Source organism: Diospyros lotus, chromosome 15 (genome assembly GCF_014633365.1).
Source record: "Diospyros lotus cultivar Yz01 chromosome 15, ASM1463336v1, whole genome shotgun sequence".
In the NCBI taxonomy this organism is placed as follows: Eukaryota; Viridiplantae; Streptophyta; class Magnoliopsida; order Ericales; family Ebenaceae; genus Diospyros; species Diospyros lotus.
In genome coordinates, this window is record NC_068352.1 from 2,066,982 (window position 1) to 2,138,417 (window position 71,436).

Consider the following 71,436-nt stretch of genomic DNA (forward strand, 5'->3'; position numbering starts at 1 on the left):
ATCGATTTGGTCCAAAATTGAATCATCTCGATCTAGTTTTCAATCTAAAAAATAACAATTTTAGATTTTTAATCTAGTCCCACTTTGAACCAAAAATCAAGTCTATATATATGTAATATCCCGGTAATTCGGAGATAGTTAATAATTATTAATTATTGTATTTAAAGAAAAATATTAATTTAATTATTTTAGAAGGAATGAGAATTTATGGTATCTTGTGCGCGCAAAGGATAAGTTGGGAATTGGGATAATTGACTATAATAAAATCAAATGATGCGCTAACAAGTTATAAGGGCGGTGGCAACCAAGCGATTGAGTGTGCAAGTGTAGGGAGGAGGTCAAGGGATCGAAGCTTGGTGGGTGCAATGCTGGGAATTCCATTTTTGAGTAAGGCAGAGTGACAACTTAAAATTAATAGTTGCGACCTATGTAACGAGAAGAACTGCGATTCAGCGGGTTGCTCGCACGCATGCGCACGTGGGGAAGTTGGGATTGATTCCAAGGGAAAGGGGAGGCGCGGCTGGTTTTGGAAGAAAGCTGGAATTTCCCAGCAAGGAGGCTCCTAAAACGGCGCCGTTTCACATGAGGCGGTGGCACCAGCTGGGCTGCCACGCGGCAGTTTCTTGTGGCCCCTCTTTTTACCTCTTTAAGCGCAGAATAGTGAGTAAAATTGGCGGTGAAATCGGACAGCCATAGTGAGAAAATGGGTGAAGGATGAGCAGTGCGCAGAAGCGAAAATAGAGGAGAAAATTATGAAGAAATTGGAGGAAAATTCTGTTTAATTAAAGTTTGAATAATCAAGTGAGTGAGGAAAATTATACTGAGAATATTGTATGGTTGGAATTTAATTTAGGATGTAATTTTATTAATTTTGGTTGAATTAAATTATTTTGCAGTATGTAATAATTTAGCGACGTGTGGGTTTAAAAATCCTAAAATCTGCGAATTAAAGGCAAGCTTTTTACTTCTTTCATGAGTCTTATTCGATTTATGAATTCTATATTCTTCCCTAACTCGATTTGGTTCTAGAAATTAATTATGTACGTTATAGACAATTATTGTGCGAATTTTATTAAATTAAATTAAATAGGAGAATTTCGAGGTTTAATTCGGGAAGTGCTTACAGGGTATTGTATCTCCCTTATTTTCTTAGGAATGATGTCTAACCTAGTTGGGGCTAGGTTCTTAGTAAGTCAGTTGTGGTTGTGGGTACCCTCCGAGGTGAATTGTTGTAACCAAGAGACTCGAAATATGTTTATGTGAGTTATAGGGTGTGAGGTATAAAGCTACTGACTATCAACTGTTGGGTCGCGACAGTTGGTGGCTGAATATATGTGCGTCAGTTATCAGCTGTTACAATAGATTATAGACGAGTCGATAAAATTGGTACTGCCGGACACCTATCCTTGGTGTGTGCATACCATGATGTGGTTATGGTTTCTTATAGGTGTGAGTGGTAATGGAAGGCGACATGAGCCATCGTTCGGTGAGGTAACGTGTTGACTGTTTGGTGACACTGGGACGAACCGTCATCAAGTCGAGGACGGCTATCGACTGGTTGTTCCTAGTCACAGGTTATCGATTGGTACTTGGTCATTGTTGACCGGTTCTACCATTATGTGGCATATTGCATGATATTCCAGTACATGCGATTAGGCTTACATTCATTGGGGGTCATGCTTTGTATGTATGGGGAAGTGTGCACATTGACATAACCCAGTTGGCTTGTTGAGTGCCAACTTGGGTACAATAGGTGAGCATGTGCATTTAGAGCATTTTGCATGTGTGGGTTCTTATGTGGGCGTAGCATGGCCTGATGCTTGGCTTATGGGGGGCCTTGCCATCACGTTAATGTTGCAAAAACCATTGCATTTATTATATGTTGCATTGCATGATTACCGTTCGATATGGATTGTGATATGGAGTTAACCCTCGATAGCTATGAGTAGGAGCTGGGCTCCAGATAGCTATGACTCGGGAACTCCAGTATGTGATTATGATGGGAGCCTCGAGCTCGTGTGGATCGTGTTGTGGGAGCCTCGGGCTCATGGACTTTATGCCAGCCAATTCTTGGCTGTGGCAGGTTTGTATGCTGGGATTTGGGTGTCAGGATATGCATTTCTTACATGGGCATTAGGGATCGTTATGTGCATTGTTATATTGATGTTGAGCACTGATTACCCTGTTGCACAGTATGGCATGGCATTTGCATATGCAGCATTGCACTTTGCAGGGTGTATTTTGGGTAAGGGATGTATTCCCAGCATTACCATTGTTATGTAGCGAGGCATATGCCGGGTATGGTTTATTTTTTATTTTATTTTTGTCTTGCCTATATTTGGTGGAATGTATTCTAGTGTGGGAGGTATATCCTCAGTAGTCTTACCTCTACTCTTTTGTTATACTTACTGAGCCTTGTGGCTCATCTTGTTTTATCATCATTCTAGGTCTTTGGTGGCAATGTGTGCAAGGCGATCTCACCTAAAAAGATCCTTAAAGTGCGAGTTATGATCAAGGACTTGGATATTGTGACTTGTTTGATTTGATTGATTATCGTGTTGTTATGTATGATTAAGCTCCTGAGTAGTGTGAATTGGCCCCGTTTGTTGCAGCTTAATTAAAGAAATTATAACTTATAACTTCTTAGATTATAGCTTCTAAAACTTAGGATAAGTTGTGAACTTATTTGTTGCAGCTTCTTAGAAGTTGTAGTTAAGTAGTTGTGGTGTTTGATACCATAAGCTGTAAAATAACTTATTTTTGTATAATTGTCCATAATACCCTTAGTAGTTATAAAATGATAATTTAAAAATTAATTAGTGTATATGTATAAAATTCAAGTGTTATAAAAAAAATTAATTAAAGTATAGAGAGAGAGGAAGATGACGAGAGAAGAAGAGATTTGAAAATAGAGATGGCGGTGGAGAAGAAAAATCCATGATTGCGTAGACAAGAAGGTGATTCTTTGCTAAAAATAAGGGCAAAATTGTCATAAAAATGTAATTATTTAAGCAGAAGTTGTAAAAACTGGGGGTACCCCAGCTTTGAAAAAGCCAGCTTCTACTCCTTCTAAAAGTTAATAAAAGCTATAAGTTAAAATTCTATAAGCTAAAACAAACACTACATTCCAATTTTTTTGAAATTAGAAAATAGAAGTTGTAGCTTTTAAGCTGCAACAAACATGACCATTATAATCATTTGACTTCCGTTGTTATATTATTTGGGGCAGAACCGAGCCTATGCGTCTGAGTTATTAGTTGATTGTAATTAAAAATTGAAGAAATTTTGGATCATCACAATATATTTGAAGTCAAATTGTTGAACCAAAAATTAAATGTCAAATTATTATTGATTTTACATAAATCCATGTACTTATTAATGTGTTTATATCAATATATATTTGAATTTATATTAAACAAAGACAAAATTAATTTCTTGAACCGATTTGGACCGGCCTAACCTAATTCGCTAAGTAACAAGTCCAATCTTTGATTTTACATTAATACTCTTTTTTATTTTGAAGTATGATATTTTTGAAAGAATATTTTATTGACTTTTTAGTATTTGGATAAAAAAAATGGGAAAAGCATCTATTAAGCAATAATATTTTTTTTACTTTTTAGTATTTGTATGCATTTGATGGTCTTTTTTATTTTTACTATTTTTTTAAATTCAAGGAAAATATCATAAAAAAGATAAAAAATATTTTTTGTTTAAATTATTTATATTATCATAAATTATTTTTTCTATTGTTATTTATTTTATAGTAAAAATAAAATAAATATATATTAAGAAAACCTTTGTTAGAATTTTTTTTTTTAAATTTAGAATCTGCATTAATTGCTTGTTGAACCCTTTGGGGGCCCCTAGACATGGAGCCTCATGGTTGGCCCAACAAGAAGATGAATGATTATGCCCTAAACCTCTTTTTAGGAATCCATAATTATTTATTATTACCCTAATCCTACTATCCTCTCGTCCATACCAAAATTAAACAATCATTTTGTTAGTTCATACACTATAGATTTGAGAATTATTAAAATCAATCAATTTGATTTCCATTCTGTTTGAAATGAATTAGACCCAATTTAAATGATTAGATTTAGCAATGTTTAAATTTCAGTCCAAAATGATTTGATCTACGATTCAGGGACAATGGGTTTGTCTCTCGGTGCTAAAACTAATCATAATCGATTTTTAGTCCAATCTAATTTGGTATCAGTTTAGCCAAAAACCAATAATACATATCATATTTTTTAAAATTTTATATTGAAAAAAAAAAAGAGTATAGACCTATTTGATCGTGACTTAGGTGATCCAATTTTCGATTCAAAATCTCTACAAATTTTGGCCTTAGTTTAATCTGATCTACGATCGATTATTTTAGTAGTAATTATAACTTGGTATTGGTAAGACAAAGTTTTGAGTTCAAATAAAGTAATCAATCATAGTGTTAGATTCATTTCTTGGCCTAGATTTCCTCTAAATCATATCTAAATGACTAAATCTATAGTAGAATAATTACTTCTAAATTAAATGTGTTAAAAGTTTTTTATAATTAAAAATATATAAAATATGAAAAGACAAACTATACACGAGTAATGTTGGGACATTCCTCGAGCTCAACACAATCAAACAAAAAAAAACTAACTCACAATGGGCTACACAATCGAGACCTCCATAACAAAGAGGCCAAATCCTTAGTACTTAAAAGAATTCTATCGAATGTATTTTGGAGGGAGAAGCTAAATGTCAACCAGAGCCCATCTCAAAAGAGACCAGGAATATTAGAGAGTGGAGAAACGACTCCGAACTGTATTCTAGATTAGATGCGTTAATTGAGATTTCGCATGCTTTTACCCATTAAAACACCTATCATTACACTCACGTCATAAGAAATAAACTAATTCTTAAAACACTAATCGACGAACTAGTGACCAAAGACCCCAATTTGAATGGTAATTCACTTTAATTTGAATGTTCTTTTAAATTAAGTAAAAAATATTATTTAAACACTCAAGTGATTCGCGTGTTATGTTTTTATCACATTAAATATAAATATATAACTAAAATGTTTAAATAACATTGTTAAATCTCTCAAACTTTGTAGGAAGAATGGTCCATTTCGAGACTGCCACGTGTAATACAGACGTGGTGGCCACGTGGTGTCTTCCTCGGATGCCTTTTCTCGCTGTGCTGCCCCACAAAAAATACTAAAAAATCAAAGTTGGATCTCTGCCACCGTCTCGCAGGTGCAGGTCTCCACAGACAAACAAAACAATCAAACACGCTAGCCTTCTCCACGCGCCCCCATGCGCGTGTTCCGGCTTCCCCCCAAAATACTGTTCAAAGCTCCATGAGATTAATTCTTTTAACTCTAAATAACACCTCCCCCCACGTGCCCCCCACGTGATTCCTGGGTTACGGGTTCAAACCGGACCAAACCAAGATTGAATCCGAAATTAAAAATTACTACTTTTTGAATGGAAGATTGGATCGGTATTTTCGGTTCCAACGTTGATAAAAATTACTACTTATATTTATAAAAATTACTACTTATTAAAAATTATATTTATAAAAAGATTTATATTTTTTTATTTACGCATTATTATTCCTTACTTTTTTTTTAAAAATATTTTTTTTTCTTTTCTATTTCAATTGTATCCGTTTCCCATTTTTTAATTTTCGATGCTATATTAATAATACAATGTCATGACAAATCATCTAAGAGAATAGAATTTCATTAACAAATAAAGTAGATTGTCACATATGTCCGTTTTAATAGAGTTTTATTATGCTAGATTACTTATCTAGGTATTATATAATTGATATAAAATTAATAATTTTAAAATTTAGTGTAAAATAAATAATTCGCTAAAATTTAACATTTTAAGTGAATAACCCTTTTGAAAACAAATATTAATAATGACAATTGACTAATTTTGATTATGCATACTCTCGTGAGCCTCGTCGAACTTTAGGACAACGTGAATTGTGTTAATTTGGAGTTGAGGATAAAACATAAAATGCAAGACGTTTTTATGATAATCACTCGCATGCATAGTTAATGTATCAATAATTTTGTAGGGATACAGACACTATCCTTATTGTATGACGGATTGCAACACAAGTTATGGTATGTGACTAAGGGTATTCAAATTTTATTTTAGATCAGATCGAGTATATACTGATCTAGTTTTTAACTCGAGAATTGGGAAGAATCAATTTTTTATTAGTCCCGGTCCTAGTCTCGGACCAAAGACCCAATACATAATTATAAATTATAATAAATTAATACAATATTACAACAAAACTATGTTGTTGTTTACAATTTTACATAATATAATATACAAAAACTATTATAACCCCACATTTGAAATTAAAAGAAACAAAACCCTAACTCGAACTAAATCGTTTTGATCCAATCTGATCCAATCCAATTCTTTTTTTATTCGGCTTGGTCCAATCTAGAGATGACTTGAACCGATTAAACACCCTTAAACATGAAAATTAAAAATAAAGAATAAACTAATAAAAAGCATAACTAGAAAAGAAAAAGAAATTAGAAAAGGAACAACATATAATTGATAATTTACGTAAAGGGCACGGGCAATGAGAAACACAGGACCTTACACGTTGCAAGACGCTTATGTAATTATGTTGTTATGCAAAGGGGTGTTGTTCAATAAAATGAATGTAGAACGACATCGTTTATGATGTGGAAGCATCTTGGCCCATTTGTATTTAGACGACAACCTTGAGTGGTTAAAAAAATATATTTAGAGATTATTTTTATATTTTTATAATTTAAAAAAAATTTAGAGATTCATATAAATAATTTGAGTGTAATTTATCCCCGATGAAAATCGAGCTTGTTATCCTTTGGTATGCATTGATAAACATGCTAATAAGCATAATACTTGGAAATTACATTTATAAACCCAAAAATTTATGTATAAACTAGCGTGAAAAGACCATTTGTCATTTATAACTTATCTCGAGTAGACAAAATATTTATTCATTTGGTATGAATTTTTTACTTAGTTTCTATTGTTGAAAGTATGTAGAAAAGTCCAAATATTTAGTCGATGAGCTATAAGTTGCTTCTCAAGTGAAAATATTTGGCATTTTCAAAAAAATTATATTTTAATGTCTATTTTTGTAACTTGATGATTTAAATTTTATATTAAGACCTTTTCCGAGGAACACAACTAAAATGAAAAAGAAAAAAAACTAAAATAGTGAATAAAGACTATTCTTTCAAACATGACAAAAAAACCATCCATAACTATATACAATATTAAAGGAAAGTTTCAAAAGATTAACATTTAAGAAACGAATTCCCAATATTCATTCATCAATTTTTTCTAAGTATTTGAAAACTTTTTATGCGAATATTAATATTTATGATACCAATACTCGGTTATTACTCACCTAAAAATATTCGGGTAGGATATGAACAATAATTAATACACATTATTTTCACATAATATGTATTTATTATATCATATTTTTAATATTTAAATAATTTTATTATATTGTGTTTTAAATTTTTTAATTAACTAATAAAATTAGGCTAAACACCAATTTATTAGTCGATTAAACAATTTCAATATTCAAACAACTCTATTAATTAATTAAACAATTTAAAATATCATACATTTATAATCAATTAATAAAACTATTTAAAGGTTAAATATAAGATGTAAAAAATAATATAAATTTAATACTATTTAAGGTTAAGATAAGCCGAGCCAAACAGTCTCTTAGCATCATGGAATAGGATTGCATTACTATTACAACATGGAGATACGTTGACCGTACAAATACACTGATAATATACACAGTCTCTGTGTACTCATCTCTCTCTCTCTCTCTCTCGGAATCTCTGAAACTGTTTGCTCTCTCTCTCTCTCCCCCCCTTTGATTTCCGCACACGGACGGAGCCGAAATAGGGATCAATGGGAACTTTGCGCCGCTAAAATCAAACTCTGTGTGTGTTTCTATCTGTTTGGGAGCCTCAGTGGAGACTTTAGAATGGCCGAAACCAGCCGGCGACGATGAAGATCACTGGGAAGACTGACATCCCGGCGATTCTCTCCTCCAGGCCGGTAAACGCCTCGCCGTATCCAGATCTCATACCGAAACCGAAGGCTCAGAGACCGCCTCGCTGGAAATCAAGGAACGCTGGCTATCCCGGGGCTGGAGTGAGAGTGAAGCGGGACGGAGCTCCGGCAGGGAGGCGGAGCAGGCCAGAGACGCCTCTCCTGCGCTGGAAGTTCGATGAAGGATCGTCTCTCAACGAGGAGGTAACGCCGCCGGAGTTCGGCCGGAAAAGCTCCCGGAAGCTCAGAGGGAAGGGGAAAGAGGCGGTGGCGGTCTCTGCGAGGAAGCTCGCTGCTGTCCTTTGGCGGTTGAACTTACCGGAGGTCGTTCCTATCGCTGACGGCCTGCGGGAGAGGTCTAGTTTTCCGAAGAAGGACAAGTTAGGGTTTCAGGTACAGTTTCTCTCGAGATCTGGAGTTTCAGGTTTTTTTTTTCCTTGCTTTGGTTTGGAATTTGAGATTACGAACGAATCTTGGATCTTTTGGAGCAGTGCCTTGATTGTTATCGATGTGAATCTTATTTGCTAAATCTGCATTCATTCTTATAGCTGCTTTATTGCGCTGGTGTTGCATGCCAAACATGATTAGCTAGAAAAATAGCACCATCATTTTCCACTTTGGAGTTTGGTGTGAAGTCGCAATAATTAATTTCTGAGAAATGCTTTCAGATTTTGATCCTCTGTTTAGGAGTAATTATGCTCCAAGCCACCCACCCGACAATCTTCCACTGCTTTACTCTTTTCTTGGAATATCGCGTCAGTGATCCCTACTGTTTTTCATGATACCTGTGCGGTATATAATTATTGCCCTTGAGAATTGGCTTAGGTATCTGTTGTTTAAACTTGGTTTTTCTGGCTCTCATGTCCGACTTCAGAAAATGGGATTCTCCTAAATGCTTTTTCCTGGGATGCAGTATGAGCCAATTGTAACAATTTTTGGGAACTGGGATTTTTTTCTACTTATTTTCTTTCTTCTTTCGTGCAGCATGGAGGTGATCATATTGGCTTGCAATTGCTTGGCCAACACAGTAGCAGGGTTCATAATTCTGAAGCAAGGGATCTGATGCAGAGCCCTCCTTCTGTCTCAGGTCCAAGAAACGGGTATTTGTACAAGGTACACCTCATCTTTTTAATACCGTTGATATCTTTCCACCTAGTTGAATTGGGAACTGCTGGAATTGAGATTATATGATACCTCAATACTAAATTAGAGCCAACACTAATAGAGCCTTGAACATGCAGTAAGAGTGTACCAGTGTATTTACCATCATCTTGTGGCATAAATTTCTATTTTGAAGTTATTCTCCTAGGTAATTTAATATAGTTTGATAACGCTCTAATCTATGAAATTATTGAAACATTTGATCTATGAGACCAAAGGGGAAAAAATGAAAATGTTAAATAGTTCGCAGGAACATGGATATGAGAGGATCTATTGATATTGAAATTGGTCGCTGCAATCACAGGAGTCAGTGGTTTTCTTCTCCAGTCTCTTGACTGGAGGAATGCATTCTGTGCTGTCTAATGTCTAGTACAAGGGAACTTTTCTTATCTAGTCACATTAGGAGAAGCAATAACATTTCCTACAGGGCCATGTACTTATTGGATGCCATGTCTGACTCAAGCATTCCTGAGACAATTTTAAGTTCAGCATGCATCGAACACCTTTTCAAGTGCCCCTTCGTTCTTTTCATGAAATATTTTGTTGGATAACATGTCAATCTTAGGATGACACTTGTTTATGGTTTAATGAACTATAAATGCATCATAAAGTTGATAACTTGCATATTATTTCCTTCTCTTCTAGACATTTTAGATTTAAGAATATGTAAATAGAGACTTGCATCCATAGGAGTCAGTTGTTTTCTTCTCTATCTTTTTCTTTTTCATTTTTTCAATAGAAAAATTGGATTAGTCTCTTTTTTCTCTTTCTTTTTTCTTTTCTTTTTTTTTTTTTCCTTTGTAAGTCACTCTAGGCTTTTTGTTGGATCGTGCATCCTGAGTTGTCAAAATGTCCATGAAAACATTTAAAAGGTCCCATGAATTCGTTTTACACCTTGTTGATACCAACATTGCTCAGTCACTTCTGAGCATGTGCCACACACTTGGTCAAGTGTGCCCTATTTTATTTTATTTTTTAATTTATTAGATTTGGATACTTAAAGGCAACTTGATAACTTTGACTCTAGCAATATAATAAGAAAATATCGCTTTAGATATTAATTCCTTCTCTTTTAGACATTTAAATTTGAGAATACATTATATTATAGAAATTCCCAATACAAATTGAGCTCTCTAGGATAGATATTAACAGTTGTTTGATACACTTCTTGTAATTCCTCAGGTACAGAAAATAATTTTTGTATTATTTTAATACGATATTAATGATTTTGTAATTTAAACTTTGAACAAATTGTAATTGTTTTCATACATGCACAAAAACATTTAATAATTTTGTGTGCAATGCATTATGTCTTGATTTTTTTTTTTTTTTTGAAAATTACCTTATGGTCTCATTCTTTCATCCGTGCTTCTTAGGTTGCATGTTATGTGGCTTTCTGTGTGTATCTGTAAACTAACCATGCTCGTATTTTCCAGTTGGAACCTTCAGTTCAGTTTTCCAACTCTGCAATGGAGGGGGCGACCAAATGGGATCCCATCAGCTGGAAAAGGTATGATGAGGTACAACATACTTTTGGCCATTTGAAGCATATCGATCGACAAGTAACTACTATCTCAGCTATATCTGCAATGGAAGTCGAACTTGAACAAGCGCAAGCCCGTATTCATGAGCTTGAGACTGAGAAACGGTCTTCAAAGAAGAAACTTGAGCACTTCTTGAAGAAACTCAGTGAGGAAAGGGCTACTTGGCGGAGCAGAGAACATGAGAAAATCCGGGCAATTATTGATGATGTTAAAGCTGATTTGACTCGGGAGAGGAAAAATCGCCAGCGGTTGGAAATTGTTAATTCAAAGTTGGTAAATGAGCTGGCTGATGCCAAATTGTCAGCAAAGCGCTACATGCAGGACTATGAAAAAGAGCGGAAGGCCAGAGAATTAATAGAGGAAGTGTGTGATGAGCTTGCTAAGGAAATTGGAGAAGATAAGGCTGAAGTTGAAGCATTCAAGAGGGAATCTATGAAACTCCGCGAGGAAGTAGAAGAGGAGAGGAAAATGTTGCAGATGGCCGAGGTCTGGCGTGAAGAACGGGTTCAGATGAAGTTAATTGATGCAAAGGTAACGCTTGAGGAGAAGTATGCTCAGATGAACAAGCTAGTAGCAGATCTTGAGGCTTATCTGAGTTCAAGAAGCGCAACCCCAGATGTTGAGGAGATGAGAAAAGCGGGGATCCTTTGCCAGGCTGCTGCCTCTCTGAACATTCAAGACTTCAAGGAGTTCAAATACCAACCATCGAATTCAGATGATATTTTCTCTGTTTTTGAAGATGTTAATTTTGGTGAAGCCAATGAGAGGGAAATTGAACCATGTGAAGGATACAGTCCTGCTAGCCATGCCTCTAAGGTTCATACAGTTAGTCCTGAAGTTAATATGTTCAATAAAGATAGCGTGCAGAGACATGCTAATGCATATGTTGATCAGAGTGGTGATATAGAAGAGGATGGGAGTGGGTGGGAGACCGTGAGCCATGCTGAGGATCAGGGTTCGAGTTATTCGCCAGAGGGGAGCAACCCATCTGTCAACAACAGGATTGGTCGGGATAGCAATGTGTCGGGAAGTGGGACAGAATGGGAAGAAAATGCATACGAGGAGACACCAATTACCGAAATCAGTGAAGTTTGTGCAGCGCCAAAGACGCATTTGAAGAAAGTTTCATCCATATCTCGGCTTTGGAGGTCATGCCCAAGCAACGGTGAAAATTTCAAGATAATATCAGTGGAAGCATTGAAAGGAAGGCAATCAAATGGAAGGCTCTCTAATGCGGCCATCCTTTCTCCAGACCGGGCCTCAGGTAACGACAGGCTTAGCCCACCCGACCTGTCAGGGCAATGGAGCTCGCCTGACTCGGGAAACCCACACATAACTCGGGGGATGAAAGGGTGTATCGAATGGCCACGTGGCATGCAGAAGAGCAGTTTGAAAGCGAAGCTTATGGAGGCGAGGATGGAGAGTCAAAGGATCCAGCTGCGCCAAGTTCTCAAACAGAAGATTTAGGTGCAGCAGCAAGTTTTTTCGCTTGTTTGTTCGGGGTCTCATGAATCCTCCAAGCTGATGAGACGAAACCGTGCGTGCTGTTTCTTCTCTAGGAATGCAATTAGGATTCCAGCTGCTACTGATTGGGATTGCCTGAAGCCTTGACATGCATGGAGAAGGAGGAGGATAAGTAGAAGGAGAACCTGTGAATAGATGGCATGGTTTGCCTTGCCTTGCAGTATTCTACAGTTTCAAAGCTTTCAAGCATATTGCCCTGGTAAGAGTTGGAACTCGTTGCTTCTATTAGGAAAACTGGGCTGTTGTTGTATCATGCCATGGGGGGGCTGAATTGCACTTTTGCTTGTTTAGGGTGTAGGACTCATAAAGCAACTTTATGCTATTTTGTACTTCTCTATATTTGCCAAACTTGACATCATTAAAATGCTCCTCCTATGCTACAGGTCAGTCTTGATATAAATTATATTATATTTGTCTTCTGCAATTTTTTTTGTGTGGATATAGATAGCAAGCAATGAGACAAATATCATTTATATTCTAGGTTGCACAGAAACAAGAAATAGATACGATATGGAAATGGGAAACAACATTTAAAAAAAATAAAAAATGGAAACTCAGAAAAAATGTGTAAATAAAAAAATATAGATTTTTTTTGTAAATATAAATTTTATAAAAAATAATTATTTAATTAAATATAAATATAAATTTAATCATTTATTTAAGCAAACTTAAACATAAGTCATTTACGTTTCTAACGCGGTTACTAGAACAAATGAGACAATTATTTTTATCTCTAACACTGCATCATAACATAAACGTATTTTTAAATCAGAAATGTGTTTTTAACATTACAAAATAGTTTTAAAATTATGAAAATAATTTAGAAACGATATTTTTGGTGTTTCTTGGCTTTTAGGGATAGGGAATGTTTCAACTGTGAAGCACGGAAACGGCTTGGAGGCGTCGTTTCGGAGCCTGGTCCTAACCCACATTTGCACACAAAGACTAGCATTTTCACAATTGGGGAGTAGATGAATCCATCTGAATCAGTGTGATTATTACATTGTTTTAGTTTTAAGATTTTATTTTTTTAACTTGGTTTGATATCTCTTTTATTAGGTTAATTTGCGGACAAAATTTGGGTTTTTTTAACCAATAGCAACTCTCTTTTGGGCATGACCAGGAAGGCACTTTTTTATTTTATTTTATTAGAAAATAAATATATATAAAAGGATCAAAATTGCACAGGATACACTGGGCATATTCATATTCAGGAGGAACAAAAGGGCCACTAATGCCCCAAAATAATAAACTCGTATTGGAATAAAACATGGAAATACAAAGAAAAAATAACTCTGTATACATGTATTTTAATCCGACAAATAACACAATCCACATGAGCCATTGAACTCTTAAAAATCTTCCTATTCCGCATGTTCCAAATCTGATAAATAGAGCAGGCGAGAGCGATCCTCTTCATTTTATTGCGCCAAGATGTCTCTCGGCTTTCTTTCTTAATCCATTTAAGGCACTAACAATAGTGGACATGCCCTAGTGATATCCAGCCAGGCTCTGATGTGGCCCCAAACAATAGCACTGAAAGTGCACTCAAAGAACAAATGTTGTACCGATTCCTCTCTAACCCCACAAAGAGAGCATGTGCTGCCAATGTCCCAAAAAATTGGAGTCTTTCTTATGTCAAGACAGGAAAGCACTCTCTCATTAGAAAAAGTTTATTACCTTAGTTCCACCGCAGTGTGTATATAGGTCTGCCTTTACCTCTACTTTCATTTTGTTGTGATGAATTTGAATCATTCTATAAGTAAGATGAATTAAAAGTTCGAACCATAACCATGATTGTGACGGCACCTTCTCAATAAGGAATGTTGACTTTGAACCATAGCTATTAAGGGTGTTCAAAAAAATTGGTGCACCGCAGAAATTGGCCAAATCGAACCGATCGATTTTTTTTTTGGCGGTCGAAAACTATTTGGATTCTGTCCAAACCGCGCGGTTTGGACAGTTGACGGTTCAGTTTTAAACCGAACCGCCCAAAAAAATAATAAAAAAATTATTATTATAAAAATCTAATAATTGGCAGCCTAATCCTATTTATTTTTTACACTATTTTATTTTTATTTTTTGCTCTTATTTATTTATATTTAATTGTCTTTATTTACCAATATTTGTGTCTTTATTTACCATTTTTAAATATCTTTTTTAGTGATTTTAAGTAGCATTTCAAATCGCGGTAAACCGCATCAAACCAGACCGCAAATGCGGTCTGGTTTGGTGCAGTTTGGCCGAACCCAAACTAGACCGCGGTTTGGTTTAGTTGAAAAACCGCACTAACAGTTTGGCGTGTTAAAAATGATTCAGACCGGTTAAACTGCCCCGCAAACACCCCTAATAGCTACTGTTGAGAAAATGAGTCTATTGCCTTAGTTCCACAGCAGTGTATAGAGTTAGGTTTTATATTTATTTTCATTTTATTTTCATGAATTTGAATTATTTTACAAGTAAGATGAATTAAAAGTTCGAACTCTCCACCCAAAAAGCACAAATTTACTTTGGAATTAGTTTTCTTTTTTTTTTTCAGTCCAATTTTAAGTCTGGCATTAACTGACTTATTTATTTATTTTTAAGTTTTCCACTTTAATGGAGCAAATATGGGTAGTGTGATTAATACAAGATAATTTAGTGCACTTAGATTAAGGATGAAAATTATATATATTCCGTATAAAAATTCATTAATATATACTGAAAATGGATGGAAAATTAGCTTTTTTCAGTTGGAAAGATGATAGTAATATAATATAGAATGAAAAAAATTTAATTTTTTGGTTAATAACAGCAAGTTTAATAATTTAAAAAAAATTTAAATATGTCCTTAATTGAACCACACTTTGTCTTTCCATTAAGAAGATATCATCAGGGTATGCAAAAGTTTAGTTTAACTCAAATAATCGAAATTGTTCGATTGAAAATGTTGGTTCAATCCGGTTTCAGCTAAAAGGGTCAATTCAGTTTGGTTATCAAATTTGACAATTTTGATTATTTTGATTCGATTCAATTTTCGTATTGAAAAAAATTCAATCCGGTTTCAGCTAAGGGTCAATTCAGTTTGGTTATCAAATTTGACAATTTTGATTATTTTGATTCGATTCAATTTTCGTATTAAAAAAAATCGAAATAACTGAACCAACTAAAATTTTGATATTTTTATTTTTTTTAGTTTTTATTTTTTATTTTTTGGTTTCTTGGGCTAGTTCGATTTGTTCGGTTCAATTTTTTAAGATTTTTTCTATCTTTCGGAGGGTTCATTTTTTTGTATTTTTTTTTAATTTTTTTAATTTATTCAATCAATTCAATTTGATTTTTTACACAATGTCACTCTATTTAGTTTTAGCAATAGAATCAACCTAATGCTCACCTTAGATATCATGGTTATTGAATATCCTTTTTTATTTTTAAGGAAAAAATTATTTTTCATTTCATGTCACTCATTCTCATTCTATTTCATTACTAAATCACTCCCAAACAAAGCCTTATAATAACAATTTGACGCCGTACACCTTAAAAACCTTCTTTGCTGGATAACATTCTTAACAGGACTACTGATTCCACCGGCCATGAATCATGTCACATGAAACTTTTCGAGCAATATCATAACTCAATAACCTTATAATGGATGATGTTTTTAGTTTACACCTATGATGCTCAAAAACGTTGGGGGTGTCAATGGTTCAGATTGGTTCGGTTCTATAAGAATTCAGTAAGCAAACCATCTTTAACTGTTCTGAAAAAATAAAAATCGTAACCGAACCATTATATATATAAAACCAAACCATGATCAATCCATCATATCGGACCGATTTCGGTTTGGTTTCGGTTCTATCCAATTAACATTTAGCTTCTAAATATTTTTGCAAAATATGAAATTACAAACAAATTTATTAATTAAAAAAAACCCATAATTTCATTAATACTTCAAGTCTTGAAGTAAAAGTAGAACAAAATAATTTATAGACTAACTTATCAAATGAGATTACATAGATCATTTAGTATAGCAATAGCGCATAAAAGTCTAGAAATAAAAGAGTTTATGAATGTCGCTAGTTTCCTAGAAAGTGATACTATTTATGTGTATGTGTATATATATATACGCAAAAAATTATAATATATATAAGTATATTATCAATTTTAGTTCGGTTCGAACCACGTTTTAAAAAAAAAAAATCAATAACCAAACCAAATATATCGATTCTTATTTTTTTAGAATCAGAACCTAACCATAGAACCAACAAGTTTGGCACAAATAATAATATTATTCTTTCTCTTATGATCAAGATTTTTGTCTGAGTAATAATATTATTCGAACAAAGAAACATTATCCATTATGATCAAGGTTTTTTTTTTTTTAACTTGAAAAAAAAACAAGATCAAAGATTAAAGGACTCCCGTTTGAGCATGACTCTACCTCAAGTTAACCGTTCTCTCCGTCTTCTCATGTCTCATTGAATCCTTTCTATGAGAGGGGAGAAAAAGAATAGCAAGTCTAGTTTATCATGCTTCAATATTAGCTGAATTACATTCATCTTCAGTCCCATTCGTTCTCCCTCCGGACATCTCATTCTAGATGTGATGGCTTATCTGTAACATCTCGCATCGAGCGATAAGAAGGATTGGAACAATTTACCCTGATAGATTTATGCGAACTTCCCAGAGAGTCACTCATCCTTGAGCTTCCCCAACTCAAACACACTTAACTTGGGAGTTCCTTACCTACATTCAGCTTAAAAAGTATCCAGATAGTATTGTTTTCTTCCTTATTTATTCTCGATATATATTATCTCTATCTGGACCCTTGAGGTATTACATTATCAATGAATGTATCTACCCTTCTAGGTTAAGATTTGTGATTGAAGTCATAGGACATATAATCGTGAGACATATATGAAAAATCAAGTCATCCCGTCATTAGCTAATAGTATAATTCGCTTGTTCATCCCTTAAATCCAATAATGACAAAATACCAAACAAATTCTAACAAAAACAACATTAAAAACCAAAAGAACCCAAACACAAAACCCCTCATCAAACATGTACATATATATCCAACCCTTAGACCACTACCTCAATGGTGGATCATAAACTTTTCAAGTAAATGCTATTGGTTTAAAATTGATCTTCCAAATGTAACAATCAAGTCCCAACACAAACGACATCGTCGAAAAAAGAAGAAACAGGCTGAGTCAGCAAGATAGTTTGTCAGCGTCGTATTTTTGTGTGTTTAGTTGTTTCTTTACTTTGTGTTAACTTTTTTGTTACCTTTTGTTTTGTGTGTTCACTCGAAATATGTCTCAATTTATTCTGTGCTAATTCTTCATTTTTTGTGTAATAATTTAATATTTTTTTAATTTTTTTTTTCTAAATGCCCACCCTGAATTTTTAAAAAATTCTGAATTTTGGATATATTGGTCAATGAGGATAAAGGTGTTCAGTGATTGTCTTTGATTGTCGAAAATCACAAGTCACTTTGGTCGGTAGCAATTGCCAATATGTTTACGCATATTGGGTTTGGCTAGAAGTTTAAACTTAGATCTACGAAATTTGGCCATTAGATTTTATTGGTTTTTGGGTATGTTGGTTGATGAGAATAAGGGTGTCGAGTACTTGTCTCTAATAGTCAAAAATCATTGGTCATGATAGCTGGTGGCGTCTGTCAGTGTTTTTTCAATATTAGCCTAAAATTAAAAATAAGATATATGAAAATTTGACCCATTTTTCTTGTGTATGTTAATCTCTTTTGACCATTTCTTTAACTATGTTTTAAAGGGATTAATTTTTTTCATTTTTTGTTATAAATTTATCAATTACATATTTAAAATTATGACAAAAAATATATTTTTTATGATGAATTTTGTCAAGACTCGGCTACATAATTGAATTAGAAATCAATAATTAAATGACAGTCTACCATGAGGCTTATCAAGACTTAGCTGCACAATCAAATTGAAAATTAATGATTGAACGATAATTTAGTTATGTATATTTAAAAATAGATATTTAATAAAATTAATTTGATATTATTATGAGAAGTTATTAAAATATGAAAATATGTCGATTATATAATTTATTGATATATATTTTTTAATATTATAATATTTAATTTTAGATAAAATTTAAAATTTAGAGTTTAATTTTTGTCAATCTTGCCTAAAATTTTTGACACCGTCATTCTCCAAAAATACAAAAATATATATAACAATTAATATGGTGGTTGATAAATTAAGTACAGATTGGCTACATCAAACTGCAATTAATGGGAGTAGGTCAGTCTACAAGAAGAATAAGATATATATACATATATATATTTATATAATAATAACTAACAATGCAGCCCACAGAAGAGAAGCCACAAACCACAACCTCAGCCCATGGTTTCCTTCTTCTACTTTAAATAATTTTATTAATTTATTAAATACTTCAAAACACTACACATTTATTGTGGATCAATAAATCTTGTTTAGATGTTAAGAATAAGATTTAATAACTATACTTTATTTGAAAATAAGGTGTACTTATTGCTGTTTAGGCAACGTTTAACATTACCCATTTTGTAGGGGCTATATCGTGATGTTAATTTTTGTCTTACGAATAATGTTTAAAATACAATAAATACACTTTATTTTTAGACAATTTACATTTGTTGTACTTTGTTTTGAGTATCTAAATAATTTGATTGGTCGATGATAAGTGTATCGTGTTTTGAAATATTTAACTAATCGATCAGATTACTTCGATGATGAAAATAAAATATAATAAATATATTTTACCTAAAAATAAGATATGCTTATTATTAGGGAAGAACAAAAGTTTGATTTATCCGAATTATTCGAACCGAATAGACTAAACTTGTCCGTTCACTTAGGTTTTTTTTTTGCATCAGTTTGGTTTAGTTAAAATTTTTCAAAAATTTGGTTTTCGGTTCGATTTTTTGGTTGAAAGAACTAAATTAACTGAATCAACCAAATTTTAAAACGATGTTGTTTTGATGTTTATAAAACAATATCATTTTTTTCGATTTTGTTTGTTTTCTATCGACTCAGTTCAATTTATATGATTTGGTTTTGATTTTTTTTATTATCGGTTGAGTTGATTTGTTAGGTTAATTGTTTGATTTTACTACTCAATTCTATTTAATCGGTAACAGAACTGACTCTTTACACACCTCTACTTATTATATCCTGACTGTTACCTTAAGATAGTTAACATTACCTTTATCATCCTTCCCGCTCTTGACGGTGGAAGGATGACAAGCCGCTGCATTCCTGGCCCTAGATGGTGCCTGGTGAGCTTGCCTACAAATGAGCTGCAACCTTTTTGAAATAAAATTTACAGGAAAAAAAAAAAAAACACTTTTAGTGATACTTGTGTATTAATATTAGAAAAATGTTATTGGTACACCTTTGTGTATATCTTAAACTACATAAAAGTGTACCAATAACAAAAAAGCCCTCCATGAAGCGTATAGAGGCGCGTGAGACATGTGAGGCACAGGGTATTTTGATCATAATATCCCCTTATATAACTTAAGATGTATAAAATGAGTGTACATTTAACATGATTCTTAATATTATATTAAAATACAAATGTACGACACATTAGTGCACTAAGTGCCATTATAAAAAGTCACAACTCAATGTCTATATGGTATTTTTGATAAATAATCTAGTGGCCATAATGCACAAGTTTCGATAAAATATTTCATTCATAAATGCCACAAATCAATCACACATAATAAAACAAAAAGATCTTAAGCTAACATTTGTTAAATCCTATAGCTTGGAACCATATAAACCATTTTTATATATATGATAGGATCTACTTTGCCCAATTTTGTTATTCATATAGTGACGATAGTTTTTGAGACCGATCATCACGTGTCATCTCTGCGAATGGATTTCGAGAATCGGACCTCGGACTTGGCGATGTCGGACCTCGGTGATAGGACTTGCAAGACAACGGAGTGGCGGGGCTAGGGTCCCCCGGGGTGGACTCCGACGCTCAAATTAATAGAGTAAATGCAAGTCGTAATAAATGTAAGAGCTGTAGAACTTGGTGTACCTGGTGAGAATTCTTGTCCTTCATATGTAGACCCGTTATGGGGTACCTGGGATAAACTCGTGTTGAGCGGGGGCACGACTCCCGATAATCTCGATCAAGGTGGAACGGGTCTTGCGGCCCGGCCCGAATTTCTCGGGCTCTGCTCTGGATTGTTGATTTGCCATGTGTCAGTCTCTCAAGCGATTCACGTGGCGGGTAAGACCGTTGGCGCGTAAGGGTATTTTCGTAATTTTAGGTGGTGCCACATCACTTGCCCCCATTATTGGCGCGTAGGGGTATTTTGGTAATTTTAGGTGATGCCACATCATATACATTTGTTAAAGACCATTTCGGTGGTGCATGATCTTTTCACTTTACAAAGATTAAGCTCATAAGGCGAGTTTATACGTATCCCGTGAAAAGAGGTATGCTTCCCAATCATGCTCTCAACATATATACCCTACTATCATTTATTCTTTTTTACTTTTTTTTTATTCATCTTGAGTGTCCAAGTTTTGCTCGATTAATCTTCAAGAATGAGTGATTTTTCTCTTTGATATACCTCCCAAGCATATTTGGATGTTGACGCAATCTATATATACTTAAAACTGAACATTCGGTACAGTTCATATAAGATTTACCTTCCAACCTTACTATTATCTTCTAGCAAAATATTGCCTTTCAATAATAATTTTATCTTTTAAATTACTGTACTAATTCAAATTCCGATACTCTGTGAATTTCAAATGCTTTATCACTACACAATGTCCCGAAAACTTATCCTTTTCTATTTATACTAAGTTAAACATTGACTGTGAAGAAACTTTCTCAACCAACCATAGAGCAATTTAACCAAGGTGACTGATTAGTCACTAAATCGATCGAATAAATCCTCAAACTTAACAAACCAAAAAAATAAAAAGAAAAAAAGAAAAAATTAAAAAAACTGACATCATTTTTTATATTTTAATCAGTTCAATTATTTTAATTTTTTTAATACGAAGACTAAAACGAACCAAAATAATGAAAACACTTAAACTTAAAAATCAAAGTGAATCAACCTACAACTTAAATCGATAATTTTGCCTGATTTAATTTAATTAAAATATTCATCACCCTAACTATTCACAAACTTGAACTCATAATACATAGATACATGAATGTATATATATATATATATAATATGCTTTAAAATCATAAGAGGAGCTGCCACAGGCCCACAGCCACTTGACCTTTCGAGCCAATGCATGCAATGGGCAGCTACAACCCATCTTAAATGTAACAGTCTCTCTCACTCTTTATAACTGATTTATTTCTTACTGCTCCGCGCATTCCCCTCTGCCTCTTCCAACGCTAGCTGCTGCTTCCAATGACGACGCAATGGCTTTCCAACATGGCCCTCTCCTGCAAAGCCGCCGTCGCCGAGGCCACTGCCCCCGGAAGACGTCTTCTCTTCGCAGTCTTCAACAAAGCACTTCTCGCTCTTCTCACCTTCGCTCTCGCCTTCGGTACGCTCCTTCCATTTCTCTGCATTTCTTTCGCTTTCTTTTCCCCCCCGGAATACCCCCCCCCCCCGACTGTTTGTGGGTTTGACTCGCTGGGCTCTGTAGTTCTTTCCGCTCGCCGCCGTCAGATTTGATGGTGCAGTTGTTTCTCCGCGAGTCTGAATTCAATTTATTCTGTTTATTGTTCTGGCCACTGGCTGACATTTGCGGTTGGGTTTGGGGGTTGAAGGAGGAGCGTTCGTGGGGTTGGTTTGTGGAGCCATCAAAGGGCAGACGACGGAAACTGGGTTTGTGCGCGGGGCGGAGATAGGCGCGGTGGCGGGGGCCATCACAGCTCTTCAGTTGACGGAATTGACGGTGCATGGGGAGCCATTCTCCAAGGTGATGTGCTTATCCTCTTTCATATTCATTCATGGCTTGGGACTCAATTTAATGCACCTCGATAGGAGATACTTCATTTATAAAAGAATATTGATACATCACTGCCGACTTAGTAGACGGAAACAAAAGGCCGATTAGGTAAAATACTCAATATGAGTGTTACCCTAATCGGGAACACTTTGTTACTTACAGGGGGCCCTCTTATTCAGTCTGATGAATGGGAAAGTGTTCAATGAATGGGTGAGCCCGGCAGTGCTAAAAGCCTACCAATGGCAGGTATGTATTATATATACACACATATATATATTTATGTATTAATGCATTGTGCTTTATGTTACATCAATACAAATATATAAGATATCAATATACAAATATGATTGAAAATGTTATTTATTATTAGTATTAATTAATGTTGTTGTTCTTCAGATGAGCTCAGTGGAAGCAGCAAGCTCCACTGCAAACTCATCAGATATCTTCGAGATGAATGGAAGCAGAGGGCTGTCTCCGGATTCTATCAAGAAGCTCTCAAAACACAGATTCTTCTGTCACCCAGCTCATCACATTACTTGCATTGTTTGCTTGGAGGTTGGCAAAAATTACATTTTTCATTCAATTTTTTTTTTCATTTTTCTGGGTAAAATTGCTTAATTCCCATGATTTGAGTCATTTTTACAAATATTTTTGTGATTTATTTTTAGTATTGAGTGTCTATAGAGTTTGTTTTCTTTCAAAAGAACCCCGTTCGTTAGGTCAAATATGTATTTACTATAATGTAAATGTGTTCAAAATATAAAGGGTAAATTATACGAAACTCCTTGTACTTAGAGTCATGTGCAACTTACCCCTTGTATTTTTGATTGCATAAAAAAATCCCTTACACTTTCAAAATATTGCAATCAACCACAATCTATTGTTATTTTATATAATTTGTGCAATCTATTGGTTGATTAATGCAAAATTATATATTTTTTTAATATATTGAAATTATCTATGTAGAATTATGTATTTTATATGTAAATTATTGTATAAAATTATGTAAAATAACAATAGACTGTGGCTGATTGCAATATTTTAAAAATGTAAAGGAGTTTTTTGATGTAATCGAAAATACAGAGGTATAAGTTGCACATGGTTCTAAGTGTTAGGGGGGTTTCAAATAATTTACCCAAATATAAACTTTGTAAACTTGAAATATTAATTAAAAATAACTTTTATTATCTCTTGTTATTCAATAGCATTCTCACCATACCATCTATGGGTTCAACAAGGTAAGGGTTTATAATGTGAATCAAGAAGAGAAGTCTCTAGTAAGAAATTTTACTAAGTAATAGATATTTAGATATAGACAGACATGTTGACACACCTTATGAATAGTCGATATGTAATTGATTTTTTTTTTAGCTAGCCTAAAAAACTAAAAAATCACATCAACACTCAAATGGGCCAAATCATAGAAATTGTAGGTAGAATGTTATGGAATGTGTTATTAAGAATTAATTAATGTGGGTTATTCTGCTATTAGGTCTTGAAGAATGGGGAAATGACAAGGGCATTAGAGAATTGTGGGCACCCTTTCCATGTGGATTGTATAGATGAATGGCTAAGGCAGCATGGGTCTTGCCCCATTTGCAGGACAGATGTCTGAATATTCACCACAACAAGAGCTTGCAATTAGGAAGAAACCAACCAAATCATCATCATATTAATTTGTATAATTGGCATTAATTAATTATGTAAATGCCAAGTCTCAAGTGGTTCCAATTATCATTGTTTCGAATTTATTTAACTGTTTGGTCTCGTTTGATAGCATTTAGTTGAAAAATAAAAATATTTTTCAACTTACATGAAAAATAAAAACCAACCCTCTTAGATGGAATTTTTCATGAAAAATACGTCAAAATATATTTTAATAATTGTACCATGAAATTTAATTTTATGAAAATATAATGCATCAAACAACAAAGATGAAATTTAATTTTTTGAATGTAATATTTTTCATGAAATTTTTATGCTATAAAACGGGGCCTTTATGTTTAATTATTTTCACAAGCAGTTCATATTATAGTTGACTTGAATTAAGTAGTGTTGTGGGTTAGTGGCTAGGGTGGTTGATTTGTATATTTATAATGACTGGTTGATTTAATTTTAATTTTAATTTTGTTATCAATTTTTATGAGATTGATTTTTTTTGGGTATTTCTTTTTTATAAGAAAAAAACTAAATATTGCACTCAATAATGTTGTAGTTTGTGGTTCGATTTATGGATTTGTTTGGAATTTATTTCCAAATAATGTGTGCTTTCCTAATTGAGATTTTTTTTTTTGTTATATTATTTAAGATTTATATATATTTTTTAAAATAAACTAATATTATATGTTCTGTATAAACAAACTTGAAATCAGTTCGAAATATTGTGTGTTTTTCATAATTGAGTTTTTTTGTTATATTATTTAAGATTTATATATATATATATTAAAATAAATTAATGTTATATGTTTTGTCTAAACAAACTTGAAATCAAGTTTCAATTTTAAAATTTATGAGAAATGCTCTTTTAAAACTTAATTAATATATATAAATGGTGTGGGCTCGAACTCCACAAAATTTTAAATAAACAAGTTTGGGCTTCACTTCCAAGTTTAAATCAAGCTCGGGCTAAGGCACTTCTAAACAAACAAGTTTAAACGTTTATGGGCTCATTTTGACTCATTTATAACCCTACTAATTGTATTAAGTTTTAGAAAATAATAAAGAAAACTTAGTATGAATTCTGTTATACATATTTTTTGCACTACTTCTTATGAGCTAGACTCAGTCCAATAGGTCGGCCCGATCGCCTAAAGCTCAGTAAGCTCAGCCGAGCTCGTCAGGGTAAGTTCATACATCGCTGAAATTCAAGCTCAGCTCGCGGAACTAAGCAAGCTCCCAGCAAAGCTTCCAGCGAGCTCTCAGCGATATACCCAACGAGTTTCCAACAATACTTCTAACTTGTTGGCTTGATCTTTCAGCTCGCCGGTCAAACTATTCAGCTTGCATAACAATATTGTTACTGAATAATCAGAGGTAGGGATCCACCTACTTTATTTGATACAAACCGAATCCTTGGTAATACGGAGCCCCACTCCCAATTTTATGGAGATGATAAAAACATCTTGTCTCCCATGATATCATTTCTAGACTTTTGTATTTTATGTAATTATAAACACCTCTCACTATAAATAAAGGTCAAAAACATCATTGTAAAGAGAGAAAACACTGATAATACCATACTGTTACTCTGCCGAAATAACCAAAGAACAATCGTAAAGTAGATATCGTTCTTACCAAATTACGTAAAAATCCTCCGTGTATGTTCTATTATGTTCCTTCTCCTTACATTTTGGGTTAATTTTCTCATTACAGGTCTAAAAATCACGATCAGCTAATTCTAAATGTCGACAAATTCTTAAACATGATATATTATAAAGATGAACATAAGTTTAAAATTAGAATGAACGTAATCAATTTCACCTATTAAGATTAAGATTTATAATTATTATAATTATATTTTAATTAAAAAGTACAAAAAAAACTTCATTAAAGATAGTCATGATAGGCACTACTATGAAAACTAGAATGATCTAACCTTGATAGTTGAGCCTTAAGGTAGAGAAGATCCCAAAAGGAGCTTTCAAGCACAGCATAAGCGAGCCCAAACGTGCCCCAAGACAAGCAAAGGCCCAGGCGGGGGCCCATAATTGTTCCACCAGCCCATCCAAATGATTCCATTTCAATCATTCATTCACGTGGCCTTGTCTCGGCTATTCTATTATATAACGTTTGTTAAACAAGTATGATAAGATTATATTAAAATAAAATTAAAATATTTTTTAAATTAAAATATAAAATAATTAAAATAAGATTGTGAAACATTTAAGATTTTTAATCAAATTATTTGTTAAATTTTTTAAAATGCACGTGTGACATTTTTTCTTATCTATACGGAGCAAGATAAATTTATCTGAAAAAATTCAGATAAGAAGTTACGTGATTTCTTTTCCAAAGAGTCGTCAGATAAATTTAATAAATATAATAAAAAATACTTTTATTTAGAATATTTTTCATATCTTATTTTTTTCGATCTATATCTTGATTAACAAATACTACTTTATCACAAACCACCTATATAAAGGCACAATCTAGCGAATGAAATACGACATCTATTACACACTTATTGCATCACTACTATACCATTTCCTAATATAATGATTGACTTGAGTGTTGAATGATTCATGAGAATGAGACCTAGCCTTCATTTCTTGTAGAAAAAGCTACTTCAAGACACATTTAGGGCTGAATATTGTTAGGATAGTCTTGGAGTTGAGGAATATCCAAAAGAGCGCGAGCATATTGTGGACCAGGTGATGATCGACCCTCCAACTCTTATCAAATAGTTAGAAAACGTTTCAAATATTCTAAATATTTTTTATTATTCTATAAAATTCTCAAAACCTTTCTGAAAAATCTTCCAGGAAGCGTTTCTAGGTTCTTTTGTAATTCTTAAAAATAAAAAATAGATCACCTTGAAAAAAAAAAAAAAAACTAATGAGCTAAAGTAACGATGTTTTTTCCTTATGCTTTGTACAAACATTATTTAGAAATATTAAGATTTGAATATGTTATATTATACTCATATATTGATAAATTATTATTAATTTTAAATAAAATTATTATGAATTTTATGTCTCTTCTCATGTTTAGAACCCTATTTTTATACATTTATATATATACATATATATATATCTGTTTCTAACTGTAAATACAGGAAGAGACGCAGATGCATTGCATGCAATGCAATTGATGTAACAAACAAGAAATAAATGAAAGATGAGAGACACGATAAACGCGTTTTCCCGTCGGCACCCCCCCAAAAAAACATGGAGTTAGGCCAAGGCAGATGGTCTATTCTCATGGAAGATTCTCTGTGAATTCAACTCTTCTACGCATTAATTGAATTATTATCCATTCGTATTCGTGTTCGTCTTCATCCTCTCGTCGCGGTCAGGCCTTTTCTCAAGAAGCGATCAACCGAACCAACCCTTTTCTTATTATTAATAATCTCGCTGTCAGGAAACGTTTCCGGAAAGGAACAATCAGACTTTTTTATCCGTATGCTGATCTCCCCAACGGTTTTTCTTTTTCTGTTTGTTGTATGCCCTTTTGATCCCAACGTCAGAATCCCGAATTGGGTCCCCCGAATTGGCAGATTAATTATTGAATAGTCTTCCCTCTGAATCTCATGGTGGGTTCCGTTGTTTAATGATCAATCAATCCCTTTTTCCTGAGAAGCACAACTTTCTCCAGCTCCTCATTGATTTTTCTGATTCAAATTTCTGCTGTGGATTGTGATTAACCTGTTCTGAATTTCTATCAGGAGGGTTTTCTTGTTTATTCTTTCTTTCCTTATTTAATTTTGCCTCTTCCCCGGCCAGTCAACTCTTTTGCCGTCCTTGTATTCTGTGGCCGTTCCAATCTTGATTTGGGTATTTTTCTCTCCATAGGCTGTAGATTGGACAAAAGGAAAAGATGGGTGTTTGTGTAAGCAAAGGCAAAATTTTGGAGCCAAAGGCCAATGAGTATAGATCCGAAGGTGGTGGTGGTGGTGGAGGAGGTGGTGGAGGTGCCAGAACAGGCCACCGGAAAATTCAAGAACCTGTGATTCATTACCCCAACAAATCCCCTGTCCGGCCTGCACGGCCGGCAGCCCCTGTGCCTCATTACAGGCCTGCTCCAAGCCCCAGAATAAGAATTCATCACAGGTCTGAGACAATTCTAGGCAAGCCATATGAGGATGTTAAATCTCACTATAGCATGGGAAGAGAATTGGGTAGGGGCCAGTTTGGTGTAACATATCTTTGTACGGAACTTTCAACAGGGCAGCAATATGCTTGCAAGTCTATATCAAAAAGGAAGCTTAGTACTAGGAGTGATAAGGAGGATATGAAGAGGGAGATTCAGATTATGCAGCATTTGAGTGGGCAATCAAATATTGTAGAATTTAAGGGTGTTTATGAGGATAGGCATTCGGTAAATCTTGTGATGGAATTATGTGCTGGAGGGGAGCTCTTTGACCGGATAATTGCCAAGGGGTACTACACCGAAAGAGCTGCAGCTTCGATGTGCCGGGCTATTGTCAATGTGGTGCATGCCTGCCATTTCATGGGGGTGATGCACCGAGACCTGAAGCCGGAGAATTTCTTGTTGTCTGATAGGAGCGAAAAGGCTAGGCTCAAGGCAACTGATTTTGGGTTATCAGTGTTCATTGAAAAAGGTAATTTTCTTGTGTTGGCATTGCTTTTGATTAGATTGGTACAATCTTGAATTCATTACTATATGTCTTTGTTTGGATTTAGAGGACATTGCGATTTCTGATACATGTCCTGTTGAATCACTGAAGTTCTTAGGAGATCAATGCTTGATTTCTTTCGGTCCCGTTCGATATATTTTGTATAGCATTTTAGCCTTTTGAAGTTTAATCTCTAAAATTTTCTGAAAATTGAAAGCACACCATGATTCTAACGTCATTAAGGAAGCCACAAAAGAAATTTTCTCTCTCTCTCTCTCTCTGCATAAAGATGTCGTACTTCAAGTTCTCCCTACCCTTAGGCTTAATGTGGCAATGGTGCTAGTGTGCAAATTCCAAAAGGAGAGACATTGAGTCATTAATTTTCTCTGGAGTACGCTCTTGCATATATTGGTCATTTACTTAATGATTTCTGTTACCCAAAAAGATGAACTTATATATATATGCTTATATTAAACTAGTTCAGATATATCTGTTAAGATTTCATTCTACCTGGTCATTGAAATTTCTTATAGGTAAGGTGTATCGAGATATAGTTGGCAGTGCATATTATGTTGCTCCTGAAGTTCTACGGCGTAGGTATGGCAAGGAAGCAGATATTTGGAGTGCTGGCGTAATGTTGTACATTTTACTCAGTGGTGTACCTCCATTTTGGGCTGGTAAAGTCATGATCCCTGATGTCCTGCTAAAAATTATATATGATCTATGACATTTGGTTCAATGGTGTTGAAACTGTGGCTGTAAATGTGCTTACAGAAACAGAGAGGGGAATATTTGATGCCATATTGAAGGGAAATATTGATTTTGCAAGTAATCCTTGGCCATCTATATCAAGCAGTGCCAAGGACCTGGTTAGGAAGATGCTGACACGGGACCCAAGTCGTCGGATCACTTCTGCTCAAGTTCTTGGTACATCTTATCCTAATGCTTTGACTGTTTACAAATCGCTTGATAAATACAACCTTACTATAAATATATGAAATGAAGCAAGGAATAGATGTGAAGGGTAAAAAATACTGGATAAAGCCGGTAAGTTAAGGCAGAAGCCAGCATCCATTAGAGTTATGGAGCTATGGAAGAGATGCTCATAGGGGAAATGTCATGTACAGATTGATACATTGAACATCTGCAGATTTCAGATTTGCATTGAAAATCACTTACATGTTCCTGGGAAAGTTTAAGAATTTTAGGAGTATATTACTGTGGGAGAAGTCCATTTCCGGGTCCAGTTTGGGCTCATAGGGGAAAACCCAGATTCTGTGATAAATTTTTAGTCAATATTTCCATTCATATTCACACCAAATTACATGTGACTACAAGATTGACATCTTCTCTCTTAATCTAGAGCATCCGTGGATAAGAGAAGGAGGAGAAGCATCAGATAAACCAATTGATAGTGCAGTCCTATCCAGGATGAAGCAATTCAGAGCAATGAACAAACTCAAGAAGCTTGCCCTGAAGGTAAAGGTCCCTACATTTGGAAGGCTTTTTGTTTTGGGGATAAGTATCCATGCGATGGTATATGGGCATGAGAACTATTGTGGCATATACTCATGGAACAGTATTGTGTCTGCATCTCCAAGCGCCACCTCCAAATCAGATTTGACAGTCCAACAGCTCATGTTTGATCTACTTTCCTTGAATGCTCATGTTTGATCCATTTGATTCTACTTAAATCTCCTTCTCAAACTTTTCCCATTTTGGATTTCCTCATTTGGAACTGAACCTTCTTCTAATAAAATTGGTGAATTGTGAAAATGATCTAGGTCATTGCAGAAAATCTCTCACAAGAAGAAATAAAAGGGCTGAAAGCAATGTTTGCAAACATGGACACTGACAACAGCGGCACGATTACCTATGAAGAACTTAAGGCAGGATTGGCTCGACTGGGATCAAAGCTTACAGAGGCTGAAGTGAAGCAGCTCATGGAAGCTGTAAGATACTTTTAAAATGGTGCACACTTTGTTATGCTGTAACTCAGATTCATCCACCATTTTACCAAAAAAAATGTTTGATTCCTTTCATGTAGGCCGATGTTGATGGAAATGGCACAATTGACTACATCGAATTCATCACTGCCACGATGCATAGGCACAAACTAGAAAGAGACGAACATCTTTACAGAGCCTTCAAGTATTTTGACAAAGATAATAGTGGGTGAGTGCATTTATGCATATACATAATGTTCTTAAACCACCAATTTGATACTGATGTGGCAGTAGTACAAACTACTTTAACCGGTGAAACCATGAAAGTAGTTAATGTGTCTGCACTCGAGCCAGCCTTCTATTGAACGTTCTTCCAATGTTGTTTAGAGGCCAAATATATATTTTAGCTCTTGTACTAGCACGTTTTTTTCATTTAAACAGTCAAATTTTTTGTTCTTTCAATTATGCATTTAAGCTGTGTAATTTCAAATTAATTACACACTTTGCCACAGTTGATCTTCACTAAAATACCAAAATTACCCCTCATGCACGTGCAAACCAACCACCATCTCCCCCACAACTTCTGGCTGGTGACGAGGCAGATGCAGGCCGAGTGCAAACACATTAACTACTTTCAAAGTAGTATGGAGGCTTGTTTAGATGGTCAAAGCAGTATGGAGGCATATGCCCTCTGTATTTCTTGCATTTCAAGCATCAGATGACAAAATATGCGAGACATAGATGGAAATTCTGCAAGCTCCTGTCAATAAACCTGCTTTTTCTTTTGGATATGACTGCAGGTTTATCACACGAGACGAGCTTGAAACAGCCATGAAAGACTATGGAATGGGGGATGATGCCAACATCAAGGAAATAATATCAGAAGTGGACACAGATAACGTGAGTTGTGCTTTCTGTATACAAATTTGAACCTTTTATCTGGCATATGTAGCCATGCATCTCTAATCATTCTACTGAATAAAGCAGGATGGGAGAATCAACTATGAAGAGTTCTGTGCGATGATGAGAAGTGGAACCCAACAGCCTGTGAAGATCTTGGAGAACTACAGCTAATCTTGTTTTGGCCTGGCTGATGCAAAACAGGAACTATAATTCTTGATCAAGAAGGTCAAGAACTCGAAGCCCTGATTAAGCGCCATTGCCTCTTCCAAACAGCTGAGTTTCTCGACCCTAGAGATGCGGTCACATTGCGCATCTGCTGTATGTTCACTGGTTTTCACTAGGCTTACCTAACGCCGCGAGGTTCTTTGTTATCCCTTAACTCTTCTTCTTCTTCTTCTTCTCCTTCTTCCCATGAGTTGAGAAAGATAACCATACCACATTAAATGTCAAGAATTTGTTTAAATGAGAAAGAAAGTAAAGTTGCATTGATCTCATATGCAGTTTTTGGAGAATCTTTCCATCTTCTTTAAGGATCCCTCTTTTAGGCTCTTTAGAAGGATCATCATCTATGGTTGAGTCCTTTGATTATGTGTTTTTGGACCCAAAATGTGAAGGATCATCTATGGTCGAGTCCTTTGATTTAGTGTTTTTGGCCCCAGAATGTGAAGCAAATAACCTCAAATTCACATCATAGCTTTTAAGGGTGGTACCAGTAACCAATTGCCACCAATTGGTAGTAGCAAGAGTCAACAAAAATAAGAGTGGTAGGCCAGAGTTCGTAAGTTCCCTAAAGGGCTGCTTAGGGCTTTTAAGGTTGTTGGATTATTCAAATTACACTAAAGAAGTAAAAACATATGATGCGGATAAAATTTTGATTTTTTTTAAGAAAATAAAAAAAAAAATTGAGTGATGTTCGTAATGTATTTGTTTCTTAATTCGGTGAATGTCAAAACATCGATCATATAAAATATTTAAAAAATTTGTTATAAAGAGCTATACAAAAAAATATCATGGCGACACACTTAAATAATTAAAAGACATAAAATCCAAATTTTAAATTTTAAATCTCAATTTAATGAATAAGTCCCACGCCACTACCCCATAAGTAACTAAAAAAATGAATATTTTAGCGGGATATCTTGTAGTTGGGTGCTTAATCAATAATAGAGGTGGGATAGTAATTCAATATTGTGGGCATCATTGGAGTGCGATTTTGTTCACCCCCTTTAACGGGGGTAACTTTACCCCCGTTAGTTTGGGGGGTAAAAAGGTTATTTCGGGGGGGGGGGGGGGTCTTCACCCACCCGTTTCCCTCTCTCATCTCTCTCTCTCTCTCTCTCTCTCCCTCTCTTCTCTTCCCTTGCTCTTGCCGTCGTCGACCCTCTCGTCGCTTTCCGCTGCATCGCCCTGTCTCGTCGCGTTTTTGCAACGTCTCGCCGCGCCTCTACATCGCCTCGCCGTGCCTCTACACTACCTTGCTGCTACATTGCGCCACCCCCTCGCAGTTGGCGAGTCGAGGCGGTCGACGCGCAAGAAGAGGCGACAACAACGACTAGAGAAGAAGAGGAAATGGGGGAGACAGGAGAGAAGAGAGGGAGAAACAAAGAGAAGAAGAGGGAAATAGAGAACAAAGAGAAAAAGAAAGGAGAAGAGGGAAGCAGAGAGAAGAGGAAATGGAAGATTAGTTTTTCACGAGGGTTATTTTAACCCCCATTAAATGGGGGTGAACAAAATCGCACTCTCACAATTGGGCATGGACATGCGGTAAAGTACAAATTCTATGGATTCCTTTTCCTTTTTTTTTTTTTGGGGGGGGGGGGGTGATTGGGTATGATACATCTCCTTGGCTAAGCTTCAACATTTAGGGCACATTGTACATGAAGAATTGTTTTATTTGATTAGTTTAAATATGATTGACTTAAAATATCATATCTTTATGATATTTTATTTTCAGTAGATATATATAGGATGTAACATTCTATCTCACCTAATCAAGTCAAATAGAGAGCCAACAAGGTTTAAGTTGTTGGGTCAATTTATCCCATTAAAATTCTTTATTCCTTTAGGGTTTATATGTAAAATTTTAGCTTAATTATAGGTTGCCCTCCTTGAAAAATGAAAATTTTTAATTCATCCTACTTTATTAGAGAATTGCAAAAAAAAAAAAAAAAAAAAAAGAAATTGGCATTTGGCTCTCCTAATAACTACAAAAAATAATTATTAAGTAGTGTGTTTGCAAGTTTACAAAATTTAGGGTCATAATATTACTTTTTTGTTAATTTTAAAGACAAGTCCATTCATATTTAAGACATTCCTTTATCTTTTACATTTTTTTTTATTTTCTCTTACAAAACACACAAGCCCCATTTGTTTTTGTTTTTTGTTTTTTTTTTCATATATTTCAAACTAAATCAAATTCTTTCTTTAAATCATTCTGTGTTTAAATTCATAACACACATTTTAAACTCGTTTACTTTAATTTTTATTTTTAACCTAAATTAAAATATTATTAATTAATTATTTTTAAACTTATTTCCATCTCATCTAACATTCTTAGGGTAGTACAAACGTATTTGAGAATTTGAGATACCACGAGGTTGCGGATTTGAATTTATCTCCGTACGGAATTATGCAATTGCATGAATCGTCTGTATCTATTCGAGAGATCAGGCTTTCAAGATTCGACTTGCAACGAATTTGTCTATTTATTTGGGGTTATGGAATAGATGAAGTCGTGAGTTTTAAAAAAAAATGAGATAAATCTAACTCAAAAATTGTGTGATTGAGAGACCGCTCAATTTCCCACTTTAAAAAAAAAAAAAAAACATTCGTCTTGAACCTTTATTCATTTCCTATTAAATACCTAAATCCAGTTTCCAAACACATTACTTAACCAACATAACCCACATACTACCCCTTTACACTTTTTAATTCATTTCAATAGAACAAATAGAAAAATAAAAAAAAAATAAAAAAAAAATGAAAGCCCTATTAGAGGCCATAACACTCTTAGCCTTTAGATTCGATTAATACTTTCATACGGGATTATACAATCATCTATATTTATCTTAGGGGTCAAATTTCGAACTTTGAATCTCGATAAACTTATCTGTACATTTAGACCAAGTTAAGATAAACTGTGATTTGTGATTTTTGAAGAGTATGAAATAATCTGGCGAGATAAAAGATTACTGGTGATCGAAAACCTCTAGAATTTTTTATTTTATAAAAAAAAATTATCCTTTATTTGAGAGAAGAGTTGGGTAAACAATAAAATGATACATAGGAAAAGAATGTAACCACATAAAAAGTAACATAAAATTTCTCTATCTTTTATTATTTAAGAAAGAGATTGAACGTCCACGCCATTTACAATATATAAAGACTCGGTTCTTTTATTCTATTCTTCAATATATAAACAAACAAAGACAATTAAAACTCTAAAATTGAACGCCCGGAGCTTAATCACTCCAAGCTGCAACTGATACTTAATTCACCCCAATTGATGATACAGTCCATACAAAAGGGTACATATATACCGATTCTTTCTGCGCTAGTTTCCGTTGAAGCAGGGTGGCTGGCGGCTGCTATTTGGCAGATGTGTGAATACTCAGCTCAAGAACTTACTGCTTAATCAGATTGCGAATGACGTATGGGAGGATGCCTCCATGATCAAAGTATGCCAACTCAACCTGCAGATTCAACCGCGCAAAATAAAGTGACCATGAATAATCGAAACCACATAAAATAATGTGACTCGAAAAGCACAAGACAGCAACGCTGTAGCCTGTAGCTTCTTATCCCGCTGAGATTGTTACTATAGCCAAATGCAATTAGAGAACTTGGGAATGACATAAAAAATCTGTTGATTTGATCACCGGATTCATGTGCCCCCCCCCCCCCCCCAACTAATCATCATCATTATTCAACCTCTCCACCTAAGGGGAATGATCAGAAAATGTAGCAAAAACTCTACCATGAATCCACAACGGTCTTAGCCAGCCACAGCTTTTGACCCTCTTGGCAAGTCCCTCAGAAAGGCATAGTAAAATATCAAGAGTTTTGTGTTGCACCTACCTCTGTGTCGAAGCGAAGCGTACAGGTGAAAGACTTGCCGGTGTCAGTGGTCACGGTGACATCTTGTCCAGGCCTTATTTCACTGATTTTACTCGGCAGGTCTATGGTGTAACGCTCGTGACCCGTCAAGCCCAGTGTGTCAGCATCCTGAGCAGGCTTGAAGCAAAGGGGGATGATGCCCATGCCAACAAGGTTGCTCCGATGGATCTTCTCAAGGCTCTTTGCAATCACTGCTTTCACTCCCTGAAAAAGAGTGTGTAAAAAACAGAAGATACCAGGACAGAAGATTCAGAGTTGAGTCAAGATAACTACCAACAGCATTGGGCCCTTAGCAGCCCAGTCACGAGAACTGCCAGTTCCATATTCTGCTCCTGCTAAGACAATGGTGTCCTGCCCAGCAGCCTTGTATCTCTGCACCAACAAATTTAGTATCGTGGCAACATTTCTAACAAATTGTTAGATGCCTCACAAGGCCTACTAAGGATTTCAGTGAGGATCCTAGAGCAATCAATGAACTAGAGACAACTTTCTTTGCCTACTTTGGATATTTTCTCCCTTCGCGGGAGGGAGGGTGGGGGTGCTGGGGCTAGGGATGTAACTGGGTTCCAATCAACCCCATTTAAAATGAAAATATAAGTATAAAAAAGAGGTATAAGTACAAGGCTTATTTGAAAATTTATTAAAACAAGACTATTTATGAGAAGATGCGAGCAGAAATCCAAGTTGTATCACATAAACTCTAGTACCTAAAACCTAGGATTTGGAAACAAAATTATGCATAGAAAAACATATGCATGTCACTAGCCATGTATTTGTCCAATTGTAGTAGCCCTTCTATTTTTTTCTTCTCCCGACCCTTAGAAAGCAGAGTGCGCCATGCATTGGGTATGCCCTCTTTATTGTTTTTTGGAGTGGGTTACGTTAGATCAATATTAAACTCACCGTTGCGGCATCAAACACGTAAAGCTTCTTCCCAGTTGGAATGTGAATGGTCTTTGGGCCAACTTCTCCATTCAGCAGCTTGTTGACAAGGCGGATATTTGCAAAGGTTCCCCTTGCCATAACCTCATCATTGCCACGACGGCTACCATAAGAGTTGAAATCCTTGCGATCAACACCACGCTCAAGCAGGTATTTTGCAGCAGGGCTGTCCTTGTGGATACTTCCTGCTGGTGAAATGTGATCAGTTGTAATACTGTCACCAAGGTTGACCAAGCAGTAGGCATCCTTTACTCCATGAGGACCTGGTGGGTCCATGGCCATATCTTTGAAATACGGTGGCTCATGAATGTAGGTTGAATTTGGATCCCAAGTATAAAGAGTTGAAGAAGGGACTGATAGTGAATTCCACATTGGGTTACCCTTTGTGATAGCCTCATAAGTGCTCTTGAACATATCTGGCAACACGCTAGATTGAACCACCTATTGAAAGCAGTTTCAATTAACTTAAAAGTCTACTAAAATAATCTGACACTGAACTGATACCACCACCTCGTATATCTTCCAAACTATACCTCTGCAATTTCCTCATTACTAGGCCAGACATCCTTCAAGTATATGCTTTTGCCATCCTTTCCAGTTCCAATTGGCTCCTTGTCAAAGTCAATGTCAACCTGCAAGGATAGTTCCCAAGGTTGGTCAGCATGAGTTGCTTGCATCACTAGTCTTAGGTTATTTATTTTTGCATCCACCCATTATTATCATTATTATTGCTTGTGTTTGCAAAGGGGAGTTAGCTTGAGTTGAGTAAACAAAGCTATTAGCACTATAGACAATTTAACAAAGGTGTGGTCTCATGTCATGTAATGTCATACGTGTGGGTTGGATACCAACACTTCTAAGATACTTCCAAATGCATATGAATCACCCCAAAATTTTAGGTTTACATTTATTAATTCTCCTTCTCTTAAACTTTGTGTTAATTTAAAAAATTTGTGAAGCCATTTTTTTTTTTACTTATAAAGACTTCTAGTCATACTTACCTCCAGTTATGTTGAGCATGAACTATTTTTACATCTACATATAAAAATATCATTTATTATTACACGCCCATAAAGTAATAGTGTCCAAATTTCTAAAACTATTGTGTTAGCATGTTACGACCGTGTAAGAGATGGTGTCCAGATCCAAAAGTTAAATAAATTGCAAACTGAATACAAGAAACATAAGTTTAATAAAAATAGAAACATGAATGATGTTATAGTGTGAGAATTGAAAATCAAATCATTCCAAGAAAAGATTAATTTAAATGTCTTGAATCAATTATCTAAAAAGATGAAAACATTAATGTGGAAGTTTCTCATATTAAGATGGTTAAAATAAAAAGTCCATTTGACGTTTTATGCAATAGTAAAATCCCATTGAAATTAAAAGTAAAATTATATCAAAGGGCTATAAGATCAATCATATTCTATGACAAAATTTTAGATAATAAAACACTAACATGTACAAAATATAAACTTAATGAAGATAACAATGTCACAATAGATGCGCACCTATGCAAAAAATAGAATCATAAATGAAGTTATCTATCATAAGGTCAGATTGACCATATATCAAGGATATTATGCGTAGAACACAATTAGCATGGCTTGGTCATGTTAGAAAAAAATCGATAATACACTCCTATGAAGAAAGTGGATGAAGTGAATAAATTTTTAACAAAGATAAGTAAAAGAAAACCAATAATAACTTATGCACTTTATGCATTAAAATAGTTTTACAGAATATATGACCATAGATAAAAATAATTCGCGAACTAAAATCTATCAACCAGCAAGGTTGATGTTAATTAGCGGTGGTGGATAAAGATTGGCAAAGATAGACTACAATTGATGGATATATAAAAAGCACCCAAAATTTTTTTGAAACTAAATAGCAGAAGTGTGCCAAAAACATCAACTATTTCAAATTTTGTAGATGAAGTCGGCAGACTGCAAAATACCAATCAGTTCTAAAAGCAAGTAGAGTCCACAAGTACATAGTGATGATCCATGTTAAAATAGGAACCTTTAGAAATGTGCGTGCATACCGTGCCAGCAAGTGCATAAGCCACGACTAATGGAGGCGAAGCAAGATAATTTGCTCTTGCGAGTGGATGGACACGACCTTCAAAGTTCCGGTTTCCAGAAAGCACAGCGGCTGCAACAATGTCTGCAGAAGAAACAAAGATAGATAGCTAGGAAATAGAGAACAAAAGCAACAAGAAATTAACAACAAAGATAGATAGCCACCGGCAAAGATGCAAAGTTAAAACTCCCATGTAATTTACAATCAGAACCAGGAAAACCACATCTACCTTCGCTTCTGTCAGACTTAATTAGTTCCTTCTGTGACTAAAAATAGCCAAAAGGGCTAAAGAAGAAGATCATTATATCGAACAATTTTGACAAAAGTGATGCTGTTCTGAGTGTCTTGAGGTTGGTTTTTGAACTGGGAAACGACTCAAATGAATTAATCTGTATATATGTGTATGCCATCAAACCTCTTAATTAGCTATTGTTGTTTTTCAGAGAAAAGAACTGAAAAATAACAGGAAAATATTTTGAGAACAAGAGAGTGCCATCTCTCAATTCATTTCAGCATAATATATATAGAAAATTTCAAGTACAACACTGTTTTGGTCAATACCAAACTTAGACAGCTTTTACACAACTTTTCCAAAACAAGGATTCTTAAATCTAGGATCTCCATACCTTTGACAGATCTTGACAGAAGACAAAAGATTTCACAACAAAAATACAAAAAATAATACTTGCTTTTAGAGTATCTAGAAAAATCTCACAGTTCAACACTCCTCCTTGAGATTTTTCTTGGAGACTCCCAGCTTAATTCTCAAAAACTCAAATTTAGTTTTGGGCAATGCTTTAGTCATTATATCAGCAATCTGATTTTCTGAAGAGCAATGAGCCAACTTAATTTCGCCAAGTTTTTCAGCTTCTCTAATAGCATGAAACTTGACATTTATGTGCTTTGTTCTCCCATGCTGAACTGGATTCTTTGTCATGGCAATGGCTGACTTGTTGTCCACCCACATCACAGTTGCTTCATTTAAATTTTGTCCCAAATCTGACAGAATTTTTCTTAACCATATTGCTTGATTTGCTGCACTGGCAGCAGAGATATACTCAGCTTCAGCTGAGGATTGGGCCACCACTTCTTGCTTTTGCGAATTCCAGGAGAAGACACCACTACCAAATGAAAAAACATAGCCTGATGTACTCTTTGAATCTTCTAAACTTCCAGCCCAATCACTATCTGCATAACCCATTAACTGCTTACTTTCATTCTTCAAATACCATACACCATAATCAGTTGTACCCCTGATGTATCTCAACACTCTTTTGGCTGCACCGAGATGAAAATGGCTAGGAGAATGCATGAACCTAGAGAGCAAACTTGCTGGATACATAACATCAGTTCTTGTAGCTGACAAATACAATAAACTTCCGATTAGGCTTCTGTAGATTGAAGCATCTGCTTTGCTTCCATTATCATTTTTGGTTAACTTCTCATTTACTACCAAAGGAGTACTCACAGGCTTTGATCTCTCCATATGGAACTTCTTTAGAATTTCTGAAGCATATTTTCTTTGACAAAGGAATATACCAACTTCATTTTGATCTATCTCCATTCCCAAAAAATACTTCATTTCACCTAGGTTAGACATCTCAAATTCCTTTTCCACACTCAACTTGAATTGATTCAAAGAGTTTAAATCACCACCTGTGATCAAGAGATCATCAACATATAAAGAAACAATGAGTTCCACTTCACTTCCAACCTTTTTCACATAGAGAGTTGCTTCACTTTCACTTCTGTTGAACCCTTGTTGCAGCAAATAGGAGTCAATTCTGCTGTACCAGGCTCTAGGAGCCTGTTTAAGCCCATATAAGGCTTTGTGCAGCTTATAAACTTTGTCTTCACTTCCAGCAACTTGAAAGCCTTCAGGTTGTTCAACATAAACATTTTCTTCAAGAAGTCCATTTAGAAATGCAGATTTGACATCTAAATGGTAAATTTTCCAACCCAATTTTGCTGCTAGTGCCACCAAAAGCCTTATGGTATCATGTCTTGCAACTGGAGCCAAAGTGTCAGTGAAATCTGTACCAAACTGCTGAAAATAACCCTTCACTACAAGTCTGGCCTTTAGTTTGTTCAGAGAACCATCTGGGTTGAGTTTGGTTCTATAAACCCACTTAACACCTATTACCTTTTGATCTTCAGGTCTGTCTACTAAGCTCCATGTCTCATTCTTTTCAATCATACCCATCTCCTCCTGCATTGCAAGTCTCCAATCAGCATTACTTGCAGGTTCAACATAGCTAGCAGGTTCAAGTGAAGCCATATGACATCTTTCATAAATTTCTTTGAGAGTTCTAGTTCCTCTAACTGGAGCATCATCAACCATATCAGAATCCTCTTCTTCTGTTGTGATATCTTGTTCTTGGGATATATTTCCCAAATTCAAAATCTTCTTTGAGGCTTCAACTTTCTTTTTATTCCAATTCCACTTTGAGAGCTCATCAAATTTGACATTTCTACCGATAAAGATTTTTTCAATTTTCAAACTGAAAATTCTATAACCTTTGGTGGTGGTACTATATCCCAAGAAGATGCCCATTTCAGATTTTTTTATCTAACTTATCCCTTTTTTGTTCTGGAACATGAGCATAACACACACAACCAAATACTCTAAGGTAATTCACTGAGGGCTTGAATCCATACCATTCTTCAAAGGGAGTTTTTCCACTCAAGACTCTAGTTGGCAGCATATTCAATAGATAGACTGACGTGTTTATAGCCTCAGCCCAAAATTGCTTGGGAAGGTCCTTCTCATATAGTAGACATCTAGCCATTTCCATCACTGATCTGTTTTTCCTTTCACTCACTCCATTTTGTTGAGGAATGTAAGGAACAGTCAATTGATGTTGTATCCCTTCCTTATCACAGAAATTCTTGAACTCTCTTGAGACATACTCTAACCCATTATCATATCTGAGAATTTTCAGTTGGCAACCAGCTTGCTTCTCAACCATAGCTTTAAATTTTTGAAATTCCATTAGAACCTCAGATTTTTGTTTCAAGAAATAAACCCAACACATTCTGGAGAAATCATCAATAAATAACAAGAAATATCTGCTACCATTCAGAGATGAAATACTCATGGGACCACAAACATCAGAGTGTATGAGTTGAAGTTTTTCTGAAGCTCTCCAATTACTGTCCATAAATGGTAACTTGCTTTGCTTCCCATATTGACACACATCACAAACCATGTCATTTGCATTAATAGCAGGCAGGTCTTCAACTAATTCTTTAGAATGCATGAGTTTTAATGTGGAGTAACTGAAATGGCCGAGTCTCTTATGCCATAGGCTTGAATCATCCTGAACAATATAAGCATGCATGGCTATTTGATTCCATTCAACCAAAAAACTCCTTTCTTTCATTTTCACAGTCATTAATTCATTCCCAGGAGGATCATATATAATGCAGGACTTGTCTTTAAAGTGCAAAGCATAATGGTTCTCAAGCATTTGTCCTACACTTAACATATTCTGCCTAATCTCAGGAATAAGTAAAACATCAGAGATGAACTTTGTACCTGAGGGTGTTTCAACAGCAATATCACATTTTCCCTTCACTTCAACATAGTCTCCATTTGCAACCTTTACTTTATTAATGTTAGACTTGCCCAAGCTTGTAAAGAGATCAGCATCAAAAGTCATGTGACTTGTACAGCCACTATCAATCAACCAAGTGCCTTTGTCACTGCTGGTAGCATAAGAAGTAGCTACAAACAGCGTGTGCTTGTTGTCCCAGTTGATTAATCTTGTTTTTGCACACCTTCTCTACGTGACCAAGTTGATTACAGGCTCTACACTTGACACTTGGCCTGAACCAACAATAATTTTCTGTGTGACTTCTTTTTTTGCAGTGAGGACAAGGTGGAAACTTTCCTTTCTTGCCTTTTCCCTTGCTGCCATTTTGATCTCTCTTTTCATCATTCATTTTTTCACCTCCAGATTTTCTTCCTCCTTCACTTTGTGCCTTGCCTTTATGAGTTGTCAGAAGAGCATGTTCACTGGTTTCTTCAAGTCTGTAAGCTTTTCTTTGCTCCACAGCTTGAAGTGAATTGACTAATTCAGCTAATGAAAGCTGTGACAAGTCTCTTGAGTCTTCCAAGGAGGAGATCTTGGACTCAAATCTCTCTGGTAAACTCACCAACACTTTTTCAACCACCCTTCTTTCAGGAAGATCTTCACCAAGCAACCTTATCTGGTTTACTATCTTCATAAGTCTGTCTGAATAATCTTTCACAGACTCTGACTCCTTCATTCTGAGAAGTTCAAACTCTATTCTCAAATTCAATACTTGCATTTGCTTGGTCTTTTCACTTCCTTGAAACTCATCCCTCAATCTATCCCAAGCCTCTTTACCAATTTCACAAGCCATTATTCTTGTGAATATGGTCTCTGTCACGGCTGTATGAATAAGAGATAGAGATTTAAATTTTTTAGCACTTTCGTCTGCATGGTGCTTCATTTGAGTCATTATTGGGTTGTTTCTCAGAGGTGGAGGATCCCTTCCAGTCTCTACTACTTCCCAAAGGTCCAAGCCTCTCAGAAAAGCCTTCATCTTCACAGCCCACATCTGATAATTTTGCCCATCAAAGACAGGAAGTGAGCCTGAACCAAAACTACTGGAAGCCATGGCTTGGTCTTGGAATTTCTGGTATTTACTTTTTGGCTAGTGAGGGGAAATCTTACTGGTTTTCTCTCGTTTGCACACAGGCCCTTAAGAATAATAGGGCTCTGATACCATGCTGTTTTTCAGAGAAAAGAACTGAAAAATAACAGGAAAATATTTTGAGAACAAGAGTGTGCCATCTCTCAATTCATTTCAGCATAATATATATAGAAAATTTCAAGTACAACACTGTTTTGGTCAATACCAAACTTAGACAGCTTTTACACAACTTTTCCAAAACAAGGATTCTTAAATCTAGGATCTCCATACCTTTCTGACAGATCTTGACAAAAGACAAAAGATTTCACAACAAAAATACAAAAAATAGTACTTGCTTTTAGAGTATCTAGAAAAATCTCACAGTTCAACAGCTATAAGAAAGCCATATGCAACCAATAATTCTCTATTTTTGGGATAAGTTATGTCATCCATATTGCAAGTGAATATGATGATCCTTCATTTTCCTTTCTTTCCCCATATAAAAATGTCAATTCCATGTAATACTTCATACACAATCCAAATCTAATTCTACAGTGATCCTTTCCACATAAAATCTAAATCTATGGACAGTATTAAATCTATTTTGCTGCTTCTTTTAAACATTCCATATGTAATCCAAGTCTAAGTATTGTGAATGTTTTTCATTTTTTCTTCAGGAAAAAAATATTTAAAAAACTAATTATATCATGTTAATAGGCATAATCTTTGTGAATCATTTATCAGACAAAACCAATGTTTAAAAAAGCGTGCTTTAAGAGCAAAGCACAAACCGCAACATGGCTTAGGGCTTTTTGCTTGTAAAGCTCGACAACTTCAACTGAGGGCAATTAAAGTGTGCTTCAGTTGCGCTTTTACCTAAGTTTTGAAATACAAAATAATGTATTTCAAAAATATGTTTGATTTTCCTTTTTCCTTTTTGATTAGACAATATGAATGGTATCACATCATATGATCGTATGAACTTAATGAGTATAAAATATAAATGAAAAATAATATCTCATTTAAATTACAGCCCTCATTCATATTTAATTTTTTTAATAATATGTTTTTCTTGTTTATAACATTTTTACCCTATTACATTTATGTGCGCTTCACTTTGCGCTTTGTGCCTAAGCTTTATAATAGGGGTGTCAAAAAATATCTGAAAATTGGTGAACCGGACCAAACCGAACCAAACCGTGCCTTTTGGATTGGTTCTATGGTTCAACAGTTAGGTTTTGGTTCTAAAAAATTAAGAATCGATATATTTAGTTTGGTTACTAGTTTTTTTTTTTCAAACCGTGTTCGAACCGACATTATACTTATATATATTATAATTTTTTGAGTATATATATACACATACGCATAAATAGTATCACTTCCTAGAAAACTAGCGAGATTCATGAACTTTTTTATTTCTAGATTTTTATGTGCTATTGCTATACTAAATGGTCAATGTAATCTCATTTGATGAGATAGTTTATGAATTATTTTGTTCCACCTTTACTTCAAAACTTGAAGTGTTAATGAAGTTATAGGTTTATTTTAATTAACAAATTTGTTTGTAATTTCAAATTTTGCAAAAATGTTTAGAAGCTAAATATTAATTGGATAGAACCGAAATCAAAGCCGAACTGAAATCTGTCCGATGTGATGGATTGATCATGGTTTGGTTTTATATATGTAATGGTTCGGTTATTGTTCTTATTTTTTCGGAATCGTTAAAAATAGTTCGATTACTAAATTTTTATAAAATCAGACAAATCCAAACCGTTGATACCCTTACTTTATAAATTTTGCACTTAGTGTGCTTACCACTTTTAAACATAAGGAAAAATGAGCAAATAGCTGAAGTGGCATGGAAAATGAATAATCACGTTAAAGATAAAGGTAAAATGCAACCAGACCCCGTGATTTGTGTCATAGGCCAACACACCCCTTATGGTTTGGAAATGCTTCTACTAATCCAGTGGTTTAGTTTTTTTGGCAAAGACACTCTTCCTAACAAGCTCGGTTAGATTCACCTAAATTATTTTAATTAAATGTTAATTAAGTTAAAATAAACCTGAATTTAAACAAAACTAGAACAATTAAAAAAAAAGATTCCCCTGGCAATAACTGTCGTTGGGTTTTATTTAGAGGGAACCCACTGCCAAATCCATTGGCGAGGGAATTGGCGAGGGGTTCCTAGAGCCTAGTGGGTTCTAGTAGACACACATACACATAAAGAAGAAGATGAAGCAAAAGGAGAAGAATCAATAGGGGGAGAAGAAGATGAGGATGATGATGAACACTATAGGTCCAACGATTCCAAATCTTCTGGTTTGTCTTCTTCTTCTTCGCGTTGAACCCCATCTACAGCCAAATCGATCCCGAGAATCACGCTGAACCCCATCAATGGCCAAATCTACTACTCCCTCCCACTACCGAAGCGCACCAATGATGGGTTCTAGGAGCCCATTGCCAATGGCTTTTAGACACTGCAAACCATCTCTACTACATTGCTTAAGCATCATGCAAATCACACTGTTTCTACTACATTCCCTAAGAGCCTTGCAATCCACATTATTTCCCATTGCTTCGGTAAGCACTTTAAGAGAATATTGGTTTCTTGATTGATATTGTATTAGAAGTAAGGGCGGATCTAGGAGCAGATCTGGGGGAGGACTAGCCCCAGATCCATGAGTATTTCAGCTCTCTTCTTCCCAAATGGGCCAAATTTGTAAGACAGATTCGGTGGAGGACTGAATCTGGGGGGCTGCTGTCGGTGCCCCCCCAACCTTAATCCGCCCCTGATTAGAAGATATACCATGGGTATATATAAGTTTTTTAGCTAACCTAAAAAGGTAATAACAACTATAGAAAGATTACAATGACTATATAAAAGATCTGTTGTGGGTGAAGCATCAAAACGTTGTCGTCTTGATTGGAGGGCAATATCAACAACCTCAGCAGTCCACGTGGACAGCTGATGGAGGGCCACATTGCAACCATCAAGGGCTTTTTCTCTGTTGTTCGACGCCTCTTGATTGTCCTGGCTTTGCTCGACGCCCTTTTGCTTGTCCTTATTACCTTTCTGTTAATCATGCTCTACGATTAATTGCTGGCCATCGATGCTGCCTTTATCAGATCCTATCTCAGCCGTTCAACTCTCATATAAATGAAACAGTGCCTCAGGATGGTAAATTAGATGAAAGAAATCGCAGAAAGAAAAGAAGGAAGAAGGGATATCGATCGGTTGTGGGTTTTGAGTAAGCTTTGTCTTTGATTCGTATAGCTTATTTTCTCGTTGTAATCTCTGGTTCTTTGGTTTGCTTCTAATCTGTATTTGATGATTGTGAGGCTATTTTGTTAGGAGAACCATTGATGTACAGTCTGTTTATTCGGATTTTTGTAACCCTACTCGATATAGTGCAGTGAGTTTTTTCTTACTGAGCTCGACGTGGACGTAGCCCATTTGGGTGAACCACAGTAAATGTTGGTGTTTTCTTCCTGTTTTCTGTTTTTCTTTCATTCAGGTTTGCTTACGGTTTTTGATTGCGTAAGTGTGTCAATATTTTTCTTTACTCTGTCGAAGTATTTGGGTTCTGAGATAGCCAGTAGTATTCTGTTTTTGTTGAGTCTTCCGCTCGATCCAATATCAGAGCTCAGTTTCATAAATCGTGCTCTAGGGTTGAGTCAAAATCCGAGTCATTTGATTTCTGCGTTTAGGTGTTCTTTGTTATTTGCTTTGTAAGGAAAATCGAGGCTCTAGGGTTTCTTCGATTCTCGGTCAGTGGGTGTGTGCTGAGAGAGTCTTAATCTAGAGATCTAGGTTACCTTCGTGCAAAGCGAAGATGGCATCCACCAGATTTGAAATCGGAATATTTGACAGAAAATGAGACTTTGGTAGTTGGAAAAAGAAGATGAGAGTCTTTCTCTCTCATCACAAAGTGTTAATAGCACTGGAACCAGATGATAGGAAATGGTCTATAGACCAGATTGCTCGAACTGAGGAAATCAAAGCGGAGGCTTACAACCTTATATTTCTTCATCTCGGTGACAGCGTTATAAGAAAGGTAGATGGTATGTCTAACCCTATTGATCTTTGGAACAAACTTGATTCTTTATTTTTTGTTATGACTGCTCCTAATCTTGTATATTTAAAAGGCATGTTGTTTAACTTCAAAATGGATACCTCTAAATCAATGGATGAAAATGTAGATGAATTTACTAGATTAGCTCTATTGTTAAGAGGTACTGACCAAGCACTAGGAGACACCAGTGAGGCAATGATTTTATTAAATTCTCTGCCTGATAAATATGATGTTGTCAAACATGCATTACGTTATATTGGTATAGTTCCTAGCTTAGATCTTGTAATCTCGGGTATTAAAGCAAGAGAACTTGAACTAAATACAACAAAGAAATCTGATAACAATCTGTTTGTGAAAGCTAAAAGTGATAAAAAGAATCACATAGGAAATAGTGATCAATCTAGTGGAACAGGGTTTAAAGGAAAGAAAAAGGATAAGAAGGGAAAACAGAAACAAACAAAATGGAAGTGCTACCATTGTAGAAAAGAGGGACACATCAAAAAATATTGTTATGATTTTATTAGGAAACAGAAACAGGAGGGTAACACAAATGTAAATGCAGGTAGTTCAAACTGTCTAGCTGAAGTTTTTACTGTCTCTAGCTCATCTATTGAAAATGAATGGGTAATGGATTCCGGTTGTTCTTTTCATATGTGTCCTAATAGAGAATGGTTTCAAAACTTTAATCAAAAGGAAACTGGTACAGTTTATATGGGAAATAATCAATCATGTAGCATACAAGGAATTGGTGATATACCTTTAAAACTGCATGATAACAAAGTGAGAATTCTAACTGATGTGAGGTATGTACCAGGCTTAAAGAGAAACTTAATATCTCTAGGCACTCTTGATGAGTTAGGTTTTTTTATATAAAGCAGAGAATGGCTTCATGCATGTTTTTAAAGGTGATAATCTAATCATGTCTGGCACTAAGAAATATGGTTTGTATATTTTAAATGGTTGCTATCATCCTTTTGTTAATATGTATTCTGCTTGCATTATAAAATATGATGAGACAAATATATGGCACTTGAGACTTGGTCACATGAGCCTGAAAGGTTTGTAGGCACTAAAAAACCAAGGCTACCTTGGACCAGTGTCCGTTGGATCCTTGGATTTCTGTGAGCCATGTATTTTGGGCAAGCAACACAGGTTGAATTTCCATCAAGGGACTCACCTGACGAAGGTATGCCTAGAATACCTACATGCTGATTTGTGGGGACCTTCCCAAGTTCCCTCCCATGGTGGTAACAAGTATTTCCTTTCCATTGTAGATGATTACACTAGAAAATTTTGGGTATTCCTGCTAAAAACCAAGGATCAAACATTAGAAAATTTTAAAACATGGAAGATTTTAGTAGAAAACCAAATTGATAAGAAGATTAAGGTGTTAAGAACAGACAATGGATTAGAATTTTGTAATAGAGAATTTAATGCATATTGTAATTCACAAGGCATACTTAGGCATAAGACCATTAGAAATACACCCCCAAAAAATGGGGTGGTTGAAAGAATGAATAGGACCTTACTTGAAAAAGTTAGGTATGCCTAAATCCTTTTGGGGTGAGGCCCTTTCAACTGCATCTTATTTAATCAATAGAAGCCCTTCAACAGTCCTAAAATTCAAATACCCTAAAGAAATGTGGACTAGTAAGAAAGTAAATTTTGAATACTTAAAGAGTTTTTGGTTGTAAGGCATATGCTCATCAATCTGAAGGAAAGTTAGAACCTAGATCCAAAAAATGTGTGTTTGTAGGCTACCAAGAAGGTACTAAGGGATATAGGCTTTGGGATAGACATTCAGGTGGAGTTAGGATAATCATTAGTAGAGATGTCATATTCAATGAATCTAAATTCCCTTATAAGATAATAAACATAGAAGAATCCAATGATAAGAGAAAACTAGATGATCATACTATTCTAGAGGACACTCAAATTCAGGTGGAGCAACCAGCTGTGGGAAATAACATGTCTGGTGCTCCAGCCTCATTTGGACCAGATTTGGGGAATGTTCCTTCCTCCACTGACCATACCTCTGATCAAAATTCTGATCAAGAGGAACAAACAGAAAACCCTGAGATTGAGGAGGAACAAACCAGTGTTCCCCAACAGGATCTTAGTGACTATCAACTAGCCAGGGATAGGAGCAAGAGGGCAGTGAGACCGCCCTCTAGATATGCATATTTAGATTTAGTGTACTATGCTTTGGTTGCTGGGTATGAATTGAGGGATAGTGAGCCTTCTACTTTTGAGGAGGCTATCAACTCTCAAGACAATGTTAAATGGCAGCAAGCCATGGATGAAGAAATGGCATCTCTTGCTGTAAATAGAACTTGGGAACTTGTTCCTAGACCAAAAGATAAAAAATTAATCCAATGTAAGTGGCTGTACAAATTAAAAGAGGGTATGTCACCTTCTGAACCAATTAAATACAAGGCAATGTTAGTTGTAAAGGGTTTTACCCAAAGAGAGGGAATAGATTATAATGAAATATTTTTCCCAGTTGTTAAGTTTAAAACTATCCGTTTAATGCTAACTGTTATTGTTCATTTTGATTTAAAACTTGAACAACTAGATGTTAACTTGTTCCCAGACCAAAAGATCAAAAATTAATCCAATGCAAGTGGCTGTACAAATTAAAAGAGGGTATGTCACCTTCTGAACCAATTAAATACAAGGCAATGTTAGTTGCAAAGGGTTTTACCCAAAGAGAGGGAATAGATTATAATGAAATATTTTCCCCAGTTGTCAAGTTTAAAACTATCCATTTAATGCTAACTGTTACTGTTCATTTTGATTTACAACTTGAACAACTAGATGTTAAGACTGCCTTCCTACATGGTGACTTGGAAGAACAAATATATATGGTACAACATGTTGGGTATACTGACTCAATTAAACCTCAGCATGTCTGTTTATTAAAGAAATCATTGTATGGCCTAAAACAGTCACCTAGACAATGGTATAAGAAATTTGACCAATTTGTCTCTGAAATTGGCTTTGTTATGAGTCAGTATGGTAATTGCTTCTATTTTACCCTTTATGATATTCCTATTTATTTGCTGCTATATGTAGATAATATTTTGTTAATTAGCAAATCCAAGTCCAAAATCAGTGAATTAAAATCTATGTTAAATATGAAATTTGACATGAAGGACTTAGGCATGCTAAGAAAATCCTAGGAATGAAAATAGAAAGAAATAGAAGCAATTTTAGTTTAAAAATACCGCAACATGATTACTTGTTAAAATCTGTGCAAAGATTTGGCATGAATAATTGTAAATCTGTATCGGTTCCTTTAGCTGGTCATTTCTTGCTTTCAAAAGCTCAGTGTCCCATTTCAAATTATGAAATCATTAAGATGAAAAATGTACCTTATGCAAATGCTATAGGAACCATTATGTATTTTATGATTAGTACTAGGCCTGACCTTACTTATTCAATTTCCTTGATAAGTAGATACATGTCAAACCCTGGGAAACCTCATTAGGATGACTTAAAATACTTGATTAGATATATAAATGGTTCTGTTGACATTGGTTTGTGTTATAAAAGAAGATATGATAATCTTGATCTTGTGGGATATGTAGATTCAGATTTTGCAGGTGATAAAGACTAGGAAATCCACTACAGCTTACTTCTTACATTAGGAGGTAACTGCATCAGCTGGAAGTCACAATTGCAGTCTCTGGTTGCATTGTCTTCCACTGAGGCAGAATACGTAGCAATCACTGATGTCTTTAAAGAAGCCATATGGCTTCAAGGCCTCCTGAGGGAAATCAATTTGCTTCAAAGCAAAGTGGTGGTGTTCTTGGATAGTCAAAGTGCTATCCACCTCTGTAAAAATCCGATATATCATGAGAGGTCTAAGCACATCGAGGTAAAGTTTCACTTTGTCCGAGAACTAGTAACAAATGGAAATGTGATGATTAAAAAGGTTACTACTGAGGAAAATCCATCTGATATGGGAACCAAGATTTTGACCGCAGCCAAGTTCAAGCTTTGCTTGAGTTTGCTGCACATTGATGTTAGTTGATCCTTCAACTGACTAGAGCGATGATGGTAAGGAATTGAAGCATGCTGCACTATTTTTCTGAGTATTGGGTTCATTCTCCTCTTGATGCTTCAAGGTGGAGATTGTTGTGGGTGAAGCATCAAAACGCTGTCGTCTTGATTGGAGGGCAATATCGGCAACCTCAGCAGTCCACGTGGACGGCTGATGGAGGGTCATATTGCAACCATCAAAGGCCTCTTCTCTGTTGTCCGGTGCCTCTTGATTGTCCTTCCTCTGCCCGACGCCCTTTTGCTTGTCCTTATTACCTTTTTGTTAATCGTGCTCTACGATTAATTGCTAGCCATCATGCTGTCTTTATCAGATCCTATCTCAGCCGTTCAACTCTCATATAAATGAAACAGTGCCTCGGGATGGTAAATTAGACGAAAGAAATCGCAGAAAGAAAAGAGGGAAGAAGGGATATCGATCAGTTGTGGGTTTTGAGTAAGCTTTGTCTTTGATTCGTATAGCTTCTTTTCTCATTGTAATCTCTGGTTCTTAAGTTTGCTTCTAATCTGTATTTGATGATTGTGAGGCTATTTTTTTAGGAGAACCATTGATGTATAGTCTATTTATTCGGATTTTTGTAACCCTACTCGATATAGTGCAGTGAGCTCTTTCTTACTGAGCTCAACGTGGACGTAGCCCATTTGAGTGAACCACGGTAAATGTTGGTGTCTTCTTCCTGTTTTCTGCTCTTCTTTACATTCAGGTTTGCTTACGGTTTTTGATTGCGTAAGTGTGTCAATATTTTTCTTTACTCTGTTGAAGTATTTGGGTTCTGAGATAGCCAGTAGTATTATGTTTTTATTGAGTCTTTCGCTCGGTCCAACAAGATCTATATAAAATATTATAATATCCTACTAATATTCTAGAGTTATTCTAACAGACATAAAACAATCCTATGTACTTGGTTCAATCTCAATGCCTATGTACGTGATCTCACAATAATGGGATAAATCAACTCAATCCATAATTTTGCATGTAAAAACTACAAAACCCTCTCACATATTTTTTACATGAACAAAATTGGAAACCACCCCCTTCACTAATTGGTCAGTCACACTTTGGAAACTATTTGGTTGTGACATCACTTAAGTCAGTCACACTTTGGAAACTATTTGGTTGTGACATCACTTAAGACACACAATCACAATAACCTACCTATATCATCTCACAGATTATTATTCGTATAGTCAATCAAGAATTGAACTAGGCAGACTTATTTATAAGTAATAAGTAAAACTTTAATATGTTTAGATCTCTTGTACCTATCTATATCCCCAATTCACTATTAAATTGGGTTTCATCATATAGATTTCATCTCAATCAGATTTGAATTTGAAGAGTTTTCTAACAATTGGTACCTCGAGTAAAATTCCCTACCATACCTAAAATCTTTATCTCAATCAATTGGGCCCTGAGACAAGTTATGTCACACATACCCAAAAGGAAAATGCTATTTTTCCCAAACGAGGATGACAAAAAACCCCAAATGATAAAAATGCGCCCTCATCTAATTTGCAGATTCACCACCCCTGCCCTTGCCCATCTCCTCTCTCTTTTGCCATGGCAACAAGCCAAGCCTCACCTCATCACTGCCCTGTGTCGCCTTGCCGACTGTCGATGCATTTTTTTGTCGCCCCGCTGCAGTGCCTCACGTGATCGCTGCCGCATCCTGCCATTGCCCCGCTACAGCGCCTCACGTGATCGCCGCTGCATCATGCCATCGCCTTGCTGTAATGCCTCGCACCAACCACCACTGTACCATCTCGTCGCCTCACCGCTACAGCCTCTGGATAAAGCCCGGTGGATGAAACCCGATCAGGACCGGCGATGAAGTTCAATTCAGTCATCGAGCCTGTCATCCCATCGGTACAAATAGCATAGTCCCAAAAGCAACTGGTGGGTGTTCTTTCTTCAAGCTTTTGAGTGTCTCCTTCAGCGTTGGCTTGCTTCCTCCTTCACCAACAATCTCCTTCACAATCAGATGTGAAGCTTCTCTGCTGTAACATCTGCAGCACATTTTGCAATTACCTTCCCTCCCCACAGTAGACATGCACCATTCAGCAGTGGCAGCAGCGATTAAGGCTCTCATCTCAGTGATGGCTGAAGCCTTTTTCAATGGCAAGCAAAGGTGAGTGAAGGCTCCCCTCGGAAGATCACACAGGAAGAGAAGAATTAAACATGCAATCCCATCAAGTTCAGCTAAGACTGTTCTATCTCTGGTTTGTCAGCAATAATGATGGCTGCAGGAGGTTCGGACTTGAATTAGCTAACTACTTAGTATATTGGGTGCTATTGTAATTAAAGATTATCCACAACAATCAATTAAGATGAAGACAAATAATTCTTCCAACATAGTTATGGTACTGTCCGAACAATTTCAGCCTCTGCAGTCTCTCTTACTTAATATATCATGTAATGCTATTATAATCTTTAATTTGAAGTGCTATATTGTAAAGCACCAACTTATCTAAAAGCTTAAATTATTAGGAGGAACAACAAATAAGAATGATACCATTATCTGAAATTGCAGAAGCAACTGATTTATCAAGTTCCCCAGAGTTCCCAATACATGTCGTGCAGCCATAGCCAACAATATGAAAACCCTGCTGGTTCAGATACTTTTGCAGCCCACTACAGACACCAAAGCCAGAGAAAATTCAGTACCTACAGAACATGGCAGATATTCAAAAAAGATAAACGGAATCAAATGACATCTTTAGAAATTGCAAGTAGTACCTCTGTAGCAAATATTCTGTGACAACTCCAGAACCTGGGGCCAGACTTGTTTTTGTCCATGGTTTAACCTGTTTATATTATGTTATCATACCCAAAAAATTCAGTCTTTTATCTAAAATCAGGCTAAGGTGCAACAACTGCTTCATTTTTTTATCGAAGTCTAATAAGTTGGAATATACAAGCAAGTATTTTCACATGCTTTGTGGTAATAAAATACATTTCAATAAGCCAACACTGACCTCCAACCCCAGTTCACAAGCTTTCTTTGCAACAAGACCAGCTCCCAACATAACACTTGGGTTTGACGTATTTGTGCAACTTGTGATGGCAGCTATAACCACACTACCATGCTTGAGCTCTGCAGGCTGTCCATGGAATGGAAATTTTGCAACTTTGTTTTGCTCCTCCTTTGGTACACCAAAGCCCTGTATGAATTTGGAAGAACAGAAAAATCAGAGAAATAATGGGAAACAGATGTTGGATACAGCAAGCACAAAATACAACTGGCATATTCCTCTTCAGACACTACACACGAAATTAAACAGTTACATGGGCTTATAAGGTCAAGATGAATGATATGTTTATATGAGGTAAAGAAATCATATCTCCACTCAAAGAGTGGTGGAGTAGGACAACAATTCAGAAAGCCAATTATAGCACATCCAACTATTGTTGTCTGCATGTACCTTGAATCCAACTTTATTATCCAGACAGGAGTGCCAGTCAGCCTTCATGTCTCTTAAAGGAACTCTGTCATGAGGCCTGTCAAAAATAAAACAGAAAAATCCCTGTAAGAATATGTCAACAACATGAACCATCAATGACTTGGAGGGAGGAGTAATTCTTAACATTACCTTTTTGGTCCCGAAACACAGGGTTCTACATCAGCTAGGTCCAACTCCAAATACGATGAGTATACTCTCTCTTGTTGAGGCTGGACATTCAAAGCCTCCAATTAGCCTTAGCTCTAGGAGTATCAAGACTAAATAAGTAAGCCTAAGAGAAATGAAAATGGGAAGACAATTGCCTACCTCATTGTAATCAACGAACATTCTGTTTGCACGCAAATAAGCTTCAATCATAGCTACCTAATATTTTTGGAGATCTAACAGTCAGAATTTCATATGGGAAATCCACCAATTAATTATAACAGAATAGACCACAAGCAAGCAAAAGGAAAGAGGAAATGGAAACAAACAGTCTCATCGCTCCTTCCAGTTAATTTAAGGTACTCTAATGTGACATGATCCGCAGGGAAGAAACCCATGGTTGCTCCATACTCAGGGGACATATTTGCAATTGTGGCCCTGTCGGCCAATGATAGTTCACCCACACCCTCACCTATATCCACATAAAAGAAATTCAAGTGAGATCCATGTTCAAAGCAAATGTGAAGAAACTGCATTTGCTGACATGTAAAAATTGAAATTACCCTGAAACTCCACAAACTTGCCAACAGCGCCATGCTTCCTCAACATTTGGGTCACAGTTAAAACCAAATCAGTTGCTGTGACACCATTGCGTAATTTTCCTGATAATTTGAATCCAACAACACCGGGCAAAACCATGCTCATTGGCTGAAATTTTAGAATACAACATGAGAAAGAAGGAATAAAAGAATATGAACATAAAACAGATAAAGATGTTATGTATGTCTATTGACAACTGCATATACCAAGACTTTATAAGTACAGATGCAAACATAAACATGGATATTTTACTGATTTGTAATGACATCAACCTTAAGATATGAACTAAATCAATCAAATAACTTCCAAAATAAGCGAGAAGAATTAATTCAATCAAAAAATGAACATACAAATAACAAAGAATCTCTCATTGAAAATTTTACACTGTTTCTATCTCATCTAAAATAGCAGCATCATGCACATAGACAGCAGGCAGCAACGAAGCTTCACAAACAAAAGCAATAGCAAAAGCAGGTCATGAAATTACTAACAATATAACTTTTACTCTGGATTCTGACATCTTCTAAGAGTCACACAGGCGTGAAGAGAACAAATGTCAGGTGCATAACTAGGCTTCCAGAAATGGCACTTAGATAAGCAACTTTGCGTCTGTTAAGCAGGGCACTCTGAACATCCAAACACAATAGAATGGGGCACACCACCACAAAGAAGATGTTCAAGAGTTGCTACTAATCATGAAAGCATCAAATTCCAAAATGGCATGAAAATTATTATTATTTTTTTCATCATTATCTTTCTGTTCTCCAAATAAAGCTACTGAGACTCCCAACAGTAAAGCAATAAAAAACTCAAAATACCTGGCCAAGCATTGCTGCCTCAGCTTCAATTCCTCCAACACCCCAGCCAGAAACTCCTAACCCGTTAATCATGGTTGTATGGGAATCAGTTCCAACCACACTATCTGGGTAAAGAATGCCATCTGTGTTGAAAACAACCCGCCCAAGGTATTCAAGATTAACCTAAAAAAAACCAGAGTAACTTGCTGAACGCCAAGTATAGCAAATGGACTGTACAGAAAGATTATCAGCTGTATTTTTTTTTTTTCTTTTCAACAAAGATCCAGAAAAGGTGACTGGTGTGGCTTTGGTCCAGAGTGCTCAAATGGGTTGAAATTGCTGAAGTATTGGCCCTAACCTAAGATAAAAGTACCCCACCACTCTAAACTATTTGCTTCAGGAACAGTAAAAATCTGAAGAAAGAAACATCCTTGATGCAATAGTAATGCCAAAGTTTTACCTGATGAACGATACCAGAACCAGGAGGCACAACAAGCATGTTATGGAAAGCAGTCGAACCCCATTTAAGAAAGCCAAACCTTTCTTTATTTCTCTGAAATTCAATTGCCATATTTTCCTGCACAGCATTTTCATTTCTTGCTACATCAACCTGTACTGAATGATCAATGACAAGATCCGCCGGAACCTGGACATGTTACATTAGACACCATGATGTCAAATACAGAAGATTATATCTGAAGAAAAAAATATATATAACTGTATGAGTAAGATGAATTTCTATAGCATAAAATATTGGCAGTTGAATGCAAGCATTGAACTGCCCAAGATTAAACAGAAGGTAAATGCTAGCTTTTAGAGATAGACAAGCTTCTTGCACAAGATAAAACAACCAGATTGTGAAACAGAAATGTTTATGGGTAAAGTCTGGGCACAAGGGTAAACAATCAATCTCCTTTTTGGACAAGTTAGGCGTGAAGTAATAAATTTTGACAAATTGCCATACTGCTGTCTTTTAAGTAATATCCAAATAGTCGCGAAAAAACATATACCAAGGGATTGATCTTGTTAGAATCACCACCAAGCTTATTCATAGCATCCCGCATGCAGGCGAGGTCAACAACGGCTGGGACTCCTGTAAAGTCCTAACAAGCAGGGGGGAAAAAAAAAAGGTTTAGAAAATGCAAAAAAGCCGTAAAAACCTGTCTCATCTCAAAGATATGATATTAACCTGTAACAGAACACGGGCAGGCTTAAAAGGAATTTCAACTTGCTTTGGTGAAGTATTTTCCCAATCCATGATCTTCTCCACATCATCCTTAATAACCTGGAAATTATCACAATTTCGTATTGCCGATTCCAAAAGAATTCTGATAGAGTAGGGAAGCTTGTCTGCAGAGCACCAGAAAATGAAAGGATTAAAACACAGGCAAACCAGATATCCTTGGGGGAAAGAAAACAAAAAACAACATTAAAATCAAATTATTGGTAGGGATTGATAATTATAAAACTGCACCTTAGCTTTATCTGACATGGCCATGAAAGATGGAAACATCAACAATGACAACATGAACAAATAAGGAAGTAAGTTTTCCTAAAGGAAAATAATGGAAACAGGGAAAGAATTCGTCTATAAATACCAATCCTTGGATCATTGAGAGCTGGTAAGCTGTAGAATTTTCCAAACTCGCCTCCTCCTGGCTTGGGAAGACTGGTAAATATTCCCTTGAATGGATTTTGTGAAGCTGGAATGAATAACAGAAGATAAGTTAAAAACCAAATCCCAATATTTTGATCAATAACCATGGCTTAAATGACAGTCTGTATTACCAAGGCAAAATTGAAGAACAAAAAACAACAAAACTTACTTATGTCATTGAAGGCAAAAAAGAAAAAAAATGGAACAATCAATGACCCTAGATCTTCCTTTGCCAGTCCTAAATAAAGGAAGTATGACACAAGACATCTTGACAAAAACAACCCCGCTCCCTTCATTTCAAAAACAAAAAGGACCCCGAGCATTACATTGAATAGTTTTCTTCAACAACTTGACATTGATTCTTGAGTTATGCTAGGCTGAACCTTTTGTGCCACAGGTCTACTGCTACAAAAACAGCAATAATCCCTTGACCAAGAAAAGAAATGGAAAAGCACTACTCATTAAAGTTGTAGGCCAATTCCACAATTTACATGCAATGTGCAATGAATGACTTAGGACCGTAAAACGTGCCACCATCACTGAGGAAAGTTACAATTTTGACCATTCGAGCCAGCTCCTAACTGATAGCCAACAAGGACTGCAAAAACGTGTGAGTCAACCACCTTCAAATATCTGAAACACCTAAACCGCGACCATTTGAACAAAGTTAACATGAAACTTAAAGCAGACTTATTCATTTGAACAACCGGCACTGACAAGCGAACTTAAACCGCGACTTAACCGCCAATTAAGAATAGACAAAGCCCATACCGAACGATCAAACTGCAAGTAGAGACAGAATTCACGTGGAGAAACATATTCATACCCTTAGTAGCGATCTTGCGCTGGAACCTTTCGATCACAGGCTCGGCGTTTCTGATCTGAGCTCTCAGGCTAACCGGCGACCTCCGGTCGACGCCGTGGCTCCACCCGAGGACCGAAGACCGGAGAGATCGGAAAGAAGAGGAGAAACTCAGTGACCGGTAGTTGACCAAAGACGGCGAAGACTGAGGACGGGAAACCGATGAAGCCCCGGAAGGGCAAGGTGGTGGCGGATAGAGAAGAGACTGCGACGACAAGACGCGAAGCCTAGCAGCTCTGAGAATCAAAGACGAAGATGAAGAAGAAGTAGACGATGCTACATGCATGTTGATTTCGGTATTCGTCGATCGCCGGAAGAAACCAGAAACCGAACCCCTAGCTCGAGCTCATGAATTACAGGGACAGCTGCAAGTGCAAATACGCAGAAATGTGGGCGATATTCATAGGCGAAAGTAGCTGAGAAGGCGCGAGAAGGCCGTGGCAGCGGCTGCGAATTACTCCTAATTTGTCGGTTTCTTTGGGACATATCCAAATGTCTGGGTTAAATTTAAGAGTAAATTACATTTTGCATCCTGAATTTTAATAAAAAGACACATGTACTTTTAATATTTAAGAAATAACAAAAAATTTCTTTTATTTTACAAATCTTACTTCATTACTTTACTAACCTAAATTTTTTTAATATGATTATCATTTCTTCACATATTTTCTCTCATTTTTTCTATTTCTTTTCTTTAGTGAAGGACTCCCATTATAATTAGATTTTTTCAACAATTTTTACAATGATGTATAGAATTTACTATCGATATACTTATTAAAATAATAAACCGTTAATATTTGTGATTCAAAATATATTGATATGTTATATGTTTAATAAATAAATTCATGTAATTGTCATGTGGCATATGGTGTTATATTTTGATGTTAAATAATTATTGTATTTTATAATGGGGTTCTATTTCATCTGCATGTGCATTTGGTATTCTATATCATGGTAATATGGATTTGGGTTATGTAATATAATATTATATTGGCCATGGGTCATTGGTATCTTATAAGCAAATTGAGCCCAAGCCCAAGTCTATCATATTAAGTTGTCCGTGTATATAAGGAAAATGGGGTAGCTGAACAGTCCGTATTTTTCTAATGTGCTAGAATAAAACAGAACGCAACAGAGAAAGCAATCGTGAAGAAAGACACCCTAGCTTTGTATCTTCTATTTCATCTTGAAATCAAAGTGCTGTGAGGTGAGAGAATGGCAAGAGTGAGTGCTGTGAATAGCTTATTTCTGTGAAGCTTTTATACTCGATTTTTCTCTGATTGTAGATATTGTAAGTGGTTTCTTCATTTTTAATTGCTTATAATCTTTGTAATCTTATTATATATATTAGTGGATTGACTAGAGGCGGAGCCTCTGCCGTGAGTAGGATTCTTTTGAATTCGAACACGTATATGCGGTGTTCTCTGCGTGTGTTGTGGTTGTTCTTTATTTTCTGTTTCAACTTATGGATCTTGGTACTTTTTCTTGGTCTTGGCCATATGGTTGTGTGTTGGTTTACACAGGTGATTTCTCAACATAAACAATTTTTACAATGATGTATAGAATTTTTACATGTCACATGTGTGATTTTTAAGTATATCAATTTGATTTCTTATCGTTTTTTGTTGCCAAAATAATAATTTTCTTAATTGAAGAAATATGATTTCCTTAATCACTGTAATTAACAACTATAATGATTTCGTTGACAACACAAAGGCAAATGAGAGGGTTATTTATCATGCTAGAAGTCATCAACGTGGGTTTAATTTTTGGAAATGATATTTACTTTCTTTTGGGAGAGAATCTTGGTGGTATTATTAGTAGATTCAATATCAAACTCTGATCAACCAAACATATCCCGTAATTTTCCTGATAACAGCACTGAGGGATCAGGGTTGTTATCCCCAGACTAAGAAAGAAATAATTTGTTTAAGAAGTTAAAGATAAAATAGTATTATATACTTTTTAACAATATAAGATTTTTATCATTTCGCAAATATTATATATGTCTTTGTCTTTTTGCCTAAACTTATGGGTATTGAGTGTAATTTTTTTTAAATTTTAATTTGGGTAAATTAGTTGTATAATTTGGGTCATTTCCCAAGAAATTACCTATAGTTTAAAATTGTATTTAAAGGTCATTATGCCTTATATTTGTCTGAACCTCTCATCCAAAGGCATGCCTAAGCTACAAGGTTTAAAAATCTCTCAAGTCTATGATTTGATTTTTTACTTAAACACTTCATCTTAAGATATTTTTAACCAATCGAAGGGTGTTCGAGTAAAAAAAAAAAAAACTACAAGTCTTTATAGAGATATAAAAGATCTTTATACAAATGGGTCAAACTAAGATATTTGAATGCAATTTATCTTTTTAATTTTCTCCTACGAGAAAGAAAAGTTTTAATTTTATCAAATAGTACCATTTAATTTTAATTGTTTTTTTTTTCAACTATCATTACTACTTTGATAACTAAAACTATTAAGTATTAACAGAATGTGTCACCTCAAATTTTAAAAAAATATAAATATATATATAATCTTATATATAAACTAAAAGAAAACAATGATAGCCTAATGAAATGTATCTCAATTGTGATTTTCTGGTCAAAACTATCAATCTTCTTTTATTAGTCTTCTCTTCAGATGATTAAATGGATGTAGTTCCCTCACCGACTATTAGGAAATTAATTTTTTTTTAAAAACATAAATCCATTCATCTTTGATTAGCTTATATAAAGTTGCAATCAAGCCGAACCCAACCTCATAAAGAGGTTGACGACTCAAGTTTGAGCTCGAACTCGTCAAATTCTATTATTTTGCTTAAACTTAATTTTCTTATTTTATTTTATTATATATATTATATTATGTTGAATGATTAAATTAATTTATATAATAATTTTAAATGCATTTAATTTAATTATATTATTATAATAATTTAAAATTTGATAATTTTATGTTAAATAATATATTTATAAAATTATAAATAAATGTATTAATATATTTATAAATCAAGTTATTCGCAAACCTCTAACTTAGTATGCTTATGAACCTTTAATCAAACCTATTAATATTTACGACTCTCTAGTCGAATATGTTGGCGAGTTTAAACAAGTCGACTTTTACTAAATTCAATCTTGACTCATTTACAAATTGAGTTTCAAAATTAAGTTTAATCTCAACCCGTGTACCTTTATAAACGAACTCGAACGAACTTTTGTCAAATTAAATACAAAACTACTCACGAACGGTTTAACTCATTTGTGACCCTAGACTTATCTGGTTGGTAGACTATTATGTGCACTCAGAATTTACCCAATACACACTTGAAGGATACTGGTTGAGGGTTTATCGTCATCAAATAATAATAACAATAATAAGGGCACAATCTTAAAAAGGCCTCCAATCTTCTCCATTTCAAGTTCTGAAAAATTTCAAGAATGATATAACCACCCTTAGAAATCTTATCACATGTTGTAACTGAAGATATTTCCTCACCAAAGTTAGTATATTTATGAAAGAGAGAACTAAGAAGCAGGATACCTCATGTTCAAAATACAATTTACCTTCTCCCCTAGCTAGCAAAGTGTGAACTTTAGAAGCAAAAATTCATCTTCCTATGGAAATGACATGCTTATGGCAAAATTTCACCTGAATTTCAAGAAACTTAAAACATGAAATGCTAACCAAAGGTGAAAACGGCAACACGAGCTTCAGTAACACAGTGGCGTAGCATGGATGAGTCGAATCAGGACAAATAGACAGGAGCTTTGTCAACTTTGTCAGCCAGCATTGCAACTGTAAGGATAAATGCTAATGAAGCCTGGCGGCGTGTGAGAGTAATTACATTGGCGGTTGCCATGTTCCCGGTCTGAAGGATTCGCCAGAACCCGTTGGCTCTGAGGATCTGTAAACAAGATTGTGGAATTATTGTTTGGACAGTTATGATGAGGAGGGCTCATTGCAAATCACCTAAAAGATACATAAATATCCGGAGCTTGAATTCAAGCAACACTATATGCATGCACATAGAAATATACCCATACAGGCAAGAACTAGAACCAGTGCACTTACTCTGGCTGTTGCATAGGCTTGTGTGGGATATTTTTGTCTGTCTCTGATTCATCGCTAGTCCTGTAAGGATATTGCAAACACTGATGTATAACAAAAAATCTCAATATTACACATTAAACAAAACAAGAAATTAACAAAAAAGCATCCCCAATGCACAAGAACTCCCACTTTGCAAGGATCGGGGGAGGGCTGCACAAATGTGCAAACCTTTTTGTTACTTGTTTGCAGAGATGCTGTTTCTGTAACTCATTCCTATGACCTTCTAGCCACAAAGAAGTAACTTTACTGTTGCCACCAAGAATGTCTCATGAAAATTGATAACTAGTTGCTTAAATTCCTATGTCAGATGGTAAGTAGAATGGGTAATTTACAAAATACATTAAATAAACACCTGTAGGGGGGGAAAAAAAATGAAGACATCAGAAATCCAGCCCAAAGGAAAAGGCTGCAAGTCTGAGCACTACAGCTAGGAAAAATATATGAACAATGCACCAAAGAAATAAGAAGAGTGAGTAACTGCAGTTGCTGCTATAATAATATTAAACTCAGATGAAAGTAATTGGCAGCAGAAGCGCCTCTCTCCTATACGACCCTCAAACCCCAGAAAATGGCAAGAAAATAGAAAGGAATAGAAAAATCTAGTAGCAGATTTGATGGTTATATAGAAAGAAAATAGTTAAAAACAGCTCTGTGCAAAGCAACAAGGCCCCCTCTTCTTGCCATGGTGAAGTTGGAAAAAAGGAAAAAAATAATAAGAAAGAAAACAAAAAAGTCCAACTTAACATACCATGTAAGTAGGAAAATAAGTTAATGGTTACAGTTAAAGGGGGAATAAACAATTTTTCTTCTTACAAATGTAGTAAAGCTTTTTCATTCCATGCATGAATAAGAAACTATAACTGATAATTAATCACTGTAAATGTAAGGAGTTTCACCTTAAGTCGTTCATATTAAAAATTTATGATCTCACCTCGTGTCAGCTGCAACATTGGATAGTTCTCCAACTCTGTCACCTAGAACAGCAAACAACATAATGAAACATAACTGATGCTAGACAGCTAGGTAGGTAATTTATGGAGATCTGAAGCAATGGACTGGAAAATTGTACTTTAAGTAGTTTATTGCAGTAAGAAATTCATGGGATAAAAGGACCCTCTATTCGTTCCCTATCTATTTAGGAGGGGGAGTCTACTCTTTTATTTTTTCCCTTTTTCTTGATTGTTTTTCAGAGTACACACCCATAGAAGTATACACAGTGGATTATTTAATACACGCACGTAAGGGTGGCACCCTATTTGGCATTTTTAATAACAATAGATTTACTCAAGAACAGAGGGAAGTACTCTGCAGAGGCATGAATGACACCGTCATCAAGTTCTATCCATCTTTCAGGATATGTTTAGAAGAGGAACTAAGTATGGATTTTCCATTATATCAAGACATACTTAATTCTTAAATTTTATTGAGTTTCTAAGACTCCTGGTGCATATTATGGTAAGATGATAGCATCGTCAAGTAAATGCATTCTTGTTTGTGGGAACGTGATACCTTTTGAAGGAGCCGGAAACTGCTTAATGAAACTTTTCAAATCTGGACCTCCAACTTTACCTAGATATAAAATGTAGTCAGTAATTGCAGTAATCAGCATTCCAATATAAAAAAAATAATAGATAAAATCCACTAGGCAGGTTAGTACTGCTGGTGGCCAATCGACTACCGCCTTCTTTGGCTCTCCTCTCTTCTTCTTCTTGCTTCAGACCTTTTAAAGGAAAGAATTTGGGTTAGGTCTTTACATAAAAACTAGAAAGAAGTTGACTAGGCAGTTAAATATGAAGAGTCATGACTAACAATAATTTTGTTTCAACTAAACTAAAAGAACTTAGCTGAGAAAGCTCTTCTTGGAGAGGTATGAGAAAATAAATGCCAGAAAGCATTAAAAGCTTCAAATCATAAACTAAAAATTCAAGTCCTAGAAACACTTACGAGCAACATTGAGTTTAACAAGTTCACGTCTTGCCTCCAACTCCATCATTTCCTGAGGATGCAATCAACAATTTTGTCATTTTCAAGCTTACTTATACTAATAACATTCAAATTATTTATGAACATTTTGTCATCTTGTAAATACCATTTTACTCAAAATAAAATATATATATATATATATATTAAGTCATGTGACTATCCATATCTCTGAGCACTAATGGGAATTAAGTGGAACTCATTATTAATAATTCCATACAACACTTGCCCTTATTCATGTATTATAGCATCTAACAATAATTTAAGCAATAACTCATTCTTAAAAATCAGTCAAATATTAGCACATAGGCCATGACTTATATCAAAGTGACGAGTACTTATATTAGAAATTTATATCTTCACCAGAAATTAGTCTGACAAGTCATGCAGAGCCACAACATATTCGCTCTCTCTTTGTTAGAAGTTTCCAAACAAAGAAAGGAGCAAAAAGTTGATTCCACCTTTAAGATCACTTAGATTAGGTCTGCTGACCCAACTTGTATAAATTGAGTATAATATGCCTTAAATCATGTTTTGATGATGAACGAACTCTTAAGAGTGAAGAATAATGGTTTTAAGTGTACAGAAGTTGCAACTCTCAGGAGGCATCAATTGTTGAAACAGTCAGCTAACCAATTGCTTGAAGCTATTACATGAAGCATCAATTGAATTACCAAGGACAAGATATTACAAGTTCAATACTGGACTACAGCAGGCGATAAATTAGCTGCCTGAAGGATCTAAGTTAAAACTAAACTCATCTGTCCATTACCTCAATGACAGGAGCATTGCCACTAAACCAACATAAACATTAACTGATCAATCAGTAACCTAAAGGTTGATTAAGCGCTAGACTTCAAACACAAGAATGGAATGGCCGAGGGCCTCAGCCACCTGAAGTTTCATCAGACTTTGAGGTTTTTGGGCACTGGAGCAGATTAGCCAATCTTCAAATCACCTGAATCTTCATCAGGCGTTGCAATTCAAGTTCTGGGCATCCTCAATGGAAGCATTAGTCACCTGCCCATGGCGCCTGATCCACCAGACAGAGCCATCAGTCACTAGACTGGGGCACTAGCTGCTTTCCTGAAAGAAATTTTCAATTGACACCTACCCATTTGATGCACTAAATGCAAGGCAAAGGAATGTTTCAATTGAGTCGAAGCGTTCACTGAGCACCTCTACAAGTTAAAATCTATATATAATGGCAAGCATTTAAGGGATATACAGGATGCAAAGTGTTAAATCAAGAACATTCTCTCTGCTCATTAAAGAACTAGGGCATTTACTGAGCATACTGAGTACACCTGCAAAAAGGAACGTATAAGAGCTTAACGAAGACATTTTTGGGATGCCCTTTCAAGAGAGCTCCAAAAGGAAATCATTGCAACTCCAATAAGATGTTTCTGAAGGGAATTTTCTACTACAGCCACTATTCAAAGAGCAATACTATTAAAGCTTAAGTTGCAAAATTCAATCTTATAAAATACAATCTTAATTGTCTTGTCTGTGTATTTGATTTTGGTACATATCAACCTATCTAGAGGCATTATACTTGCTCGAAGGGAATGATTCTTGATGAGCCAAAGAAAACCAATAATGATGTTTTCGGTGAGCCTCTGAAAACCAAGTTGTAAAGGGTACTAGAGTGAACTGGTGAAAACTCCATTAGTATGTTTTTAGTAAACTCAAATTGTATTGCTTTGATAAATGGAGTAGGTATCCTAAGGTGTCAAACCACTATAAATCTTGTGCTATTGTGTGGTGTGTTAATTAATTTTTGTTGTGTTACTGTTGCTCACAACACACCATCATTTGTGTGCTTATGTCTTTCACGATTAAACTTACATTGTAATTAAAATTTGGGAAAACTTTTATAAGACTCACACCGCCCTTGAGTCTTTTCACCACAAATACAAGTGACCAACAAGGTCAAATTAATTAGCTTAGAAATAGATAACAGGAAAAAGGGAGTTTTTAAGAGATAAGTCACGTGTATATTGCACAATATAATGGAAGGACATGACAACATGCCTTCATAGATGAGAAATTTTATGCAAATGATGCAAGGAGCTCCAACTTTAGAGTAATTTCAAGTTTGAACAAGAAGAAACTACTACAAAAAAATTACTTTATTGAATTTGAATTACTATATAATCTCTGGTGAGATTTCTATCAACAAAATCAAACTACTGATTATTCTCCTTGAACATTAACTCAAGAGCATGACAACTTAATCTCAAGTCAATAACAAATTCTTCTTCAATTTGTGTGGTGAAGTTAGTTTGACTAAGATAGACTTTCATGGCTTCAGAAGTTTATTTGTAAAGTTCTCTCTTGCTTGGTGGATAGAATTGTGAAGGAATTGTGAAGTTCCTTCAAGAGATCACCCCCATGCGAGTTGCCATGGAGGTAACAGTGACTGCCAATTATTTCCATTTTCCATTTGCTGGGAAATGATAACTGAAATTTATATTACAAATATGTTATGAAACTAAGATTTAAGCTTTTTGCAGTCCCTTATCACCAGAAGCTCACTCTGGCTAATTACTTCAAAGATTGCATCATTTTGCCATGTGGTACCTCTGGTCTTGTTCACTTGTGTAACCTTCAAGCAGGTCCTTATGACCCAATGCAAAATTTGATTTTTCAAAAGTTATATTGCATCAGGAATTCTCAGTACACACTGCAAATTTTGATTTGCCAAAAAAAAAAGGGAAAGGAGGAGGGTTGCATTAGATTGTTGATAGCCAATGTAAAACTAGGTGAATCAAAAGGCTCCTATGAGAAGAGTGAAGGAAATGGAACAAATCTTTAATGTAAGAGGTAGAGGAAGACTAAGAAAAACTAAGTATGATATGAGTTATAAGGTTCTTACTTAAGCCCATAAATAGAAGTGATTAGAGAGCTAAAATTCATGTAAATGAACCCACATAGTGGGATTAAATCTTGACATGTTGTGTGCCTTTGGCTTTGATAAAGGTGTAAGATGTAATGAACTCATCCTTCAAATACCTGATCTCAGTGCCATTTCTTCTGCACTGAAGGAATAGTACACCTAATAGCTTTAGGATGCACCCAGTAAAGAAAGACAAGGAAGGAAACCTAGTTAAATTAAGGGATGTGGACATCAGTTCTGCTGCAGTGAGTCAGCAGAGAGCTCGTTAGAACAGTAGAAATGCCAGAATGAAACAATTGATGAACATTTTAGCAAAGAAACGTCATAATAAGGGATCAGCCAGTATGTCTGCTGGTGCTAGTGGGCAGCCAACTACATAGTCTCGGTATCTTAAGTTTATGAAAGTAAGTTCATGGGAAGTTGCATGTGTTCCAATTAATTCCCATAATTTTACAAATTCATTTTAACCTGGTACAAGTTGAAATCTTTTTGGATGCAATTTTCTCTCATTTATTTTTTGAAACCCTTGCAGTTCAAAACCTTTATGGAATAACTTGAAACATTTTTAAATATCAATACGGACTTTCAGACAAATAATATTGCCTATTAACTTTGAGAAGAACTACCAAAATAAAGTCGGAAGAACAATGAATTAAAGAAAAACACCCAAAAACAAAGGCCCAATGAAGGGGATAGTTAAAAGTTCAAGCACATTATTTCTTTCCAAAAAGCCAACTTAACAAGTGTAGCACACATGCACAAACATACTAGGATTTCTATTTCTTGAACTCACAAACTTTAACTAAGCACAGAAATGATGCAAAGATCACGGCCAATTTTTTTCCACCAGTTTGACAGTAAGGAATGACATACATATGGGCCCACATAAATAATAACAATTCTGAAATCCTGTCTAAGAGGAGAAATACACAAATGAATGGTTCATACTTCTAGCACTAGCATTGCAGGAAGAAGCAAGAAAAAGACTTTCCAATTCTAAGCATTTTTATGCTTGCAAGCATAAAAACTCATGCAAATTGGGGGATCATTTCAAGATTGATGCCATAGCTAGTGAGAACAGTTCCATTTACCTCTGGCGTTGGAGCTTTTTTCCGCTGCCCATTCAGCCAGCATATCCATTCAACTATAACAATCAAATTGTTGAATAAGTTATTTTCTTACTAAGACAAATTTACTATGTTTGTACAAATGTAATCAAGGAATGCCTATAATTTAGCTAACAAGCACACAATCAGAGATTAACACATTCACGCACACAATAATCATTTTTTGATGGATTATCATGCAATAAGGGCACTTTAATCTTTTTTGACAAATCTTGTTTTAGGTTTTTTTTTTTTTTTTGTGTGTGTTAAATAAACATCCCTTGTTGTAGGGGATATTGTTTTAGTGGAAATGAGGAGGGAAAATTTAAATGTGCAAGACAATATCATTTGTTTAGTCTTGAAAACAAATATTCCAAATTTAAGAAAGGGTTTTTCACATTGACTTCCTAGAATTTGAATTGGATGTTACTTTCCATATCAAGGAACAATCATTGTAAAACAAAGATCAAAACAAGATCCCATCCCTCATTTATACAAGCAAACACGCGCACACATGTGCACATCTCCCTCCCTAGTCTGACTAAGCTCTTATCCCTAGATATTCTCATTGTCATCTTTACAATTACCATCTCCCTCTTGTCCTCATGGTCTTCGTCTATATCTTGACTAAAAGAAGTTTTAACAGCTTGAATTGTTTTAACCTAAACAACCAAAAACAGGACATACTTTTTACATGAAATTTCTAATATTGATCATACGGTTCAAAGTTTGGGGAAAAATATATAAAAAAACATTCCTTCCAAGTAATTGTCAGAATATTTTGTACAATTTTATTTTCTGATGAAAACAAACATACATTACTAGCCATAATTGTGCTTCTCAGTTCACATATCAAGCCACTGGGATAGCAAACATAATTGCTTCATCATCTTCTGTAGGGTTTAAAACATACCTAGTGCTCATGGTCACAAAAATTTCATGAGGTTTGTTAATAAAGCATAAATGCAAACAAATGTGCACAGAAATTTTAACAAATTAGTTCTAAAGTTTGTTATAGGAGCACAAAAAGTTCTGAAGCAACGGACAAACGGTGTTCAAGGTTCAAATCATCAGATAAAGTCAAAATTGTTAGAGAGCTCATATGCATTATTCATGGGAGTCCTTGGCAATCTATTCCTTTTCAGTATGCGGTGCTATGCTTGTTAAGTGCCTATGGATGCATCACTGCATAAACTGGAAATAAAATTGACTACTTGTATCACAAAAGCTAACCTGGAATGGATGTTGGGTCCTCCTCTGCTTTAAATATCACGTATCTTTTCTCTTTCACTGGTTGTTTTAACATCACAATAAAGAAAAGAGTTACTGCAGTGAACTTTAAAATATATTGTTGTATGATCTACTAAAAGGAGGTAAATAACTACAGTAGTTGTACTTGCTTGATGGATTTTACATGGACTTTATCGTATAACAGATAAGCATGAAAATTTATGTGCACATAAGGACAGTGATTTGGAAATTAACTCCTCAATACAACCAAACCCCCGCCGCCCCCCCCCAAAAAAAAAGAAGAGATAAAGACAATGTTAAGGTGGTAAAAACAAGCAGGTACTTGCTGCATAGCTTCCCTTGCAATCCCAATATAGGTTGCTTCCAACTATTGTGAATTTTATTTTCCTACGTCAAGCCAGAAGAATACATTGCTTCAAAAATGATTCCACTGTTTATGTTCACGGGACAATATCAGAATGGAAAGCCACCAACACCATGTATGAATAAACATTCAATTCTACAAAAACCCATTAAAAAGATTTCAAGATAATTGTCCCCTTAACTAGTTCAAGTCTCAATCTCGTCGTTAACTAACTTAATGCACTTTATCATCACTTAACTGATTTCTCAGTTCAAACAAACAAATCATCGAACAGGTGGTGGGCATAGAAAGAAAGACGAATTGACAAGAGTGAGGAAGACCCACTTACTAACACCATCTATCTCTTCTTTTCTGGCGAAGTATCGATTCCCTGATTTGTCCACCCCCATCATCGTTCGGTCGCTGAACATTCTTGCAACCCGAGCCCATAGCCTCGACATGTCTGTCTGGTCAGCTGCTGTCTCTTGCGTACGTTTTTGTTTATGGGCTTCCAAACGAAGCTCTCGTTGAATCAGAAAATTCGGTAATTCGTTTGCATTTTCAGAAAGAGGGAAGTGACGGGCGGCTCACGCCTTGTAGGATTTGTATGAAGACTGCGGGCAGACTGAGTGTATCTGGTTCGGACCTGAACAGACCCGATTCGATCCGGTTATTGCCACAGATTCGTCTTATACACGTCTAAATTAAAAAATATATTTTATAATTAAAATTTAGACAATATTTATATAATGATGATTTTGAATATAATGACATAATTAATTTCATATTAAATTTGAGAGATTGACTTTAAATCTTATTTACATAATAAATTT

General features: G+C 35.4%; 5 protein-coding genes across 8 annotated transcripts; 3 read left to right on the forward strand and 2 right to left on the reverse strand.

Moving 5' to 3' along the window:
- Positions 1 to 7,888: 7,888 nt before the first annotated feature.
- LOC127792151 (uncharacterized) lies at positions 7,889 to 12,758 on the forward strand. The gene is made up of 3 exons (XM_052322545.1): positions 7,889 to 8,498; positions 9,090 to 9,218; positions 10,703 to 12,758. Exons 1-3 carry the CDS (start codon positions 8,061 to 8,063, stop codon positions 12,275 to 12,277), a joined length of 2,142 nt encoding a protein of 713 aa, XP_052178505.1. The 5' UTR covers positions 7,889 to 8,060; the 3' UTR covers positions 12,278 to 12,758.
- An 8,969-nt stretch (positions 12,759 to 21,727) lies between these two features.
- On the forward strand, positions 21,728 to 24,021 carry LOC127792152 (NEP1-interacting protein-like 1). Its single transcript, XM_052322546.1, has 5 exons — positions 21,728 to 21,891; positions 22,118 to 22,269; positions 22,462 to 22,545; positions 22,696 to 22,854; positions 23,792 to 24,021. Exons 1-5 carry the CDS (start codon positions 21,753 to 21,755, stop codon positions 23,912 to 23,914), a joined length of 657 nt encoding a protein of 218 aa, XP_052178506.1. The 5' UTR covers positions 21,728 to 21,752; the 3' UTR covers positions 23,915 to 24,021.
- A 3,075-nt stretch (positions 24,022 to 27,096) lies between these two features.
- LOC127792609 (calcium-dependent protein kinase 2-like) lies at positions 27,097 to 31,955 on the forward strand. 2 transcript variants are annotated; one of them, XM_052323175.1, is made up of 9 exons: positions 27,097 to 27,550; positions 27,810 to 28,579; positions 29,128 to 29,271; positions 29,369 to 29,521; positions 29,958 to 30,073; positions 30,379 to 30,546; positions 30,642 to 30,769; positions 31,341 to 31,440; positions 31,528 to 31,955. In XM_052323175.1, the coding sequence occupies exons 2-9, from the start codon at positions 27,835 to 27,837 to the stop codon at positions 31,612 to 31,614; spliced, it is 1,641 nt and encodes a 546-aa protein (XP_052179135.1). In that variant the 5' UTR covers positions 27,097 to 27,550; positions 27,810 to 27,834; the 3' UTR covers positions 31,615 to 31,955. The 2 variants fall into 2 exon arrangements, with proteins under 2 accessions (XP_052179135.1, XP_052179134.1); XM_052323174.1 differs by having other exon boundaries at positions 27,097 to 28,579.
- A 2,879-nt stretch (positions 31,956 to 34,834) lies between these two features.
- LOC127792573 (aconitate hydratase, cytoplasmic) lies at positions 34,835 to 59,366 on the reverse strand. 2 transcript variants are annotated; one of them, XM_052323106.1, is made up of 20 exons: positions 58,876 to 59,366; positions 57,991 to 58,095; positions 57,582 to 57,742; positions 57,403 to 57,495; positions 56,853 to 57,038; positions 56,414 to 56,575; positions 55,559 to 55,703; positions 55,325 to 55,467; positions 55,158 to 55,214; positions 54,981 to 55,060; positions 54,813 to 54,888; positions 54,366 to 54,551; positions 54,127 to 54,194; positions 53,903 to 54,021; positions 38,552 to 38,673; positions 37,035 to 37,133; positions 36,463 to 36,942; positions 35,833 to 35,931; positions 35,521 to 35,763; positions 34,835 to 35,135 (listed from the first exon to the last, which is right to left on the reverse strand). In XM_052323106.1, the coding sequence occupies exons 1-20, from the start codon at positions 59,195 to 59,197 to the stop codon at positions 35,067 to 35,069; spliced, it is 3,015 nt and encodes a 1,004-aa protein (XP_052179066.1). In that variant the 5' UTR covers positions 59,198 to 59,366; the 3' UTR covers positions 34,835 to 35,066. The 2 variants fall into 2 exon arrangements, with proteins under 2 accessions (XP_052179066.1, XP_052179067.1); XM_052323107.1 differs by lacking the exons at positions 57,991 to 58,095; positions 58,876 to 59,366 and having other exon boundaries at positions 57,403 to 57,485; positions 57,582 to 57,716.
- A 3,019-nt stretch (positions 59,367 to 62,385) lies between these two features.
- Positions 62,386 to 71,262, reverse strand: LOC127792631 (uncharacterized). Of its 2 annotated transcripts, none has more exons than XM_052323218.1 (9): positions 70,949 to 71,262; positions 70,243 to 70,299; positions 68,995 to 69,047; positions 64,969 to 65,020; positions 64,682 to 64,744; positions 64,534 to 64,593; positions 63,956 to 63,998; positions 62,986 to 63,045; positions 62,386 to 62,818 (listed from the first exon to the last, which is right to left on the reverse strand). In XM_052323218.1, the coding sequence occupies exons 1-9, from the start codon at positions 70,959 to 70,961 to the stop codon at positions 62,755 to 62,757; spliced, it is 465 nt and encodes a 154-aa protein (XP_052179178.1). In that variant the 5' UTR covers positions 70,962 to 71,262; the 3' UTR covers positions 62,386 to 62,754. The 2 variants fall into 2 exon arrangements, with proteins under 2 accessions (XP_052179178.1, XP_052179177.1); XM_052323217.1 differs by having other exon boundaries at positions 70,953 to 71,259.
- Between the last annotated feature and the right edge of the window lie 174 nt (positions 71,263 to 71,436).

Bases quoted from the DNA above. Each gene is read 5' to 3' on its own strand.
- LOC127792573 (XM_052323106.1), bottom strand. From the start codon at position 59,197: ATGCATGTAGCATCGTCTACTTCTTCTTCATCTTCGTCTTTGATTCTC. The intron at 56,576-56,852 runs GTAAAACTTTGG...GGTTTTTTTTAG, and splicing joins GTTCTGGTATCGTTCATCAG to GTTAATCTTGAATACCTTGG. The intron at 35,932-36,462 runs GTGAGTTTAATA...TTGTTGGTGCAG, and splicing joins ACGTGTTTGATGCCGCAACG to AGATACAAGGCTGCTGGGCA.
- LOC127792151 (XM_052322545.1), top strand. From the start codon at position 8,061: ATGAAGATCACTGGGAAGACTGACATCCCGGCGATTCTCTCCTCCAGG. The intron at 8,499-9,089 runs GTACAGTTTCTC...TCTTTCGTGCAG, and splicing joins AGGACAAGTTAGGGTTTCAG to CATGGAGGTGATCATATTGG. The intron at 9,219-10,702 runs GTACACCTCATC...CGTATTTTCCAG, and splicing joins GAAACGGGTATTTGTACAAG to TTGGAACCTTCAGTTCAGTT.
- LOC127792631 (XM_052323217.1), bottom strand. From the start codon at position 71,064: ATGTCGAGGCTATGGGCTCGGGTTGCAAGAATGTTCAGCGACCGAACG. The intron at 64,745-64,968 runs GTAAGTGTTTCT...TTCCTTTAAAAG, and splicing joins TGTTAAACTCAATGTTGCTC to GTCTGAAGCAAGAAGAAGAA. The intron at 63,046-63,955 runs GTGAGATCATAA...ATATCCTTACAG, and splicing joins AATGTTGCAGCTGACACGAG to GACTAGCGATGAATCAGAGA.
- LOC127792152 (XM_052322546.1), top strand. From the start codon at position 21,753: ATGACGACGCAATGGCTTTCCAACATGGCCCTCTCCTGCAAAGCCGCC. The intron at 22,270-22,461 runs GTGATGTGCTTA...TGTTACTTACAG, and splicing joins ATGGGGAGCCATTCTCCAAG to GGGGCCCTCTTATTCAGTCT. The intron at 22,855-23,791 runs GTTGGCAAAAAT...TTCTGCTATTAG, and splicing joins CTTGCATTGTTTGCTTGGAG to GTCTTGAAGAATGGGGAAAT.
- LOC127792609 (XM_052323174.1), top strand. From the start codon at position 27,835: ATGGGTGTTTGTGTAAGCAAAGGCAAAATTTTGGAGCCAAAGGCCAAT. The intron at 28,580-29,127 runs GTAATTTTCTTG...AATTTCTTATAG, and splicing joins ATCAGTGTTCATTGAAAAAG to GTAAGGTGTATCGAGATATA. The intron at 29,522-29,957 runs GTACATCTTATC...CTCTTAATCTAG, and splicing joins CACTTCTGCTCAAGTTCTTG to AGCATCCGTGGATAAGAGAA.